This window comes from Gossypium hirsutum, chromosome A10 (assembly GCF_007990345.1).
Source record: "Gossypium hirsutum isolate 1008001.06 chromosome A10, Gossypium_hirsutum_v2.1, whole genome shotgun sequence".
Classification (NCBI taxonomy): domain Eukaryota; kingdom Viridiplantae; phylum Streptophyta; class Magnoliopsida; order Malvales; family Malvaceae; genus Gossypium; species Gossypium hirsutum.
This window is the reverse complement of record NC_053433.1, coordinates 30,486,290-30,558,378: the sequence shown is the minus strand read 5'-3', so window position 1 is coordinate 30,558,378 and position 72,089 is coordinate 30,486,290. Positions and strand designations below refer to the sequence as shown.

The 72,089-nt window shown below is 34.2% G+C and overlaps 1 protein-coding gene, 1 long non-coding RNA gene, 2 other non-coding genes and 2 pseudogenes across 6 annotated transcripts; 4 read left to right on the top strand and 2 right to left on the bottom strand.

Moving 5' to 3' along the window:
- The first annotated feature begins 10,027 nt into the window (after positions 1-10,027).
- Positions 10,028-11,588, top strand: LOC121208418 (uncharacterized). Its single transcript, XR_005903439.1, has 3 exons — positions 10,028-10,165; positions 10,391-10,788; positions 11,335-11,588. It is a non-coding gene; the product is annotated as an uncharacterized lncRNA (long non-coding RNA).
- Positions 11,589-16,709: 5,121 nt separating this feature from the next.
- Positions 16,710-22,227, top strand: LOC107897885 (serine/threonine-protein kinase tricornered-like; annotated as a pseudogene).
- A 2,631-nt stretch (positions 22,228-24,858) lies between these two features.
- Positions 24,859-24,965, bottom strand: LOC121209307 (small nucleolar RNA R71). Its single transcript, XR_005904423.1, has one exon. It is a non-coding gene; the product is annotated as a small nucleolar RNA R71 (small nucleolar RNA).
- A 24,006-nt stretch (positions 24,966-48,971) lies between these two features.
- LOC107897886 (serine/threonine protein phosphatase 2A regulatory subunit B''beta) lies at positions 48,972-54,302 on the bottom strand. 3 transcript variants are annotated; one of them, XM_041078929.1, is made up of 13 exons: positions 53,778-54,282; positions 53,442-53,675; positions 53,238-53,340; positions 53,045-53,144; positions 52,119-52,224; positions 51,846-51,936; positions 50,881-51,022; positions 50,624-50,771; positions 50,397-50,506; positions 49,654-49,810; positions 49,410-49,535; positions 49,172-49,322; positions 48,972-49,083 (listed from the first exon to the last, which is right to left on the bottom strand). In XM_041078929.1, exons 1-12 carry the CDS (start codon positions 53,925-53,927, stop codon positions 49,182-49,184), a joined length of 1,608 nt encoding a protein of 535 aa, XP_040934863.1. In that variant the 5' UTR covers positions 53,928-54,282; the 3' UTR covers positions 48,972-49,083; positions 49,172-49,181. The 3 variants fall into 3 exon arrangements, with proteins under 3 accessions (XP_040934863.1, XP_016678956.1, XP_016678957.1); XM_016823467.2 differs by having other exon boundaries at positions 48,972-49,322; positions 49,630-49,810; positions 53,778-54,302; XM_016823468.2 differs by having other exon boundaries at positions 48,972-49,322; positions 53,778-54,302.
- A 209-nt stretch (positions 54,303-54,511) lies between these two features.
- On the top strand, positions 54,512-57,550 carry LOC107897888 (cullin-4-like; annotated as a pseudogene).
- LOC121208822 (small nucleolar RNA snoR103) lies at positions 56,591-56,696 on the top strand. The gene has a single exon (XR_005903946.1). It is a non-coding gene; the product is annotated as a small nucleolar RNA snoR103 (small nucleolar RNA).
- Positions 57,551-72,089: the final 14,539 nt, after the last annotated feature.

Sequence of the window (72,089 nt, the reverse complement as noted above, 5' to 3'; positions counted from 1 at the left end):
TGTGTTAGATATTAATTACACCTAATCAAAACTATTTTTTGAACATAAGTTTAATTTACTACTTACAATCAATATTATTAGCTTGAATATGTTAGATATTAATTATTAATAATTATTTGAAAAAGTTTAAAACATTTTTAAAATATGTATATTATTATTAATATTTATTTTAAAATATTTATATTATTAATAGTACTTAATTTAAAATAATAAAAATTTACAAAGTAAAACTTTCTAAGTTTTGATGGGAAATTTCATATTCCCAAATTAATTACACTTTTATTGTAATTTATTAATTTTAGATATTTATACAATATGGTATAATAAAATATAATTAAATTTAGTTTGTTTACCTGTGCGATGCATTTATGCACATATTTATTGTATTTAATAACAAAATATGTTTAATAAATTCATATTAATTTTGTGTAGATATAAATTTGAAATTAAAACATATTAATTGATAATCAAATAATGAAAAAAATAAAAAATGATCTTAGTAGACTTTTATGTTATTTTATTGATACGATAAAATTATTCCATTTTATAAATTGCATATGCTTGAAGCTTTTTTTTCCAGTGTTACATAAAGTTGACAAATGGGCGGACTCGGACGAGTTTGGATCGACTTTACTTCGGATTTGGATTTTTTCGAGCTCGAATCAGCTCGAATAGATGAACTTAAAGTATTCCTTAAGTATGAATTTTTTTATCCTTTGTTAATTAGATAAATAGAAATTTAAATAATTTTTTATTTGATTAATTATATATTGTCAGTGTAGGAGGATGTTGATTCTAGTACACTGAAGCGCATTATCCTCCTATTTAAGGGTTGGAGAGGGGATATGAGTAGTTTTAAATATTGTATCAAAAAGAGCATATATAATAAAAACTTATAATGAGATTAATGTTCCAAAAAAATTATACATTATCTATAATAATTTGTTAAGTGAGTATTTTAAAAAATTATGTTTGAGATAAATAGTTAATTAAATAAACAAAAATTTGAAAAAGATAATTTCTCCATTGAATTTAATTTATATTAAATAAAATTATTTATTTAATTATCTTTTATAAAAAGAAAAACTATAAAAATTAAATAGAAAAATATAGATGGCGCCACTTGGTGTAATATTATGCTTTTGTAACTTGTTAGGTTATATATTGTTTTCTCGTCCATGTGATGTTTAGGTGAATTGGGTGTGTTATTTTTTAAATAAATTTACTATGGTCTAAAAAATGTTTTCTGCTTATATTAAGTCAAGCGAGTCAATGTTTGATTTAAAAAATATTTTAGGTTCTAGCTCAATCACAATTCAATTTGTTCAAAAAGTTCTATCGCTATTTAAAAAATAATACAATATTAAAAATATATTATTTTATATTAATATATATTATTAATTAAATTTAAATAAAAATATTTTAAAAACTATTTAATTTAAATTTAGGTAAATTCAAGTTTTTTAATCCAAATTCTGGGGCTGAGCAAGCCACTCAATTATGGACAGCTTTATTGTATTATAAGGAGAAAAATTTTAATAGTTTAAATTGTAATTATGTTTAAATATAAAATAAATTTATTTGAAATGTTATAATTTACTGAAATTGATATATTAATATTTAAATTAGTGAAAACATAACCTATTTGAAAGAATAATATAAAATTAAATCAAAATATTGGTCAAACAGTAAATGTAATATTTAAATTATATATATTGCATAATAAGAGTATTTATAGATATAATTTTCATATTTATTGACTGTAAAATGAATAAAAAATATTTATAAAATTAGAGCATTTATAAATATAAATTTTTTAATAATCAATTCATTGAAAATACGTAGGTTTTCTTTTTGTAGTTTTAGCTTAAATTTCTCAAAACATTTCATAGAGTTCAATCTTAAAACATTTCATAGAGTTCAATCTTAAAAGTAATAATCAAATCATGAAAACCTCAGAGTCATGCGCTTACTAATTTTTTGTTGGATTTAAATGTTGAGTAGTGATTCTCGGCTAGGCAAGATAAAAAATAGTCAAATACTTAAAGACTTTGATACCCTTTAATTCATTGTTGTTCATGGTGCTAATCATGTCATTCTCTATTTTTGAAAATTTTAATAATGATAAGATCTTGTGTCTTCTAAATAAAAAATTTTAAGGTAAATATTATATTTGAAAATTTAAATTTAAAGTCTTAAATCGAAAATTACAAAATTTTTAATGGGTTAACACTGAAATCCATAGAGACATTTTAGAATTTTCCTCTCTTTTTCTGTTGTCCAAAAATATTGGAAAGTTGCTTCATTTAATACTGTCAAAGCAAATGTTTAAAGTTTAAACCCTAGTGTTCTGGCTTTTCAGTCAATGCAGTCAAATTAAATTACTCAAATTCACGCTGTGGCACGTCATATAGAACCTATTACTCATGTTTTCTACCATTCAAGTTAGATCAGTAGATCTCCATGTTTTTTACCTTGGGCTTTTAGCTGCTTAGCTCATTTAAACAGTGTGAAATGGTTAACAAAGACCACCATAGCAGCAACAAAGAAGCTTTCATCTCTTTTCCTTCTGTTATCCCTCATTTCTAGAAAAGCCTATAATGTTTTTTTTTCTTCTCTCTATTTCTAGAAAAGCCTCTATTTCCTTCTCTACAACTCATCTTGATTCCTCCATTTCCTATATAATTGTACTAATAGAGATATTCATTGTGTTATAATGAAAAGCATAAAGATATAAGAATATATATGGTGAAATTGCTATGGTATAAAGGATATTTATAATGTAAAAGCTTATAAATATTATTCGTAGTACTTACAAAGACTATGAGCATTCCATGTTTGGGGGACATGAGTACCATCCATCCATTCAAGTTGATATATTACATCCTAATGCTACTATAACATTGTAAGGTCTTTCCCAAGTAGCTAACAGTTTTCCCTTTTAGCCTGTTGGCTAGCTAGCTTTAGCATTCTGCATCACTAGTTTAACGCCCCAAAATTTTTGAGAATTTATTTGTGAGAATCTGCAGTAATTAGATTTCTGTATATCTGATTCTATGCTTTGATTTTGTGTTTAAGGTTTGGATTTCGAGTTGTATTGTTAAAAATTTTGTTATTTTCTTTTAAACAATCCCTATCCTTGTGTTTTATAGTTAAGTGCAATTTTGTGTAAAGTTGTGTTCAGAATGAGCCGATTGGTTCACTGGTTAAGCATCTATCTATATCATGTCTGGTCCCGAGTTTGAATCCTAGTGTATGCGTTAAGAGAAATTTTTGAATGTTGTCGGAAACTGGATGGTGGTTAAGACAATAGTTTTAACGTTTTTTTCCCTACTTCTTCCCTTTCTCTATTTTCTCTTTCTCTTTTATTTTTTTCTTCTTTTACTTTTTCAAAATTTTCCTTTTTGATTGCATTCAACATGCGATTATCAGAATTAGTGAAACTCTTAAGTTGTTGGAAGATTTCTGTGTAAGTTTTGTCGGAAAATCTTAAACCTCTGTAAAATTTTGTTTGTTTCCTGTCACGTTGAGAAATTAGGAACTATTTGCTTGTTTGCATAAACTCTTTAATAACTAATTGTTTTTGTTTCCTTAGGCATGAGTACGAAGAGAGGTGATCTCTCGCACGTGGTGCTGAGTTAGTACTGTCGAGTTATCAGTAAGCAATCGTCGTTGGAAATGTAACGTTGAGGTTTTAATATCTTTAGTCAAGTGTTAATCTATGTGATAAATCATCATTTTAGTTGATTGATTCATTGTTAAATGGTTAAATTAGGTTCTTGGACTTCTCCGTGTTAATTCTATTTCAAACGAGATCAGGTGTATGCCAAAAACCCCATTTTTTGCAAATTTTAGTCGCTAGACCAAAAACCCCATTTTTTGCAAATTTCAGTCACTAGAAAACATGGCTGTCAATGCCATACGGCCAGGCACACGGGTGTGTGTCCAGGCTGTGTAAACCACATGGTCGTGTAACTCACTTTTCATCAATTTGAGGCCACACGGGCAAGGTACATAGGTTTGTCCAGGTCGTGTGTGGCCATATTAGTGCAGGGTTCACACAAGCAATGAACACGGGCATATGTCTAGGCCATGTAACTCATTGTTCATTGTCTTGGTGCCACGCGGGCAAGGACACGAGCGTATGCCCAGGCCGTGTAACTCTTTGTTTGTGATTTAGAACTACACAGCCAGGGACATGGGTGTGTGCCCAGGCTGTGTGAGGCACACGGGCAAGGACACGGGCGTGTGTCCAGGCCGTGTAACTCAATATTGTTTATGTTTTAGAACCACACGGGCATGTGTCTAGGCCATGTGAACTACACGGGTAAGGACATGGCCATGTGTCCAGGCTATGTGGCATATAAATCGGGTTCAAATCTCGTTTCTCTAAGGCTGTGTGTGTGGCCGACACTGATTCTGACCTCATCAATGTATGAATGATCTGAATTCGATTGTATGAGGGCTTTCTGATGCTCTATGATTTACATATGTATACCATAATTGTATCTGTACTTTAATAACTATTTTTGATATTGAACTGCACCCTTTAAATATGGATATTTGTATACTGCATATGTATGGGTTGGGATATTATGAATAAGGAAGTACTCTGCTCTAAACTAGTGGTTAAGCCACAATGTGGATAACTCTAAATCTGGTGCTTTGACGCATTCTAATTTGGCAGCTAAGCTGCGACTCTGTAAACTTGTCAGACAAACACTATATGGTGTGTAGGGTTGGATGGGCATTGAATGCCCTTAATGGTGTGTTGGGATGGCCGAAGATGGTATGTAGAGGTTGGGGTAGGAAAACTTGCATATGAAACTGATTTGCTCTATAAATAAAACTGAATTATTTATTCTTCTATAACTAAACTATTCTGTATCTGAACTGAAATAAATTATGTTGCTTAATTGAATCTCAGGATTTGAGAATAATCTTTCAATTGTATTTCACTTGAATGATCTTCTTTTATGCAATGAGTTCATAACTAACTCTATTAGTGATTGGATTTCAGGTGGTTCACAGATTTGAATGAGTCAGCGCTGCGAAAGCTCGGTCAAGCTTTTATCGTTTTCTAAATACTACTATTAGGAAATTTCATTTTCTAAGATATTATAAAGTTTGGAAAGAGTTTGTATTTAGTTCATTATTGTGTTGGATGTTATGTAGTAAATGTTTCATTTTGACTGCATTACAAAAGTGGTGTTCTTAGTATCATTGATGTAACTCTCTAGACTTGGTCTGGACATCTAGTCTGGGATTAGGGTCTTACAACTAGGTCCCTCATTTGAATTATAGTATTATGCCACTTGATGAGCTCGAATAGCCATCTGAATTGATGCTCGATCCTTTACTTTATCAAAGAAATCTAGGTTTTCCTTAAGCTTGGTTTCCTTGGTTTGATCAGCATAATGAATCATCTAGTGTGTATAAAGGTTTATCTCAGTTGGTATCACAACTTCAATGCCGAACATGAGGTTGAAAGGGGTTTTCTCTATCCCTAACTGTGGTGTAGTTTGTAAAGACCAAAGAATACCTAGTAACTTACCTAACCATATGCCCTTTGCATCTTCCACTTTTTTCTTTAAGCCTTGGAGGACCTTCTTATTAATAGCCTCTGTTTGGCCATTGGTTTTATGGGTTTTGATTAAGCTATGAACCAGAGAAATGTGGAGGTTATCAAAGAACTAATTGAACCTTCCCTGAAATTCTGTTCCATTATCAACAATTATGATACGTGGGACCTCGTATCTGTAGCTAATAGTCTTTTAGACAAAGTTTTCTGCTTCTTTCTTTGTGATAATGACTAATGATTCTACTTTCATCCAGTTTGTAAAATATTCTATAGTGACCACAATATAATTCTTCTGCGTTGTGGCCTGTAGAAATGGTCCTACAATGTCATTAACCCACATTGCAAAAGGCCAAAGGCTTGAGATGGTATGTAGGGGCTCGATAGTTGTGCGGAAAATAGGTGAACTTTTAACAAAGTTCACATTTTTTAGAACACCCCAAACCCGGTTTGGACATTATGGCTGAATCTAGAGAGCTACATTAAACCACTTCTGGATAGTCCAAAGTTTACTAGTGAAAATTCAAACGATGCAAGCCATTTAAAATATCATAAACAAACCAAAAAATCCAGACTTCAAAACAACAATCCAAAAAAGATATATGAAATAGTATAAATTCACATAAAATAGTAAAATGACCAAATGGAGACGACCGAGCTCCTATTATACCGACCCGCTTAAGTCTGAGGGTTACATGAAATTTAAACAAACAGACAAAATGAGTTTACAACTTGGTGTGTAACTTATGAATTCAATTCATTAGAAATATGTTAGATAAAGTGTTGATTTCTCATTTCTCAGATAATTCTCAGAATAGGATATAGAAACAGGAACAGAGAATCTCATATACGGATATAGAATATAACAAATATAGATACAAATTCTTACCCTCATCCTCTACACACCCTCTCTATCTATCCCTACACACATATAGGGTATCAAGTACTCATCTATCCCTATACACTGCATAGTGACTGTATGTCACATTTTAGAATAATTGCAGCCTAGTTGTCGGATCAAAATGCGATAAATAGCCAAAATCATATATATACGTAGCTTAACCACCAGATTTGGCAGATTATTAAATTTCTCACACTTCCTCCTTTATACAAACCCAATCCCAATGCAAATATAAATTTAACATAGAAGATATCAGATATACATATATAGTGATACGAATTCAGATTATTCTCATAAAATACAAAACACACTTGATACGAATTCAGATTATGTTCATAAAATACAAAACACACTTACTTATTCGATTACATATCAATCATGTCTATAAATAATAGCTTGTTCAGAAATAGATCATCAAATAATGGTTTTATAGCTTAATTCAGATCATACAGACCCCATGGTAGGGCTACGTTTGATTCGAACAACCTTTACGGCCATAGGAAAAAATCTCAATTCTTGATTCACATGCCCTTAGGGATTCACACGGTCTGGTTGATTGGCCCGTGTGATCTACATGACCTAGCACACGCCTGTGTGGCTCATCACAGTGCCTCACACGGTCTGGCACACGACTGTGTGACCCAAGTTAGAGAGTTGTACGGTCTAGACACACGCCCCTGTCATTCGACCATGTGACTCACAATCAAAACAGTCTCTCACACGACCTAAACATACGTCTATGCCTCTAGCTTGTGTGACTCTAATTCCGAAACAGTGAGTTACACTGCCTAAATACACGCTCGTGTCTCTGGCCCGTGTGACTCTAATTTTAAAATAGTGAGTTACACGGCTTAGACACACGTCCGTGTCTCTAGCCTATGTGACTCTAATTCCAAAACAGCGAGTTACATGGCCTACCATACAGCCTGACACATGGCCATGTGGCGTCGACAGTCATGGTTTTCGGCTTTCATTGTTCAAAAAATCTCGGGTTTTCGTTACACACCTGATACGCTTTCAATGTAGAAGCAACAATAGTGATTCTGGAACCTAAAAATGACATTATATTTACCAATCAAACGAATTAATCGAACCAGTTTGCTAAAATAATAATCAAAACTAAACTATGTTAAAATATTTCGACTCCAAAACTCGAAACAAAAAACAACACTTACCCTTATGCGAAATCAGCAGTACAAAACTTAGGACGTTAGAGGATCCTGATTCATAACCCCTTCACCTAAGTAAAAGAACCAATTGAACACTTAAACAAAGAAATTGAACAAAATAATAGGAAAATCCCCTTCGCCAACAACGAGCAAATAAACGAACATTAGCAAAAAATCACAACAAAACTTACGTTATTAACCTTTCAACCGAACAAAAACAACACAATTTCCTTGACAATTTAACCGCAAGATCAACAGAAGAAGCAAAATAAAATAAAATATACTAAAGGAAAGAGAAGAAAAGAAAGAAAGAAAAAGAAATGGTAGGAAAAAGAAACGTAAAAGAAATTTAAGAACGAAAATAAAATAAAATAAAATAGTTTAATTTCTTTAAAATAACTAATTGTATAAAGTAGCATAAAAATACTTTTCCTTAGCTTTCACGGGGACTCGAACACCAAACACTCAAAACACAAAAGTTTAACCATTGAACCCATAAGCTCATTCTTGATATAAAATTACACTGAGTTAAACTTAGGTCAAACGTTCACAGATAAAGGTTGAATAAAAAATAATAAATTTTATCACAAGTGGGACTTGAACCCCAAATTTCAAATACACATTTAAGGCACTAACCACTAAACTAGACACACATTTAATGACAAAGTTTACCAGGCAGAAGTTCAAATTTTTGGGGCTTTATACTTTTGGAAATTTTTGGGGCTTTATACTTTTGGAAAGAGGTTGATGTATCTTTCTGATAGTAGGCCAATAATATCCTTGTTGCAAGATTTTCTAGGCCAAAACTTTTGCAGCCGAGTGATGGCCATAAATACCTTCATGAACTTCCTGCATCACATAGCTCACACTTACAATATAAATAACTATAAAATTCTTCATTATTTACATCAGTTATTTAAAGCTTCTTCCTTTGAAGAAAGTCATGGGACATGATTTACAATTTAAAGTTATTTATTTATTATTTATATAATTATATATTATTGATGCACCTTATCATATATTATATTACAAGGTTTTAGCTAAATAAAGAAATGCACATCATGTTTACACTATAATTTTTTGACATGTGGTAATCTCCTTTTCAAGCACTTATACTATAAATTCCACATTGGGCACTCTCATATTTCATACTTACCCTATAAATAAGTATAAATTTCTTCAGTGGATGTACTTGAAAGACCCTCTAATACAGGGATCTGGTCAAATTTGTCACTCTACTCTTAAATGGATCAATTTGATCATTGTACTATTAAAATGAATCAAATAAGACCAAATTGGGATAAGGTTAACATTAACTGTTTAAAAAATATCATTTATTGTTTAACAAAGTTAATATTTTCAAAGCTTTTTCATTTTTATAAATGAAATTATTTTTTTTGAAATCGAACTGCAATTGAAAAATATAATTTTCAAGACATCTTTTATACATAAATGTTAACTCTGTTACAATATGGACTCATTTTATTCTTTTTAATAGTATAGGGACTAAATTGATGCATTTAATAAAAGATGAACTAATTTGGTCTAGTTTCTATAATACAGGGACCTCCTAAGTACTTTAACTAAATTTATTCACTATTTAAAAAAATTATTTACAATTTTTCATTTGAGGAAATTCATGAAAGATGACTTATAATTTTAAATTATTTATATATAATATCTGTTGTTTATTTAATATAAATAATACATATTATACGAAAGTGAGCGATAATAATATTTAAAAAGGAGTTTGAACCTTGGATATGATATTATTGGGAGGAGCAGCCATGAACTCTAAACGTGGATCGGAAAACGGACATAAAAAGTACAAAAAAAAGTTATTTTTTGAAAATAACCCAAAACCTTCCTCACTTTGAATGATGGTGAATCCAATATTGTAACATCCTGAATCATTTAATCTTGTTTTTTTGTGAAATTTGTCATAAATAAGTATTTGCTTAAGTGGTTAAGTGTTTTGATTATGTGTTTAAGGTCTTGGATTCAAGTCCCACTCTCTGAAAAATTATGTTATTTTGATCCTAGCCTTGTCCCTGTTAGGTAGGCTCATGTGATATTTTTAGTGAACTTATATTAGAATGAGCTTGCTGGTTCAAATGGTAAGGTGTTACTTTACTTTAGGGTCTTGTGTACGAATTCTCGTGTGAGCGAATAATGTTATTTTTGCTTTGATTGTAAGATAGAGGTTCGGTGGAAGTGAAATTCTGAGGTAGTTGGATATGGATAGTGGGTAGGATTCTGTGGGATAATGTTGGTTAGTGGGTTAGTGGGGAGTTAGGATGTGAGTAGGATTTTATTTTTGAATTAAAATAAATTTTTTTATTTTTCCCAAAAAATTATTCCTTCCCTTGTTTTGACTTTTTTTTTCTTCTTTCTTTCCCTTTTCTAAAATTTTTCTCTTTCTCTACAAAAACCCCTTTTCTTTCTTCTTTTGATTCTGTTCTCGAATCATCTGTTCAATTGTTACGACTTGGATTTTCGGGTTCTTCAATCGACTTAGTAAGTAAAGCTTTGCTTATCTTTAACGATTAGAGATGTTATTTTGTAGCCTTTAATTAGTAGGTTCTGTGTTTAGGAGAAGTTTGTGAAGTAGAGAATTTCGCTCTAACAGCCTAATCTGTGATAATGGTAGTTTTCGTCAACGGTAAGTTTATGGATGTTGTTTGAATTTTGTTGTGGATTTGTAAATTAGTTGCTAAAACGTGTTTGGTATGCTATTTTTAGGTTTCATAGGTCTCGGAATTACTTTCACATCAAAAACGAACTAGGTGTGTAACGAAAACAAGAGAAAACAAAGTTCGGCGAAAGCAAAAAAAAGTGGTCTGTCGACACCACACGGGCATTTGCCCAGCCGTTTGTGACACACGGTCATGTGACGGGTGAGTGTGTAGCCGTGTGGGCCACACGAGTTAAGCAGATTTGGGTGTGTGGGCTATGGGCCAGGTCATGTGGGCCACACGGGTGAAGCCAATTTGGGCATGTGAGCCAAATGGGCATGTGGGCTACACGGGTGAAGCCAATTTGGGCATGTGGGCCAAACGGGTATGTGGGCCCAAAATTCTAAAATTCTTCCTAGGGTCACATACGTTGTTCCGATCGGCTGTGGGCCTTCCGTAGGGTCGGTAAGGGCAAAACAAACCTTAATGTATGAGATCTGCTAATCTAATAGATTGATTTGAGTATTAAGAAAACCGATATGTATTATTTGACTATTTTGTATAAATACGTATGATAACTGTATATGAGCATGCAAAACATGTTAATTCTGTATATCTATTATCTGTTATTTGTATCTGTGTGTTGGGTGGGATTTGTATATGTGAAGGAAGTGTTCTGTGAGGTGACATCTCACCGAAATACTGGCAGCTTGACTGCAAACTATTCTGATAAGTGTCGTAAAGACACTATGTGGTGTGTAGGGATGGGTAGGTGTTTTATACCCCAAATGATGTGCTGGGATGGTTGGAGATAGTGTGTAGAAGATAAGGGTAGGACTTGCATAGCTGTATGTTCTGATAATCCAATTCTGTTATTATTTGATTCTGTTAAGGACCTATGTCAATAACTGATCTGCTACATGAGAAATTTGAGCTTATGTGCACACCTGTCTCTGTTAAGTTACACACTGAGTTTATGAAAACTCACATCTTTTTGTCTGGTTTATTCAGGTAATCTCCAGATATAGACCGGTCAGTACAACGGAAGCTCAGCGGTGACCACTAGTCCCGAGACTATTTTTTATTATTAAATTATTTAATTTTCGGGATTTTTTTTATAGTTTTGTAATTTTGGGACTCTTTGGACCGTTGTTTATAATTTTGGTTTGGATGCGTTTTAGTTTTTAAACTTCGACGTTCGACAAACAACGGTTTTACACAAATAAATGTTTTTGAAAACATAAGCTCGATTTTCAACTATAACAACTTACAAACTTCCACTACAAATTTACATTTTACTTTAAATGGCAATAAATGACGATTTGATTAAAGAGAATAATAACAATTTTTTTCCGAAAATATGGACTCTTTTAGAACAATTAATACGAGAAGTTTTAACATGAAAGTTTTGTTTCAAAACCCTTTTTTGTAACATTCTCAAATTCGACCATAATGTCTAGGCCGGGTTTGAGGTGTTACAAATATAATACTTAGCTTTATGTGTTCATGCAGTAGCACTGACTCACTAAAATCTACAATATATAGTGTTTTTATGATTTTCATTGATTTATTTATTAATTATTGTTTTTAATATTAAATTATATTATGTGTAAATAGTTTATATGTAAAAAATATTAATTAATTTTTGTGTTTTAAAATAATTACAATAAATCTGTGCATTTATATATAAATATTATTTTACACTATTATTAATTAAAGACACATAATTACGATTAAATATTACCAAATGCACACTTTAAATTATTAAATTTACTTATTATAATCAATTTATACACAAAATTAACGGGTAAGAAAACTAGTTTTTCACTATATTTTACCTTTCTTCATATTTGCAATCGTACTTTAAGAATATGGTAAAATTTAATATTCGACTTTTATATTATTGAAATTTTTTTATTAAACTTTGAAATTTATTGAATTTTGCTACAAAATTTAGGTTTTAATTAAATTTTACCTTTCAATACTTATACCGATGATTTAAGAACAAATTTTTATTTAAAATATTTTATTTTAATAGTTAACAATAAATTAATGAATACAATATTAAAATTAATAAAATTTTTTAAATTTTTTATTTAAGAAAAGAAATACTTGAAATTTTAGCATATATATCAAAAAAGAAAAAAAAAAGTTTATTTTTATAAACTAATTGTGTATTAAGTTCAAATATAATAAATATTTTTAACTATTAAAATAAAATAGTGAAAATATTTATTCTCATATTTAAAAATTAAGAGAGATTATGAACAATTTTAAATATTATATAAAAAATTAAATAATAAAATTTAATCAAAAATCAAACTTTAGTATCAAAATTCAGTAAAACAAAAGTAACATTAAAAAATTCAGTACAAACTTGGGGCTTCGTTTAACATTATTTTTTAATAGTACTTTTATGGTGGAAAACACTTTTGAAGCTATAAATAATCCAAAAAAAAAACAACTTTTAAGACAAAAGCAAACACATATTTTTTTTAGCTTTTATGTTTGGGAAAAACGCTTTTGGAGTCAAATGATATTTTAACTCGTATTTATAATTCAATATATTTATGTAATATTTATATAGATATAAAATTATTTTCTTATTGAAATTGATTTCAAATATATAAATTATATATTTAAAGTTGTAATGATTATATTTTAATATTTAAAATATAGTTGATATATTCAAATTGAATTTTACAAATAATTAATTTTAATTGTTTAAAATATTCAAAATTTTTATTTCATATATCAAAATATTAACAATAAGTTATAATAAATTATTATTTAGATTTTTGTTGAAATATGGTAATACTAACGAATTTAAATATTTTTTACTTTATTAAATCATGTCTAAACTGAGCATTTTATTTATCAAAAAGTATTTTTTGATAATAATACTAAACATTTAAGGGTCAATTTACCATTGAAGTTGAAAAGTATTTTTGAAAAATTTGATAATGTTACCATTGTTGCCCATAAGTGCTTTTGGGAAGATAAAATATTAATTTAAAATTAAGGTTTAGTTTGAAAGTTGCTTGTTTAGCATTTTTTTTAGTTTAAAATCATGGTTTGAGTTGAAAAGTATTTTTTAATCTCAATGATAAACAATTTTAAATTTTAAGCCAAACTTTTTAAATATACTTTTTCACGACACTTTTTAAAATCAATATTAAACTAGCCTTAAAAAATTTAATGACAAATATGAATCAAAGTAAAATATAATAATAAATTTAAATGACAAATCTGCACACTAAATCTTAAATTTATTACATAAATATAAGATATGGGAGATTTTATTAAAAATTTAAAATATAATGAAAAATTCTACCAAGTCAAATTAAAAATATAGATAAAATTAACTAATTTACCAGAAAAGACCCGTATCCAAAATAAATTACAGAAATGGGCCAATTTCCTCGGTATTTACTAGAATGGGTCGTTTTTTCTAAAACGCGCTGAGTTAGAGTCGTTTTCAGGTGAAAACAAAAAAAAAGCGCGTCTAGCTCAACACTTTTTTCCCTTATGACCTGTAAAAAGTGCCCATGTCAGCACGCTTTAGTAAAGCGCTTCCACGTAAGAGTGCTTTTGCCCGTGTTCCAACGATCACTTCCAACGGCTATTTGAAATAGTTATTGGCCCCTAACGATAAAAAAGAAAAAGTATAAACCCCTCACACATTTCTCACAATTCTCACCTAAATCTCTCACATTTCTCAATTAACTCTAAATAATCTCTTAAATTTTTTTCCTAAATTCTATTTTTATCTAAATTATAATTTTTATTAGTATTTTATTAGTATTTTTAACAAATAGTTTTTTTATTAAAAATTTGTTCGTGTTCAATTATGTATTTAGCAATAGTTGGGTCTCTAATATGTTTTGATAACAAGCACATCTTTGTCAACCAATTGCAAATGGTAATAATAAATTTTAGTCTTTTTTAATTTTTTTATTTCATAGTTATAATTGAACTTAATATTTTTTATAATTTTTATGTAAATAGCCGGAAGATCGAATTTTGCAATGCCATATTCGTAATCTACTCAGTCCTCTATCACCGTTGATCAAAACATACTTGAGGGAAGCCATTTTTTTGCACGTAGCCCTTGTAGGCTGGGGGTGTAAGTTGGACCCAAAGCTTATAAGTGCGTTGGTGGAGAGGTGGAGACTCAAAACACACACATTCCAGCTTCCATGCGGTGTGTATACTATCACTCTAGAGGATGTGCATTTACAGTTGGGATTACTCGTGGACGGGTCGGTAGTCACCAGGTCTGTTTAGCTTGCTAATTGAGGAATCGTATGTTACAATCTTTTGGGTGTGGTTCCAGAGACGATTTACGAAGCTCGGATCGAAATGCCCTGGTTACGAAATAATTTCGCGGAGTTGGTGAAGGATTTCAACTAAAGAGCAAAGAGCACAATATGCTCGTCAATTTTAGAGGAGCTAGTGAACTCAGTTGGGGGTCCGCTATGTTTTCGAAATTGTACCGGAAAATGTGTCGGGTGACGCAATTAGACTAAATCAAAATTTATGGTTGCATTTTACTACTACAATCATGGGCTAGGTATTGCTTTCCATTTTTACGTCCTTAAGTGAACTACTCATATACATTCTCACACATAACAAGGTAAAATTCAGTAGAAATTACCATTATTAAAATGATTTAAAATAAATTTATTATTCTAATAAGTTATTGAAATAGGTGGAACCATTTACGTGGGATTACCTATCAAGCTTGAAGATATACGGCTTTTATTAGACCAACAATCGAAAGCGGATGTATGTATTTATTTAATTTTGAGTTATATACAAATAACGTAGTCAATTTCATATTTAGTATTTAGTAGTATATATATAACTAATATTTTTATCGCATTCATATAATTTGAATAGACACCATATGAGGACCCAACAATTCGGGCAGTAATTCGTGAGGAATTCTTGTGAATCCCAACGCTTGGCACGTTAAGGTCCTATTAGTAGTGTACTCTCATTGCCATTGATCCGAAAATCTTTCGCTTAATTCTTTTACCAAGTTCTGTCAACTCTATGTTTTGGTTTAAAGCTAGTCGTGATGTGTTCTCTGATAAAAAAATTACGCAGTTCTCGGTGCCACGGACCTCACCGTTGTAATAAATAATGACACTAATCTGTCCACTTATTTTCAACCAAATTATTTGTCTAGAGAAATTCGAAAAAAAAACATTATGCAATAAATATAATGTTTCATATAAATATTAACACGAAAAATCATCTTATACCTTCCCTACGAACTTCAATTCTTCTAAACTTCTTCCATTTCTATTGCTCCAACTTATGCCACCAGAGGCTGAAATATGAGTCATTTATTGCATAAGGGATAGCATCACACTCCTTTTTGTAAAATGCCCTAGATAGTGGGGGTTGAAATCTAAAGAGGAAAAATGCTTCAAGCAGGATGCACTATCAGAATCAGTACTGAAAAGGGTGTCCAGCTATAAGCGTTTTTAGTACTTTTGCTGACACTGCATTCTGCTTGGAGTGTTTTTCCTATACAAACCTCAACCTCTACTATTCGGGCATTTTTCACAAACTTTTCAGATATCCCGAGAATCCTGAGATATTTTTCAGAACTGTCTCTTCAAATTTATTATTTCAGAAGCAGCAGTATTTAAAAGGGCGTCCAGCTAGAAGCATTTTCAGTACTTTTGTTAACTGTACATCCTACTTAGGGCGTTTTTTCTCTACAAAACTCAACCCATCTCGTTAAAATTATTTCTTTAGAACTCATCCCCTCAAAATTACTTTTTCAGGTCCCATCTTGTACAAATTATTTTTCAGAACCCCTAAATCCTAAAAATGAAATAAAACCTTAAACCCATAATTAATAAACACTTAAAAATAAATAAAACCCTAAACCTAAACACTTACAAATTAAAAAACTATAAACCCTAATTTCATAAACCCCTAATTAACAATTTGGGCATTGAGAAAAATACGAGCAAAAACATGCTTACATGGAAGCACTTTACTAAAGTGCGTTGAAGTGGATACTTATTAAATGTGGTAGGAAAAAAAGCGCCAAATTGGACGCGCTTTTCTAGTTTTCTCTTAAAAACTACTCCAACTCAATATGCTTTACATAAATCAGTCCATACCTATAAATATCAAGTAAAAGGACCTATTTTCGTAATTTTATTTTAGAAATGAGCTTTCTGATAATTTATTCATAAAAATGATAGAAAAATGTAACAATAAAACATGACTAAGAGAGACAGTTAAAAATTTTAATTTTAATTTTAATTTTAATTCATAAAAATATTTAAAACATTCTTTTAATTTTAATTGACAAAAAATTTAAAAAATTAAATTTAAAAGCAGCTCAAAGCAAATACAAAGCAAAGCTTCCAACTTTTTGAAAAGCCTAAATTCCTAAGCATTAATGGGATTGCAATTTCTTGATCGTCGCCTCAATCTTCTCTTGTCTCCCCTTACTCTTTTCTTTTAGGGTTTCCACTTTATTTAATAGCTCAGTTCCATTTCTTTATTATTATTATTATTATTATTATTATGGAATTCAATAGGATTCTCTAGAAACCGGATCAGTGGATGGATTTTAATGGTTAGTTTCTGTTAATTGATTTCTTCTATTTTTTATTTTTAATTCTGAAGTTGAATTGAGATTTGTATTATATTCTTTTCTGTTTGGTTGATGGAAACCTCGAAGAATTGAAAATTAATTGTTTTAGTGTGTCTTTGCTAGTTCAGTGTTCTAGATCAATTACAGTTTTAATTTCGGTTCTTATTTTCCCGTAGTCTCAGAATTTCAGTGTTCCTTTTGTGAGAAAAAAATGTAGCCAAAAACTTTTTTATTTAATGTTAAACATTATAAACTCTTTCTCGGATATTATCCTGGTTGAAGTGCTTTTGAATTTTATTGATTAACCGAATGCCGACTTTAAATTGATTGAAATCGTTTTTTTGGGTAAGGATCACAGGATTTTTTTATTTTTTGTGGGATATCATCTATAGGTGTTTTAAGTTGGTCTTTTTGGAACACTGCTTTGGGTTTCAAACTTCTTGATAATTGAGAATTGAGTTTTGGGTTGAGGTCTAGTTTGTTGTTTGGTTGCTGGAAAATGTAGGAAAAATCATGTTGATTGGTAAGAATTGTGCCAAAGTGCATCTAGCTGCATGTTGCAACTAATAAAGCTAACTTAGTACTAGAATGTTTGACTCAGGTAGATCATTAGCATTAACTAATTCTGCCCATTTATCTAATTTTTGTTTGTTTGTGCGTTGTATCCTTTGACATCTGATGACGAGCTAGTGCTTTAAAAGTTACACGATTTCCGCTGCTCTTTCTGTTTCTGAAATGTTAGCCTCATTCTTATTTCATAATTTTCCATTGCAGAATGTATTTCTTGGATATTTTGGTAAGTGTTAACGTGCTAAAGTGAGCAAGATTTTTGTATACTGAGCTATAATGTACATCTAGATCTGTGGGTTCATAAGGATTGTATTTATCAACTAAACCAATGGAATCTGTAAGGTGTTGGTTCAACAAGTTGAAGTCTTCAAAAAAGAAAGAAGCTGCAGGTAATGCAAAAGAGGGGTCTAAACCACCAGCAGGGGAAGAGGTACCATCAAATGTCACCAAACAGCGGGTAGAAGCTGCAAAGCAGTATATTGAAAACCATTACAAGAAGCAGATGAAAAGCCTGCAGGAAAGAAAGGAGCGGTATGATTTAAAATCCTTTCTCTTGGAAATTTCCCCATGTATTAGTTACTGTTACTGCATAACTATAATGTTGCAAGCAATGTAACTATGCTGATATTATAAAATGTGTTTGTGATTGGAGGAATGCCGGAAAGTTGTGACAGTTTTCTTCTGAAGAATATGGATGGTGATTTTTGGGTAATTATGATTTTCTGCAGACGAGATATTCTGGAAAAGAAGTTGGCTGATGCTGAAGTTTCTGAAGAAGAACACAATAACTTACTCAAGTATTTTGAGAAGAAGGAGACAGAATACATGCACCTTCAGAGGCATAAGATGGGTGCTGATGATTTTGAGCCATTGACCATGATTGGAAAGGGTGCTTTTGGAGAGGTAATTATATCTTTTTCAATACCTACAACATAATTTAGGTGCTTCTTTTGCTTCTATTTCTGGCCTTGCTTGAATCTACTTGGCAGAAGTTAAGAAAATTTTGTATTTAATTTGTTTACCCTGCCATCAGAACTTGTTATCCTGGGACAATGCTTCTAGGAAGCTTTTAGACGGACAGGCTTCTACGTATTATACTGCTTAGTGTCATTATTTATTTTCAGCTCTTGAACATCTATATCTCCTTTTTATTGATTGATTTTCACTTTCCCCGCAAAAGAAGGAATTTTTCCACAACTACTTTTAACTTCACTTTTTTCTCATTACAGGTTAGAATCTGTAGGGAGAAGGCAACTGGTCATGTTTATGCTATGAAGAAGCTTAAGAAGTCAGAGATGCTTCGTAGAGGCCAGGTATACAATTAAGCCTGCCATGTACTTCTTTGATTTGTTTAGCCATTATTGTAATCTGTTAATTTGCATTTCTAATGTTCAGGTTGAACATGTGAAAGCTGAGAGAAATCTACTTGCGGAGGTTGATAGTAATTGCATTGTCAAACTATATTGCTCCTTCCAAGATGAAGAGTATCTGTATCTCATTATGGAATATTTATCTGGGGGAGATATGATGACTTTACTGATGCGGAAGGATACACTAACCGAAGATGAGGCCAGATTTTATGTTGGAGAAACTGTCCTGGCAATCGAATCTATCCACAAACATGATTATATTCATAGGTGAGTTGACATGACATTGAATCTTGGTACGCTTTATATAATGGTCTTCTTGAGTTTGCACTAATGGGCAAACCCATTCTATATCAAATGTTGCAGAGACATCAAGCCTGACAACCTGCTGCTCGATAGAAATGGTCATATGAAATTGTCGGATTTTGGATTATGTAAACCTTTAGATTGCAGTAATCTCCAAGAAAAGGATTTTTCTACGGCCAACAATCTCAGTGGGGCTCTTCTAAGTGATGGACGACCTGCTGCACCAAAACGCACACAACAAGAGCAGTTGCAGCACTGGCAGAGGAACAGAAGGATGCTTGTAAGTACTTGACTACCATGTAACTAATACAACATAAGTATTGTTATTACTGATGGTAATAGTTAGTTTCAAAGCAAGGAAGTTTTTCCCCGCTTTTCCTTTGTATTCCATTGGTCAGTTTTTGTTTGATTTTCTGAGCATACAAGGCTTATATTTTAGAGCTGTTAGTTGCCTTTGATAATTGTAGGAAAACCGTAAGCTTTCCTCTTTTTCCTGCTAATTTCATAACTAGAAAACTTCTTTCTTTTAATTGAAATGGCAAATGAGTGTTGCTTGAATATTTAAATATTGTAATATCTCAGGCTTATTCTACAGTTGGTACACCTGACTACATTGCTCCTGAGGTTCTGCTGAAGAAAGGATATGGAATGGAATGTGATTGGTTTGTAAATTAACATGATCTCCCTTTATATATATATGTATGAGATATGGTTATAATGATATATTTTGTGGATGCTTTTTAGGTGGTCGCTCGGTGCCATCATGTATGAAATGCTTGTTGGATATCCACCCTTTTATTCTGATGAGCCAATGTCAACCTGTCGGAAGGTCTGTCTTTCCCATTGTGTGTTTATGTGTGTGTTTGATCTTTGTTAACTTCTGTAGCATGACTCTTTATTGTACTTCTTATGTTCTTTGTCAGTGATGATTTAGCATTGCCTGGTTTGATGCTTAATATATATATATTTTGGCTCTAAATTTTCCAGATAGTAAATTGGAGAACACACTTAAAATTTCCAGAAGAAGCGAAACTATCCCCAGAAGCAAAAGATCTTATAAGTAAACTTCTATGTAATGTTGAACAGAGACTTGCACAAAAGGCGCCCATGAAATTAAGGTGTTGTGCGGTGTGTCCTGTGCTAGATTCTTTGATTTGTTTTATAAGAGAATGCAAATTTCAAAGTTAACTGACTGTGTCTGTTATTTCCAGATTCACCCATGGTTTAAGGGTATTGAATGGGACAAGTTATATCAAATGAAAGCTGCATTTATTCCTGAAGTCAATGATGAGTTGGATACGCAAAATTTCGAGAAGTTTGAAGAGGTATATTAGTGTTCCCATGGCTATAAATATGCAATTTTCCGATAAGACGTTCTTATTGCGCTCTTTTCTTTCATGCACCAGGTTGACAACCAAATTCCATCTGCAGCAAAATCAGGTCCATGGAGAAAGGTTAGTAAATTTTCATATATTCTCAATTGCAATGTTTAGAACCAGGAACCTGAGTAATTAGTCATACCATACAAAAATTTTATATCTGCTGAAAGTCCTTGCTGCTGCCATTCTTTAGGACTGGCTGTTTCTTAACCAAGTTCGCTAGAATTTTCTGTTATTGCAGTTTTGGAAATTAATCGGTACCCTTTTTTCGTGTTGGGGGAGTGGAGTAGGGAGGATATTGACTGGTTCTTTTGTCACACCTATACTAATGTAATGTTTGTTGAGGGGAGGTCAGTCTTGCTTTGGGAGACATCTTCTTAGAGTGTCATCCCTCAATGGTGGAAATATTGTGCCCGGGGTATGTTTGGTTTTAGCCTTGGGTTTTGTCTACCGACTCTAAGGAGAGTCTGATGAGTTCATGGAGTTTGAGGAGCATCTTGCCACCAGGGAAATGTTTAGCATTTGGCCTTGGTGGGGTCGGGAGACAGAACCTGGGGCTAAAACCGAGTAGGTTCGCCAGCTCCCAGGACAACACTCTAAGATGTCTCCCAAAGCAAGACCGACCTCCCCTCAACAATGTCATATTTCTATATGTATCTTAAGTTATTGAAATCAAATTTCTAAGCAAAGCAGATATAATAAAGTCTATTGTAAAATATATAATAATATCAAAATCATCCTATTAATCATGGTTAAAAAGGGTAGTAGCTGATAGAACATGCAGAATGGTATTTATTTATTCCCTTTGTTGCAGATGCTTTCATCCAAAGATATAAACTTTATGGGTTACACATACAAGAACGTCGAAATTGTAAATAATAATCAGTTACCCGGCATCGGTAATTTGCTTCCGCCCTTGATTTAGATTTTTTTCCTTTGTGAAGATCATTAGTGCATGTTTTTCTTTATGGTTATTTTGACCAGAGGTTTATCCTCTGCAAATTATATTTTGCATATGACCAAATTTTATTTATTTTTATCTATTGTGCAGCTGAATTGAAGAAGAAGAGCTCAAAACCCAAGAGACCTTCCATCAAATCCCTTTTTGGTAAGATATTTTCACTATTGTTAAGTTTGGGACACTGCAAGCAATGAATGTTAATGTTTTGAAATCGGTAGCATATCAATCAGGCAATGGTTCAGTCTCAATCATCTCGGTCTAACGTTCTTTTGCAGAGGATGAGGTGGCGGCAGCTGCCAATCAACCAGTTCAAGGGAGCTTCTTGAACCTCTTGCCTACGCAAATAGAAGCCCCCGAGGCTGAGAATCATTCGAGAAAATAAACTCGATATCCAAAAGGTAGAATCTTACCTGTCTCTGGTAAGAAAACGAAAGTGGTTTGAGATTTGATCATATTGAATCGGGTAGGAAATTTGTTCTTTTGTAAAATAATATCTGGAAAAGTAAATATTCTTTTCATATTTGTTTGTGTAATTATTCCTTTTTCTGTTTTTGGTTATCTCAATCGATACCCCATTTTTGGTTTATGTAATTGTTATTAAACAGGGCTTTCATTTTACTTCCACGAAATTTGGTTCTAACCAAATCCCAAGTTGTTGGAAGAAATTAACTAAATTAGTGCTAGTTTAATTTAGTTTTAGTTTTAGTTTACACGCTTTCATAATTTTCTTTTATGTTGCTATTTCTGCACTCTCGTATTTAATATTTTATTCAACATCAAGTTTAGGTAATCTAAAATGGATGCAAAAATAATTTAACCATTGAATATATATTAAAAACAAATAATTTGGATAGCATAATGATTTATTTTAGCTTTTTTTTTAAATAGTTGATTTTAATCGTCAACTTTTGAGAATGAATTGTTTTTTTAATAGAAATATGATAAACAATTAAATTATTAAAACTGGTAGTGTATATCATGTTAATTTTTAAAATTTTTAAATGTTTATTGAAATAATATATAAGATTATTAGTGTCATGTCAATATAAAATATATGTAAATATCGTGAGTTAATAGATTTGAATGTGAAATTTAACTTTAAAATGAATTAAAGGTAAAATTGATAAATAAATATAAATATTAAAATTAAAATTATTATTAAAATAACTTTTTGAACCCTAAAAATAAATTTAATTTTTTTTCGAATAAATAATTTCTTATTGTTAAAATACATACTGATAAACTGTAATTTATACATATTTTTACCTTATATTTAACGCATTTTATGGGTGATTTTCCATTGGAATTGGTGAATTCGATGCTCTTAATTCTTTAATTCCATATTTTACACTTAAGAGAGCATATGAGAGTGAAAGGAACGAGAAACGAGCCAAAAACGGAAAAAATGGGCCAAAGTACGAAATCAACACGGCTTGGATCTCCTCACACGGGCAGACCACACGGCCGTGTCAATTTGGCAGGCTCGAGCACGGCCTGAAGTAATCGAACACGGGCGTGTGCCACGGGTCTGTCCCTGCCGAGCCCAAGTTGAGTCCAATTCGAAAAAGGCTAATTTTGAGGGCTTTTAGGCATTCCAAAGCCTCTAAATACACCCTAGAGAAGGAAGAAAAGAGGATGGAGAATAGGGAGTAAATTACTCCAAGGAAGCCGATTGATCCATCTCAGAAGCCGAATTCATCATCAAGACTGAAGATCTCTCCTCAATTTCCCTTCAGGAGTTTTGGGTTTTCTTTATGTTTTGTATTCTTTATTCTTCTGAGATGTTTTCTTATTTAGTTATGAACTAAAACCCCTAAATACCTAAGGGGAATGAAACCTAAGACGAATCTTGTTATTATTTTCTGAATCGTATGATAAATATTTAACTTGTTATTAATTATGTGTTCTTAATTCTTGTTTTGATATCCCAGGATATTGATTCAAGACAAGCTCTTATTCAGAGGAGGAATAGACCCTGTCTAAGGGTACATTTGTCATAATTAAGCGGAGTTGATTGCGTGCCTAGACATAGGGTGACAAAATATTGCCGGATTAGGGTGAAACCAATAAGGGGATCCATAGATCGAGTTAATGCAACCCTAGGGTGTTAATTAGAGAACAGTCTCGGTTATTCAATCTAAGGATTAGACGTTATTAGTCTTGAATAGGGATAATAACATAACTTAGACGTTATTAGTCTTGAATAGGGATAATAACATAACTTAGGGATCTCTACGGAACAAGTTAAATGAATAAATCGTCCAATTCGGAGCCAGAATAACAAGTACAGTCTAGGTGAATTTTTCCTTAGGTATTGTCTTCATTCAATCGATTTTCCCAAAAGTAATTCCCCAATTCCATTCTCTGTGCGTTCTTAGTTTAGATAATTAGTTAGTTAAAACAAAAACCTTTTTATTCTTAAGCTAGATAATAAAAAGATAGTTATTACTAGTACTTTTAGTTCCTTTGGGTTCGACAATCCGGTCTTGCTAAAGCTATACTACTGTTCGATAGGTACACTTGCCTACATCGCAATAATAGTTAGTTCAAGAACGAGTAATTATAAATATTTAAAACCTATCACGAAATCACGCGATCAAGTTTTTGGCGCCGCTGCCGAGGAACTAAGATATTAGGAACGCTCAATTTTTATTACTTTAGTCATTTATTTTTCTTGCAATTTAATTTAATTTTATTATTATTATTATTTATTAATCTACTTTTTCCCTCTCTTGTAGGTTTTTATAGTTTATGACTAGAAGAAACTCGTTAGAACCATTACTTTTTGACGAAGAAATCGATCGTACAGTTCGTAAAAATCAAAGAGAAATAAGGCGAAGCTTAAGATACACAGAGAACGAGCAAGAAGACGATACTCAACCCCCAACCGAAGAGATGGCTGAAAACCAATGCAATCAGCTACCTCCTGCAATTGCGGTTAATCAAAATCCTGCTTCATGCACTATGTATGATTATGCTAAACCTTCTTTAATAGGAACTGAATCGAGCATAGTTAGACCTACTGTAACTGCAAATACTTTTGAATTAAAACCTAACACTATTCAAATGATACAGCAATTTGTTTAGTTTGATGGTTTGCAAGATGAGGATCCCAACGCTCATTTAGCCAACTTCTTAAAATTATGCGATACATTTAAAATTAATGGTGTTTTTGATGATGCCATTCGTCTTCGGTTATTCCCTTTTTCATTGAGGAATAAAGCTAAACAGTGGTTGAACTCGTTACCACGAGGGTCAATTACTACTTGGGAACAAATGACCAAAAAATTTTTACTAAAATATTTTCCGCTGGCTAAAAAGGCTAAATTACGTAATGATATCTCTTTTTTTGTGCAGATGGATTTAGAAACACTCTACGATACATGGGAGAGATACAATGACCTTTTGAGAAGGTGCCCTCACCATGGGTTACCGCTTTGGCTCCAAGTTCAAACATTCCACAATGGTCTAAATCCTTCGACTCGACAAATGGTTGACGCAGCTGCTGGCGGAACCATCAATAATAAAACACCTGAAGATGCTTATGAGTTTATTTAGAAGATGTCACTGAATAACTATCAGTGGCAAGTCATGAGGACAAAGCCAACAAAAACAGTCGGTGCTTATAACGTCGATTCGGTTACCATGCTGTCAAATCAGGTAAAACTCTTGAATAAAAAGATTGATGGTTTTCTTAGTTCTTCGCAGGTTCACCCAGTAATGCAGTGCGAAGCAAGTGGAGGTGGAACAAGCCATTCGGAATACCAACCTTATGGCCACAACATGGATAACGAGCAATTAAACTACATGGGTAATAATCCTTGACCTCAAAACAATCCATATAGTAACACTTACAATGCAGGTTGGAGGAACCACCCAATTTCTCGTGGAGCGGTCAAGGAAATCAAAGACCACAACCACCTCCAGGCTACCAACAACCACCCTACCAACAGGAAAAGAAGCCGAACCTTGAAGAGATGCTCTCAAAGTTTATTTTGGTGTCAGAAACTCGTTTCCAGAACACCGAGACAGCACTTAAAAATCAACAAGCATCGATCCAAGGGCTCAAACTCAGATAGGCCAGCTTTCCAAACTAATTTCTGAATGACCACAAGGTAGCTTGCCAAGTAATACTGAACCCAACCCAAGGGAACAGCTCAACGCAATTAATATCCAAGATGAAGAAGGAGTCGTTGAGCCTGAACCAGAACTGAGGCAAGAAACTGTGGTAAGCAAAGGTCAAGGTGAGGTAGATAACAATAAAAACAAAACGGTGAATGTCGAATATAAACCTCGTGTGCCATACCCCAACACGACAAGAAAAGATCGCTTAGATGAACAACTTGGTAAATTCTTTAAACTCTTAAAAAAATTACATATTAACTTACCGTTTATTGAAGCCCTACCACAGATGCCAAACACAATGAAATTTTTAAAAGAGCTTTTAGCAAATAAGCGAAAGTTGGACAAGGCATCGCATGTGGAGCTAAACGCAGCGTGCTCAGCTATTCTGAAAAATAAACTACCGAACAAACTAAAAGATCCAGGGAGTTTTACAATTCCTTGCTTAATTGGTAGTTTACATGTTAATAATGCATTAGCTGATTTAAGGGCTAGTATCAACGTCATACCTTATAAAATGTTTAAACAACTAGGTCTCGGGAAACCCAAACAGACTAGGATGAACATTCAAATAGCAGACAAAACTATACGATTTCCTAGGGGTATTATTGAAGATGTGCTAGTCAAAATCGATAAATTTATATTTCCCGTTGACTTCATTGTTTTAGACATAGAGGAGGATAGCAATACTCCTTTAATTCTGGGAAGGCCCTTTCTAGCAACTGCTAAAACAATTATTGATGTTGGCACAGATGAACTCACGCTTCGCGTAGGAGACGAAACACTCACCCTTCAAGCTCGCAATTTTGACAACACATCGGAAATTGAAGGTGGTCGTCTAAACCATTCTATTAAAACTGACCACATGATACAACCCACTTTGTAGGAGATAAGTCTAAAGGAAGTACATGAGTCACTCTCAAACAATAGTAAATGATCTATTCATAAAGAACGAAGGCTGCAAATAGAGGAGCTAGATGAATGGCGAACACATAAATCGAGAACACACAATAAATCAAAACTACGCTAAGATGAGTTTGATACCTATCCAAATCAACTTAAAGTTAGAGATAAAGTCTTATTAGATGCCGTAGATCCCCACATTGTCACTACCACACCGAATGAAGAAATCCCTTTTACGGTACTCAGTATTTTTCTATTCGGTACGGTGGAGATGAGTCATCCCAAGTTCGGCATTTTTAAGGTAAACAACACTCGTTTAAAACCTTATTTTAAGATTGATAGTAGGAATGAGGAGTATAAACTCCTCGAACCATTATGATCATTCAACAGCGAGGTAAGTCGAGCTTAGACTATAAATAAGCGCTTCTCGGGAGGCAACTCGAGCACTAACTATATTAACTTCTTTAAAAATTTAGTCTTCTACATCTAACTTACTAACAGAGCTCTTGAATACAGGTTTTCCACAGGGACACGGCCACGAGCACAGGCATGCTTAGGGCAGTGTGAAAACAAGACAAAGATTTCCCCAAACACGGGCTGTGATTAAAGACCACGACCATGCGACATGGCCGTGGTCGAGCATGCCAAAAAAACACCGGCGTGCGACACGCCCGTGTGGAAGAACCATGGGTGAACCTGTTAAAGCAGCACGGGCGTGTGACATGCCCGTGTCTAACACCCATGGTCGAACCTGTTAGATTGACACGAGCGTGGGGATTTCCCACACGGGCGTGAGAGAAGTGAACAATGCCAAACACGACCGTGTGACACGGTCGTGTGCACCCACATGCCCAAGGAACACGGACGTGTTCTAAATGTCAGACGCACCCAAATTCGAAATTCGCGATTCACACGGGTTGAAATTGGGGAACACGGACGTGTGCCCTGGCCGTGTGGCCCAAAATCTATAAATACCCTGCACTATTCACTTTCTTCCCCATTCAAAAACCCTAACCCTAGCCGCTGCAACTCCATACGGCCTCCCTGCCACGCCTGTATGCCTCCTACAACTCCATTCTCGACGCCCAATCTCTTCCCTTAGCGTTTGTTTACTCATTTTTCTTTTATTTCATTGATTTATAATGCTATTTATCATATTAATCTATATTTTTCATGTTATTTCCATATTGATAATCACATAAATTTCATTTATCAAACAAGTTATCATCTTTCTCCTATTTAAAATCTTATTCATTACATGATTCCTACACTTCATTTAATTAGTTAGAAGTGAATAATCATGGCTAGGATAGTTGAAATAATCATGCATATTGTGTTGACATCTCTTTTCATTCATATAGTATTTTGCATTCCATTCGTTGCCATTTTTACTTATATTACCATGCTCATGCCACAAAGAAATGGGTCATTGAACTTATTGTTTTAATTGAATTTAGTAATTATGGCTGAATATATTTATGCATTTTCCTTTTTCGAATTTAGTCGCATTCCTTTTATATATTATAAATTGTCTACTCATCAAAAGACAAATTGATGTTTCCACTTGCAGGTACATAATGTCGTTTTCAAGAAGAAAAAAAATCGTCGTACCTACATTAAAGAAGAGGAAGGGAACGTCCTCTTCCGCAGGTCCAACCGTAAAAATTCGTCACCCTCTCCTACAGTTCCCCCGAGGGCCTCAGGAAGAACTTTTCCAGATACTTGGGCCTGACCTTTAATTGCGGGCCGCTACATTGACTGGGCCACCGTAAAACAAGTTCAGTTGGCTGATACAATTTGGGCCCTCTTAACCACCAACCCTTGGAAGCTGTTCTTTGGGATCATCGAACTAACATACCTCGAGCTCACGATGGAACTATGCTCAACGTTCCATCTTCAGATCGTAATGACGAACTACGATGAACCCGGCACGATGCAGTTTCGCCTAGGCGAGTTAGTCCGCCAACTAAGCGTCTCAGAGTTCGGTGCTGCACTAGACCTATATACGGAGGAGGTCAAGGAGGAAAATGAACTACATGCTCTCGCTCGCTACATACACTTTTCTCCCTCGAAGTGCTGGCACACTTTGGCCCCTGACGCGGCCTCCTACAATCTTAGCCACTCCAAGGAATCAGTTCTCCCACCATCCCTGAGGTACTTACACACTATTTTAACAAACACGATTACAGGGAGGTGAAAGAGCACTGGCGTCGTCAACATCCACGACGCCTACTTCTTATGGTGCATGTCGCACGGGCACGTCATCGACCTTGCCTATTTCATCGCCCTCGCGATTCAGCACTAGATGGAGCGGTATAGGAAAGGGGGTCATCTTCATCGGCCCCTACGTGACTCGGCTAGCGTGACACTTCGGGCTCCTCAACACCGCGGCCCAAGAATCATCCCTCACCCTCATGGGCCAGATGTTTCCACAAGGCATCTCGAGCATGCTTAGCATGAGGATGATCGAGAGGCGCCGAGAAACCTACCCTCCCCAGTATCGTCTCACCCAATCTACCGAGGAGGAAGCCTACGAGGACATTCCTGATGATGTCCCCCCATAGCACGAGGACCCACCGACTCAGCCACCACCACTCTCTCGTCCATTTTATGCGGCGGCTTCATACGCTGACATCTCTAAGCGCCTCACTCGATTCGAGCAACAGTGTTTTCAACGACTTGACAACATTGATGCTACTCTACAGCAGATTTGTCAGCACCTCCACATCTCATCGCCAGTCCCACCTCGCGAACCATCTAGCGATGAAGATGTTTAAAAACATTTATTTATAATTTTATGTTTTTATGTTAATTTTTATTAAAACTACTTTTTATTTTTAGACTTTAGAATTTTATTTTTAATTATTAATTTCAGTTATTTCTTTATGAGTAATTATTCTTCCTAATATCCCCTAAAAAGTTCCTGATTTTATACAGTTATATCGAGCTCTTAAGCTCATCATCACATAGGAACTAAAACTCCACCGGGAAAGGTTCTCCACGATTGCCATGTCCTACTCGACCACGACCATAGCTACCACTGGATATAATATTCTTGTGGCGCAAGACTTATGAACTAATAAACCTCTATGACAGCCGGAGTATCCTCCTCCACTCTCAAACCGATTACTCTCCAAAACTCCAGTTTGAGGAATTCATCATAAAAGAAGTTTCACTTCTCTCCCCATCTTATTTTTATACTCTAATATCTATCTTTGTACATTGAGGGCAATGTACATCTTAAGCGTTGGGGGGTATTTATTTCATTATCAGAAAAATCCCTGAATGTCTGCCTTGTTCCCTTGAAAAGCTCTCATATCATATTTAGGATAAATTTTAATTTATTTATGATTTTGATTTATATATCTTGAATTAAAACATAGGCAATTATGCATTGATTGTTTAAACTTTAAGACATTAGAGAATCAAGCATGATGAGTTGATTTTTAAGAATTTAAAATCTTAGGCAGTTTCCCTAAAGTTTAGGTATTACTTTGAATTGGAATTCACAAGTTTTAACATAAAAAAGCCATAATTTTTGTGAGATTTTTGAGCCTTTTGAGCATCTATTAATTCTTTCATGCTCACTTTTATTATTACTTTGAGTGCGTCAGTATTGAACTGTTATTCTAGAACTTGCTTAATTATGCATATCGAGACCACACCATTTGATTTGATACGTCAAAATGATTAAGGCACTTAGGATTAACCCACTCATGCCATGAAAAGCCTACCTCCATGATTAACCCCTAGTAAACCCCCTTGAGCCTAACAAACCATTCTTTGTATTACCCTTAATATTAACCCTTAACCCATTTTTGTTGAAATCCCCTAAATTAATCCATATTTTTGTTGAGATTTGAGTTGAATGGATTGCTTAGCTATGTTTTGTTGTTAATAGTTAGTCTGTGTTATTTAACTTGTTCTTAAAAAAAAACTATGTATATTTATTAGTAATTCCATATTCTGAGAAGAAGCTCTATTGTACGCAAGTGAAAATTAACTCTTTTTCTAGTTAGGCAATTTTTCAATTCAACCTCGATTCTAACCCTTTCTTTCAGCTTGTGAACACACCCCTTAACCAAGCCTCATTACAACCCTCTAAAGACCTTTTAATTGATATATCATCTTAAATTATAGTGGTGGAGATTTGATTTTCATGCAAGCCTATGGTAATGACTTTTCATTATTGACTATTGAGTGCTTAATTTATTGTCCTTAAACACCTCGAGTGATTTGAATGAATCTTTAGTGAGGATGTAAAACTCTGTGATATTCTAAATCAAAGGTAATTACTTAGATGAGGGGAGACACCTATGTTTGCATGAATAAAATGCTCAATTTGGAATATTTGGAACTTTTATTATCTTTTAGTTGAATTCTCAATGTATGATTACTTATGGATTAATGTGAGATATTATCGATAGAAATTACAAGTTGAGAATAATTTATTTTAATTATGAGTTGAGAATTTTACTTGAGAACAAGCAAATGCTTAAGTGTGGGGGTATTTGATAAATCATAATTTATACATATTTTTACCCCATGTTTAACACATTTTATGGGTGATTTTCCATTGGAATTGGTGAATTCGATGCTCCTAATGCTTTAATTCCAAGTTTTACACTTAGGAGAGTATAGGAGAGCGAAAGGAACGAGAAATGGGCCAAAAACGGAGAAAATGGGCCAAAGTATGAAATCAACACGGCCTGGACCTCCTCACACGGGCAGACCACACGGCTGTGTCAATTTGGCAGGCTCGAGCACGGCCTGAAGTAATCGAACAAGGGCGTGTGCCACGGGCGTGTCCCTGCTGAGCCCAAGTTGAGTCCAATTCGGAAAAGGCTAATTTTAAGGGCTTTTAGGCATTCCAAAGCCTATAAATACACTCTAGAGAAGGAAGAAAAGTTTATTGATCTCTCTCAGAAGCCGGATTCATCATCAAGACTGAAGATCTCTCCTCAATTTCCTTTCAGGAGTTTTGGGTTTTCTTTATGTTTTGTATTCTTTATTCTTCTGAGATGTTTTCTTATTTAGTTATGAACTAAAACCCCTAAATACCTAAGGGGAATGAAACCTAAGATGAATCCTGTTATTATTTTCTGAATCGTATGATAAATATTTAACTTGTTCTTAATTATGTGTTCTTAATTCTTATTTTGATATCCCAAGATATTGATTCAAGACAAGCTCTTATTCAGAAGAGGAATAGACCCTGTCTAAGAGTACATTTGTCATAATTAAGCAGAGTTGATTGCGTGCCTAGACATAGGATAACAAGATTTTACCGGATTAGGGTGAAACCTAATAAGGGGATCCATAGATCGAGTTAATGCAACCCTAGGGTGTTAATTAGAGAAAAGTCTCGGTTATTCAATCTAGGGATTAGACGTTATTAGTCTTGAATAGGGATAATAGCATAACTTAGGGATCTCTACGGAACAAGTTAAATAGATAAATCGTCCGATTCGGAGCCAGAATAACAAGTACAGTCTAGGTGGATTTTTTCTTAGGTATTGCCTTCATTCAATCGATTTTCCCAAAAGCAATTCCCCAATTCCATTCTCTGTGCGTTCTTAGTTTAGATAATTAGTTAGTTAAAACAAAAACCTCTTTATTCTTAGGCTAGATAATAAAAAGATAGTCATTACTAGTACTTTTAGTTCCTTTGGGTTCGACAATCCGGTCTTGCTAAAGCTATACTACTGTTCGATAGGTACACTTGCCTACATCGCAATAATAGTTAGTTCAAGAACGAGTAATTATAAATATTTAAAACCTATCACGAAATCAAGCGATCAATACCATATTGACCTGTGATATTATGATGCTTTTGATCTGTTCTAATATTGTATTTTCTTATAGATTCAAGATGTTGGCTGAATCAAACCAGGCTATGGTTAAAGAGGCTGGAAGTATTGTTCAAGCTTCAAATCCTGAAGCAAGTAATAGTGTGTCAATTCCACAGTCTTTTGGTGCTGAAATGAAAAATGTATTCTTCGAAATGGTGAATCAGTGGTTCACTGAGTTCAGGCAAGCGAATCTTGCAACTCAATCTAACACCTGTGAGTTCCTTTCACACTTATTAGGAAACAATTTCTTGGTAATTTTTTATTGAATACAAACTTCACATTTATCCATAAACTCATCATTATTTAGATTGATATAACCATTCTTTTACACATATTGTAAAGTTTTAAAATTAAAATGTGTTAGACGTGCATGCCATTAAGGATAAGATTCAACAATGTAAGCAGAAGAATTGGCTTTATTCATATCAATGCTCAACTTGAACATGCCCTCGTCACAATATCCTTTTCCTACATGTATATCACCCTTAAGTAAGACTAACTTATTAGATTCCAAGATAACCTTGAACCTCTTATTACAGAGAAGACTCACAAACACTAAATTCTTTCTCACGTCGAGAACATGCAAGACATTGATCAAAGTCAATTTCTTCCCGGATGTGAAGTTGAGTTCCACTGTCCCTTGATTGAGTACCTTAACCGATAAATAGTTGCCCATAAGTATTTCATGGTTTACCACTAGTTCATAACTCTTGAATTGTTATCGATCATTACACACATGGGCAGTAGCTCCGGAGTCAAGGCACCAATTATGGGACTTATCGGTTATGGTTATGTCTAGTTTGGTAATCATACCAATCTCTAAAATCTTGATCCCTTTCGTAACCATGGCCACTAAGTTCATGTCCTCCACCATATTGGCTTTGAAAGTTGTGGCATCTTGCTCCTTTTTGAGAAGTGTACAATCCTTAATGTAGTGTCCTTTCTTATTGCAATTACAACAATTACGGGATTTTTTCTTCTTGTCTTACATGTCCTTGGTCTCGAATGTGGCCTTTCGCTTTCCATTTCGAGAGTTCTTGGACTCACTTACATAGTTCACTTTAGAACTTTGGGGAAGATACACTGCATCATGCTTCCGGGTTTCCTCTTCAATATGCAAATGCCTAAGTATTTTCTCCATAGTGAAGCCCTCTGTCATATGTAGAAGTTTCTTCGATAATTATTCTAAGACGAGGGCAACTTTAAGATGATAGCCCAGACTTGAAACAATTCTGGAATAACAACTTTTAGGTCACGAAGCCTGCTTACAAAGACTTGTAGTTCATGGACTTGATCCATGATTGGGATACTATTGAGCATTTTGAATTCGAAATACTTCATCATTAAAAATTTATCGGTATCTTGTTGCTCGATGTTGTATTTCTCTTCAAGACTTCCCATATTTCCACCAGGGATTGTATCGACATGTAGAGATCATACAATCAATAGGACAAGGTGTCGAGGTTGTGTTTATGACATATCAAATTGTTTTCCTTGCGCGTCTTCTTGAGTTTGGCCACTTTCTCAATTTCCTCGGAGTTTGCATTGAGGGTGGGATCCTTCACGAGTTGTAGGTTTGGATCCAGAACGTACGCCACATTCAAGACGGTAAGAAAAAACAACATCTTATCCTTCCTGCAATTGAAGTTTTAGCTGTCAAATCGATCAAGTTTCACAAACTTTTGGTTCATCACTTTGAATGTGGTAGTAGCCTCCGTCGCCATTCCCAAATTTATCTATTTGATTGTTGGAGAATTTGAGTAGGGACAATAGATCCGTAGATGATATGAAATTAAAACAATAGACTTCGAGGCGCGGGTGACGCTTTTCAAAGAGAACAATTTGCCCCTACACAATGTTACTAGAGGGTTAAGACAAAGGTCCTCCCGATGTACAGCAAAGTTTTTTTATTTCCTTTGATTATAAAAATCGCGGAATTCCCTAACTCTTACTCTACTTTCTGAAATTGAATTGATTGTAATGATCTATTTTGAGCACCATAGTCACTCTATCTATATGCACTCAATTGACACTACTGAAGAGCCATAACTCTTCGTATTGGACATACTTCTTAGAAGCAACAAGTCCCATGGAAATCAAATGTGTCCATTGGATGAATGAATCATATCACTTTCTAATTCGAATAAGTGCTCATAAATCACACTAAATGATCCATTAATAATATCTAATAAATTTAAAATCTACAGTTTCCAACATAAAAGATTATAAAGAAAGAAATTTATATCATTCTAATAGCCCATTTTACATCAAATTTGATATGTTTAGACGTTTGTTTTGTTTTTTCGTGACAAAATAATTTTAATTATTTGATTTTTTTGTCATATTTCAATTTTCATAGTTTGCATAATTATTTTCAAATAATTCAATATTAAATTTAATATTTATTTATTTAAAAATTTAATCTTTCTTTCGCGAACATATTCTAGTATCTATTTTAAAGTAAAGCAAATAAAATCCCATGCTAGAATTAGAGAATTTGAAGGATGGATTTAATGACAACTCAGCAATGTCATTTTTTATTTTCTTTAAGTCATTTAATAAACAGGGATATGTTCCTTTTTCTTTTCTGAGAAAGAAATGAAAATAACTAAAAAAAAGTTGTTTCTAAGTATATATACACTTTCATACGGTAATGATTTGTATACGTTGGTATATTTTATTGTATTTATGTTATTTTTTATATTGTCCAACATATTATAAAGTTTTATATAACTTTTACACATTAATAATTTGTTTTATACAAATTTGCATATATATTATTTTCACGTTGTGTACAATTTATCATGATGATTTAGTTTAGAATGATTTATTTGCTTGTATCTAGGCCAGACCCTGGGATCGTTTGGGAGTGCGGCTACCCAAGGTCTAGCGTTGGAAGGGGTCTAAAAAACAATTTTCTTCAGCTATTAAGGTGAAAAAAAAATCATCAACCTTTTAAAATTTTTCATCAATGCTTCATTGTAGGCAAAAGAAAAAAAAAGCAGCCTCCATTTTTTATTTTATTTTATATATATTTTTTAAAAAGAGACCCCAATTTATTATTTCGCTTAAGGCCCTAAAAATATCAAGAATAGACCTGCTTGTGTCTTATTCTTGTGTCTCAATTCAATTTATATTTTGCATAATTAATCATAGATATATAAACTAAATAAAAATATATAAGTTCTTTTTGAAGCATTTTATAAATTTATTAAAATTTCTTATTAATAATTATTTTTATATAAATTTTACACATTTATGTATGTTAGGTGTTTAAATTATTTGTTGTATATTTTGTCTCATATTTAAACTTATTTTATATTTTACATGATCTAGTTCAATTTTAATTATAAATATAGTATTTTTACTTTAAAAATTGAATCGTTATATTTGCCATAAATTAACAAAAATAGGATATTTAAAATTTTAATTTAGCTTTCGAAGCGTAGAAAAATCTTGAAGCTTGAATTGGATAAATTGGATTAGGTTTTTTTGGATCAAGGGTTTTTTTTTTCCAACCCATGAGAGATTAAATAGTTGAATTTGATTACTTTTGAGGCATATTTCTAGGATTTTTTTTTTGTTATTTTTGTGCTATGTATCAATTTATATTATATTTTTATATAATTATTTTGATTTCTTTTAAAGAAAATTTTATATTTTTATCTTAATCATTATATCGATCTTAACTATTTGTTCATAATCTTTTTACATAATTTATCTTTAAATTATGATTTATTGTATGAGATTGAGAAAATCCTGGAATGATTTTCTACAATCTTTAGACTGAAAATATAAATTAAAAAGTAATTTTAAAACTATCAACTAAATTTTATTATTAAATAATTTAATCTAGATATTTGTTAATAACAACATTTATTATAAAAATTAAACACATTAATATTGCGGTGAATTACTCAAAAATGTTGATTTTTAATCATAATTATGGGATTAGGTTAAGTTTTGAAAAATTTACCCGATTAGATTGATTTTGAGAAAATGTGTCCAGTTGGGCGTATTTTAAGTGGATATGGCAGGAAAGCGCTTCCAACTGAATGTGCTTTCAGCTTTGGATAGATATTTAAATGTTAGTGCTTTTATCCTTGAGTTTTAGGTTTGATTGCTCTCCCACTCACATTTGTATTTTTTATTTCATGTTGCTTTAAGCTTTTTAATTTTTTAATTAATGTTTTTTAACATATTAGTTTTTTCGTTACATTGTTAGATAGTTGTAATTACATCCTTGAGTCTCAAGCTGGATTCATCTACTACTCACATTTGTATTTTTTGTTTCATGTTGCTTCAAGCTTTTTAAATTTTAATTAATTTTTTTAACATATTAGTTCTTTGGTTAGATGATTAGATAGTTGTTGTTACATCTTTGAGTCTCGAGTTTGATTTCTCTCCTACTCAAATTTGTATTTTTTATTTCATGTTGCTTGAAGCTTTTTAAATTTTTAATTAATGTTTTTTAACATATTAGTTTTTTCGTTAGGTGATTACATAGTTGTAATTACATCCTTGAGTCTCGAGTTGGATTCCTCTACTACTCACATTTGTATTTTTCGTTTCATGTTGCTTCAAGATTTTTTAATTATTTTGTAACGCCCCAAATTTCTTTAATTTCGACTTTTGTAATTGTTGAGCAGGGAAATAACTGAACAACTGGGTCTGTGTTATTATTGGCTTTAAACGTGTTGGTTTAAGTGGTTATGTGCTCTGGGGTGTGTTTGGGAGGTCCTAAGTTCAAGCTTTAACTTGGGCTAAATTTTGGGTTTTATTTGAATAAAGTCTGACTTTAGGTCAGTGGGCTTATAAGGAATTGTTGGTAAAAACCTAACAGAATGGGCCTGCTAGTCTAGTGGTTAGGTGGCAAGGGAATACGCTTAGGGTCAGGGGTTTGATTCCTTACAGTGGCGATGGAATTATTTTTGCTGCAAGTTGCAATTAAGAGTTGGGCTTATCAGAAATCTAAGTTGGGGTTTTAAGAGAAATTAGGGTTTATTCCCTTTTTTTTGGAATAAAGGCATTCTTTTTGTTTTCTGCTGTATTTTCTTTTGTTTTCCCCCAAAAAAACCTTACTGCCGAAAATCATCTTTCTCCTTCCCCTCTTTTTTGTTTTTCTTCTTTTTCGATAAGCTTAGACGTATAGCTAGCGGTTCTGTCGATTCGGTAAGTATCGCTTTAAATTGAGTTACGTGTTTTCCTTTGGAGTTTGTTTAAATAAGGATTTTGGTTGCTGTTTAAGGAATATTCAAGGATCTGTGGGTCACTAACTGAGTTTTTAACAGCGAGGAATCACTGTTCTTCGTTGAAGGTAAGTAGATCTCTCTTTCGGGATTTGGCAGTTCTTACGAATATCAATTTAAGTGATTGATTTTGGGTTCGATATTATCGATTTTAGGTTTTAGAGTGCTCGTGGTTGGATTAGCAGCGAAAATAAACCAGGTGTGTACTCCAATTGATTCAAAATCGCGTTTCGACGAAAGCCAAAAACTCTATTGTTGATGCCACATGGGCGTGTGGACTGCCCGTATAGAGGCCGTGTGGTGATACACGACCGTGTGGTGATACACGACCGTGTGTTCGATGAGCCAGACCGTGCGCTTGCCATACGAGCACGATAGACACGGGCGTGTGATGGCTTGTAGGCCGTGTGCAAGGCACGGGCTCAGGAAAATGGGCTGTGTGGGCCACACGGGCATGTAAGAATTTGGGCCAGGCCATGTGATCCACACGGGCAAAGCCAAGTAGTGCAATGTGAGCCACACGGGCTTGTGGGCCCACACGGGCAGGGCACACGAGCGTGTAAGACTAATTTGTTTGAAATGTTCTGTAAGGTTGCACGGGTCGCCTAAGTTGACTGTGACCTGACTGTAGGGCGGTAAGCGTTACTTAAACCTCATACTCTGATTGATTACTGAATTGTATGTAAAAGCATGTTATTATAAGCATGTGTATCTGTCTGATTCCGTATATCTGTTCTGCCATGATTTTGATAAGATATGATATCTGCATATAAGCATGTCATGATATGTATGTTGCATTGCATTGGTTGGGATTGTTGTGAAGAGAAGGAAGTCTGAGAGGCGATTAGCCTGTTATCTAACAGCTACGCTGCATATATTTATTAAGTACTGTTTTACGGTACCTTTTAGTGTGTAGGTGTGGATGGGTTGATTATATCTCCATACTTGGTGTGTAGGGTTGGGTGGGTCGATTCTATCCCCACATAGTGTGTTGGGCTGGTCGAAGATGGTGTGCAGGGTTGGTGGGCATGTTTCTTGATATCTGATTTGTTATACATGCGATACCTATATGGCTAAGGCCGAACTATCGGTATTCTGTTATCTGTTTGTGTGCATACTGTTTGCAGGGATGTACACACTGAGTTTGTGAAAACTCACCCCTTTGTTTATATGTCTGTTAGGTAACCCTCAACAGTAGACGGATCGGTGCGACGGAGGGCTCGACGGTGACCACTGCCGGTCATTTATGGATTTTTGAGTAACATTCTATTTTGTCTGCTTTATTCTAAATATTTATTTTTGGGATTAAAATGTCTTTGAACTTGAACTATTTTTAAGTTATTCCGGGATTTTAAACTATCAAGCTATTGATGAATGAATTTATGATGTTTAGCTTCCGCGATAATGAGATGTGTTCACCTAATAATCGGATCGGAGATTTCACGAACTAAGTAACGATAATGAACTGAACGATTTTTAACTTGCTAAGATTTTCTAAAAACACTCTCATTTGACACCTCCAGATTCTGCAATAACGTCTAGGCCGAGTTTGGGATGTTACATTTAGTGGTATCAGAGCCAGGTTCAAAACTCGACTGTGAATTTTGGGTTCTAAAATTAGTTTTATAGAAACACTTCCGAATGTTTTCAAATACTCTGATTAAGTATGTAGTTCATCAAGTCTCCGGCGCCGATCCTATAAGTTTCTGAAACTTTGTATGAAATTGTTTGAAAGCATGCTTAAAATATATTGAATTCCTATTTGAAAATCCTAATGTTTTCTTTGGAACTACTGTAGGTGGTATGCTTATTGAAACACTCTCGGTAGTGTAAATTGAAAACCGTAGTAAACTACGATTTGCGATAACAGACTCTGAGTACTCTGTTAACTCTTCTGCATAAAATACCTGATAACAACTATCGAAACTGCAAACTAACTTGCATAAAATTTTTAATATAGATTAATTTAAAATTACGATGAGCACACGTGGTATTCGAGGATGGGGTACTAAAGGTTGAGGTAGAGGTCGTAGAGGGATTCGAGCTGAGTCTTTTGCATCTGATACGATTCTTAATCAGGACACTAGCGAGAAGCCGGTGTCACCTGTTACTGAGATTGGTGCTAAGTCTCAGGACCGTGCATCTGGGGATGACGCATTGTTTCAAGCCATACTGCGAATCCTAGAGAGGGTCGTTGAGGCTAATGCTGGATCTGGAGGTCGTGGGTCAGTTACGGAACGACTTCGGTCCAATGGGGCTGAAGTACTCAGGGGAATCGCTGGAGTTGCTCATAATGTGGCTGAGTACTGGATGGAGGCCACGGAACGTATTATGGATGATCTGGATTTTATTGTCGAGCAGAAGCTCAAGGGCGCTATTTCGTTGCTTCGTGATGAGGTATACCAGTGGTGTGGGAGCTCTGAATCTCACTCAAGGAGACCGTTCAGTGGCTGAGCATGAGGTCGAATTTCTAAGGCTGAGTCGCTATGCGAGGGGCATGGTGACGAATGAGTATGAGCGTTGTGTTCGATTTGAAGATGGTCTTCGTGATAGTCTGCGAGTTCTGATAGCTCTTCAGAGGGAACGAAATTTCTCAGTCTTGGTCGAGAAGGCCAAGATAGCCGAGGAGGTGAAGCGCTCTGAGCGCCAAAATCATGAGAAAGGTAAATTTAAGAGGGATTCTGAGTCTACTGGTTCTGGGATGAGTCCTAAGAAAAAGGCCACGCCTGACGGGTCCGTTAGAGTTAGGCCTACTGTTGTTCCTGCTGGGGTGACGATCTGTCAGCTATGTAATAGACACCATCCAGGTGAGTGTTAGAGATCTACTGGCGCTTGTTTGAGGTGTGGATCGACTGAGCATTGAGTTAAGGATTGTCCACTAAGGGGTAATCAGGTGCAAGCTCAGTTGTTGAGACTGCGCAGCCGCCAAGAGGAGTACAGTAGCCACCTAGGGGCCGAGGACAAACTAGGGGTGGTAATGGTATAGGGCGAGGTCAGAGAGTACCAGGTGGAGGTGCTGAGCCTACTGAAGAGAGGCAGCCTGCACTTGTTTATGTTGCACGTCGCCGTAAGGATAGAGATGCTCCAAACGTCATCACGGGTACATTTTTTATTCTTAATGTACCTTATGTTACACTGATAGACGTAGGCTTTACGCATTCTTATGTTGCATGTTCTGTGTCTGAGACTTTAGGGATTTTGCATGAGAGTACTTCTAGTGAGATTTCTATGGTGAGTCCCCTAGAGCAGACTATTAGGGTTAGTAAGTTGTTCAGGGATGTTCCGTTGGAAGTCCAAGGGACAATATTTTTGGCTGATCTAATGGAACTTCCATTTGGGGAGTTCAATTTAATTCTGGGTATGGACTGGTTGGTGAAGCATCGTGTAAGTCTAGATTGAGCTGAAAAGAGAGTGATTCTGAGGACCGAGAAGGATAATGAGATAGTTGTGATTGGAGAACGACGAAATTATCTGAGTAATATGATATCCGTATTGGTAGTAGAGAAGCTTGTGAGGAAAGGATGTGAGGCGTTCTTGGCCTACATCAGTGTTTCTGATTTTGTGGACTCTTCGGTTAAGGACATCCCTACTGTGAGGGATTTTCTGGATGTTTTCCAGAGGAATTACCAGGATTACCTCCGAGCCGTGAGGTAGAATTTGAGATTGAGTTGATTCCTGGTATGGCTCCGGTGTTTATCACCTCTTATTGAATGGCACCGAAAGAGCTGGCAGAACTGAAGGCTCAAGTTCAGGAGCTGTTAGATCGTGGGTTTATTCATCCTAGTGTGTCTTCATGGGGAGCATCAGTTTTGTTCGTAAAGAAGAAGGACGGTACGATGATGTGTATCAACTATCATCAGTTGAATAAGTTGACAATTAAGAATAAATACCCATTTCCAAGGATAGAAGATTTATTCGATCAGGTCAGAGGGGCTTCTGTGTTCTCTAAAATCGATCAGCGATCAAGATATCATCAGTTGAGAGTAAATGAGGCCAATGTGCATAAGACGACATTTAGGACTCGGTATGGACATTACAAGTTCCTAGTTATGCCTTTTGGGTTGACTAATGCACTAGCGGCACTCATGGATTTGATGAATCGAGTGTTCCAGCCTTATTTAGATTAGTTTGTGGTAGTGTTCATCGACGACATATTGGTATACTCTAGGACGAAGGATGAGCACAATGGGCATTTGCGGGTGGTTTTGTAGATTCTTTGGGAGAAACAGTTGTATGCGAAGTTCAGTAAGTTTGAATTCTGGCTTTGGGAAATGACATTTCTGGTTCATGTAATTTCTGCTGAGGGGATTCGAGTAGATCCTTGTAAGACTGAGGCTGTGTTAGATTGGAAACAGCCGAAGAGTGTGTCAGAAATCTGTAGTTTTCTAGGACTGGCAGGGTATTATCGACGTTTCATAGATGGGTTCTCGTTGATCGCAGCACCGTTGACTAAGTTGTTGCGCAAATGAGTTCCTTTTGTTTGGATTGACGCATAACAGGAGAGCTTCGAGAAATTCAAAACAATTTTAACTCAGGCTCCAGTTCTGATACAGCCTGAGCTTGGTAAGGACTTCGTGGTTTACAGTGATGCGTCACATGTGGGTTTGGGTTGCGTTATGATGCAAGACGGTAAGGTAGTAGCCTATGTGTCTCGACAGCTTAAGACTCACGAGGCTAACTATCCGACGCATGATTTGGAGTTGGTTGCAGTGGTTTTTGCATTGAAGATTTGGAGGCATTATCTGTACGGTGAGAAGTGTACCATCTACACTGATCACAAGAGCATCAAGTATCTCTTCACTTAGAAGGAGTTAAATTTTAGGCAGCGTCGGTGGGTTGAACTACTCAAGGACTATGACTGCAGTATTGAGTATCACCCCGGTAAAGCCAATATGGTGGCGGATGCGTTAAGTCATAGGGTGACGACTGACTTGAGGGCGATGTTCCCTCGACTAAGTCTTTATGACGGTGGGAGTCTTCTGGCTGAGTTGCAGGTTAAACCGACGTGGGTGGATCAGATTAAGGGTAAGCAGTTGGGAGATAAGTCTCTTGAGTTGCGATTCCGTCAGGTTGAGGTTGGAACAACCACTGATTTTAGGATTGACAGTGGTAGGGTGTTGCGTTTCCGAGATATGATCTGTGTACCTAATGATGAGGATTTGAGGTTATCGATTCTAAGGAAGGCGCATAGTATCCCTTACATTATGCATCCTGGGGGCAACAAAATGTATAGGGATCTTCGAGAGTTGTACTAGTGGCCAGGGTTGAAATGTGAGGTGACAGACTTTGTTGCTCGTTGTTTGACTTACCAGTAGGTTAAGGCTGAGCATTAGTTACCTTCGGGTTTGCTTCAACCAATAAGGATACCGATGTGGAAATGGGAGCGAGTAATGATGGACTTCGTTAGTGGGTTGCCCCTAACACCCACTAAGAAGGATTCTGTGTGGGTCATCGTGGATCAATTGACCAAGTTTGCACATTTCATTCCTGTTAGGATGGACATCTCATTGCAAAAGCCAGCTAAGCTGTACATTTCTGAGATAGTGAGACTGCATAGGGTACCTGCTCAATTATTTTTTATAGGGATCCTCGTTTTACATCTCGATTCTGGGGGAAACACCATGATGCTTTGGGTTCTCGTCTTGACTGTAGTAGTGCTTTTCATCCTCAGACAGATGGTTAGTCAAAGAGAGTGATTTAGGTACTGGAGGATATGTTGAGGGGTTGTGTCATGAATTTCCATGGTAGTTAGGAGGAGTACTTTCCATTGGCAGAGTTCGCTTACAATAATAGCTATCAATCTAGTATTCAAATGGCACCGTACGAGGCACTTTATGGTCGTAAGTGCCGCACTCCTTTGTGCTGGACTTGGTTAGGTGAGCGACGTATTCTAGGTCCAGAGTTTGTATCAAAGACTGAGAATAAGGTCCATGTGATTCGTGATCGACTGAAAGTGGCTTCTGATAGACAGAAGTCCTATGCATATTTGAAAAGGAAGGGCATCGAGTATTCTGTGGGAGACATGGTTTTTTTAATGTCTCGCCATGGAAGAAGGTTCTGAGGTTCGGTCGTAAGGGCAAGTTGAGTTCTCGATTTATTAGGCCGTACCGGATTTTGAAGTGAGTGGGACCAGTCGCATATCAGTTAGAGCTTCCTCTAGAGTTGGATCGTGTACATGACGTATTCACGTGTCGATGTTAAGACGCTATTATTCCGATCTTACTCACATTGTGCCTGTGCAGGAGATTGAGGTTAGACCGGATCTAACATTCGATGAGGAGCCAATTCGAATTTTGGATCGGGATATTAAGGTTCTACGTAGGAAATCTATTCCCTTGGTGAATGTGTTGTGGCAGAATCATAGCACCGAGAAGGCTACTTGGGCGCCAGAGGATTCGATGCTTCAGCAGTATCCTCACCTTTTCTGATCAGGTAAAATTCGAGGACGAATTTTTTTTAAAGGGGGTAGAGTTGTAACACCCTAAATTTCTTTAATTTCGGCTTTTGTAATTGTTGAGTAGGGAAAAAACTGAACAACTGGGTCTGTGTTATTATTGGCTTTAAACGTGTTGGTTTAAGTGGTTATGTGTTCTGGGGTGTGTTTGGGAGGTCCTAAGTTCAAGCTTTAACTTGGGCTAAATTTTGGGTTTTATTTGAATAAAGCCTGACTTTAGGTCAGTGGGCTTATAAGGAATTGTTGGTAAAAACCTAACAGAATGGGCTTGCTGGTCTAGTGGTTAGGTGGCAAGGGAATACGCTTAAGACCAGGGGTTCGATTCCCTGCAGTGGCAATGGGATTGTTTTTGCTGCAAGTTGCAATTAAGAGTTGAGCTTTTCAGAAATCTGAGTTGGGGTTTTAAGGGAAATTAGGGTTTATTCCCTTCTTTTTGGAATAAAGGCATTCATTTTGTTTTCTGCCATCTTTACTTTTGTTTTCCCCAAAAAAACCTTGCTGCCGAAAATCATCTTTCCCCTTCTCTTCTCTTTTTTTTTTCTTTTTCGATAAGCTTAGACATATAGCTAGCGGTTCTGTCGATTCGGTAAGTATCACTTTAAATTGAGTTACGTGTTTTCCTTTGGATTTTGTTTAAATAAGGATTTTGGTTATTGTTTAAGGAATATTCAAGGATCTGTGGATTACTAACCGAGTTTTTAACAGCGAGGAATCACCGTTCTTCGTTGAAAGTAAGTAGATCTCTCTTTCGGGGTTTAGAAGTTCTTAAGGATGTCGATTTAAGTGATTGATTTTGGGTTCGGTATTGTCGATTTTAGGCTTTGGAGTGCTCGTGGTTGGATTAGCAGCGAAAACAAACCAGGTATGTACTCCAATCGATTAGAAATCGCGTTTCAACGAAAGCCGAAAAGGCTACTGTCGATGCCACATGGGCGTGTAGACTGCCCGTGTGGAGGCCGTGTGGCAATACACGACCGTGTGTTCGACGAGCCAGATGGACACGGGCATATGATGGCTTGTAGGTCTTATGCGAGGCATGGACTCAGGAAAACAGGTCGTGTGGGCCACATAGGCGTGCAGGCTCACACGGGTGAAGCACACGGGCGTGTGGGAATCTAGGCCAGGCCGTATGATCCACACGGGCAAAGCCAAGTAGGGCCGTGTGAGCCATACGGGTGTGTGGGCCCACACGGGTAGGGCACACAGGCGTGTGAGCCCAATTTGTTTGAAATGTTCTGTAAGGTTGCACGGGTCGCCTAAGTCGACTGTGACTTGACTGTAGGGGCGGTAAGCGTTACTTAAACCCCATACTCTGATTGATTACTAAATTGTATGCAAAAACATGTTATTATAAGTATGTGTATCTGTCTGATTCCTTATATCTGTTTTGCCATGATTTTGATAAGATCTGATATCTGCATATAAGCATGTCATGATATGTATGTTGCATTGCATTGGGTTGGGATTGTTGTGAAGAGAAGGAAGTCTGAGAGGCGATTAGCCTATTATCTAACAGCTACGCTGCATATATATATTAAGTATTGTTTTACAGTACCTTTTGGTGTGTAGGGTTGGATGGGTTGATTATATCCCCATACTTGGTGTGTAGGGTTGGGTGGGTCGATTCTATCCCCACATGGTGTGTTGGACTGGTTGGAGATAGTGTGCAGGGTTGGTGGGCATGTTTCCTGATATCTGATTTGTTATGCATGCGATACCTGTATGGCTAAGGTCGAACTGTCAGTATTCTGTTATCTGTTTGTGTACATGCTATTTGTGAGGATGTACACACTGAGTTTGCGAAAACTCACCCCTTTGTTTATTTGTCTGTCAGGTATTCCTCAGCAGTAGACGGATCGGTGCAACGGAAGGCTCGATGGTGACCATTGCCGGACATTTATGGATTTTTAAGTAACATTCTATTTTATCTGCTTTATTCTAGATATTTATTTTTGGGATTAAAATGTCTTTAAACTTTAACTATTTTTAAGTTATTCCGGGATTTTAAACTATCAAGCTATTGATGAATGAATTTATGATGTTTAGCTTCCGCAATAATGAGATGTGTTCACCTAATAATCGGATTGAAGATTTCACGACCTAAGTAACGATAATGAACTGAGCGATTTTTAACTTGCTAAGATTTTCTAAAAACACTCTCATGTGATGCCGCCAGATTCGGCCATAACGTCTAGGCCGGGTTTGGGGTGTTACATATTTTAATTAATATTTTTAACATGTTAGCTCCTTTCGTTAGATGGTTAGGTAATTGCAATTACATTCTTGAGTTTGAGGTTCCATTATTTTTATAAGCATATTAATATATTTTATTTCATATTATTTCAAGCTTTTTTTATATTTAATTAATCTTTTGATGATATTTTTTAATTATTTTCATTTTTAATTAATGTATTTTTTATTTTTAACTCTTTTATTTGTAAAATCAAATAATTGTTGCAAATATCATTAATTGAAAGAAAAATAATAATATGCTTATGAAAATAATTAAAAATAAAAATAAATTAATTAAAAAAACACTTGAAGCAACATGAAATAAAAAATACAGATGTGAGTAATGGAAGAATCAAACTCGAGACTCAATGATGTAATTACAACTATCTAACCATCTAACAAAAAAACTAAAATGGTAAAAAATTTAAAAACTTGAAGTAACATGAAAAAAAAATACAAATATGAGTAGTAGATGAATCAAACTCAAGCCTTAAGGATGTAATTGTAACTATCTAATCAAAGAACTAATATATTAAAAAATCTAATTAAATATTTAAAAAAATTTGAAGCAATATGAAATAAAAAATGCAAATTTGGACAGGAGAGACATTAAAGCTAGTACTCAAAGATAAAAGTACTACCATTAAACCATTTAGCCAAAGCTAAAAGCATATTTAATTGAAAGCATTTTCCTATCATATTCACCCTTCATATTATCATTTATTTAATAAAGGTAAATTTATAAATTTTCTTTGCATTGTTAGGAAAGTAATTAATAAACCAAATGTAGTCAAGTAGCTTTCATAAAATTTTAATCTAACTTCAGCTGTTAAGATAATATGTTATTATAAATTAAAATTTCCAATTCTATAAGTTTATAGATATAGAAACATAATAGAAAATTCTATTGTTGTGCAGATTGAAGGTACTAAACTATTCTATAAAAACACATTTTATTTATGAATGCTACACAACAACCATCTGCTTGAACCAAAGCTCTCCAGGAAAGTTTTACTTAAATTTTTATCCATCCCACTATTAACAAACTTCTGTTTCTTTTGTTTAAACATACTACCTACCATCTTATTTTACTTCAAACACTAAATTTGGCTATTTACAAATTTATTTAATACTAATTTTCTTCATCGTTTGAGTATTCAGGTATTTCATATAATTTATATGTTTTACTGTTGCATGATATAATTGAAATTATTTCTTCAACACTCAGAATTAATGATTGCTTTAAGCATAACATTTAATTTGAAAAAACAATTTTTCCAATAAAATGAACACTAGTCTCTTCTCTGTATTTTAATGCATTCAAAGTATCCGTACAAAATTAGAATATTTTATTTCTAGCACTCATCAATATATTTTTTACGCATCCCTTCATATAATAAAACATTTGTTCCAATTAAAAAGCATAGTACTTTTTTTTTATTTAAGTAATTTAACAACTTCGAAAAAATAATTCAAAATTTTGGATTTCAAATCCAAAGATAGGTGGTTCTAATATTCGGCCTTCCTTCCATCTTCCACTACAATTAATATTTTTTTTATTCAATTTCAGCATTGCACCGCATGTACAACTAAATAAAATATTTATTTTTATTATTAAATGATGTGTTTAAAGTAGATAATTTGGGATAAAAAATTTAGGATTCACATCAATTTGCTCTATTTTTTTAAATTTATTTTAAAATGATGTATATAGAAGAATTAATGAGTATGCTCACTTATATGTCAATTTAGTATTTCTATCTAATTTACATGGGCTTCATTTTATTTCGAGAAATGTAGGCAATTCTAATTTTTGTTTTCTCAAAAATTAAAAATATACTTCGATTCGACGGATATCAACGTAAAAAAGAATTCAAATGCTAAATAAGGTACTTAATTCAAATCCAAACAAAAATAGATTTTTTATTATTATTTCTCATACTTCTATTATAAGAAAATAAATACCAAACATGTTTGTTCTTACTCAATTTTCTATTTATAAAAATAATTTATTGGAAATAAAAAATATTCCAAAATTAAAAAGGATGATTCAAGACTCGGACCTAAAATCCGTATTGGAACCTATGAAAATAAATATATTTAACTTTCATTAATAATTTAGTGAGATATTGTTAATTAAATAGAAATGAAATTATATTTGAAAATCCCCGGGTATGATTCTACTTCTAGTATATATTATGAGTGTGAGCTTACGAGATTAAAGCAGAGAATCAAAAAGAGATTCACCAATTTTAGGACAAATATTTGATTTTCATTTTACATTATCATATCATTAAATGGGCAGCACAAAGTTCCCTATTTCTGCAACTGCTCCTACACAATCAATAAAGCTTCTGGTATTCTAAGATAGAAGATACAAGCAGAAAGCTCTTGACATTTCCATCTCCACTCAAAACTACACTATCAATGTGTTGCCAACAACTAAATTAACACTGTTTTGATTAATACACAAACCTCCATCTGTTGTAGAGTGTGGACCTCTGAAAATGCTCAAAACCCAGAACCAAATTCCTCAAACAGATTATGCTTAAAGAGATATCGGGTTAAAGACATGGCCGCGTACATCTTTATGCATCTAGAGCTGTCAAATTTGGGGTACTCTAATTTCTTCAAATTTATACTCATTAATAATGATTTCAGTAACATGACCACCCGATATGAATCATCTAGACATAAAACTTGAAATTTATCATTTCTGCAATTGAAAAAAAAATACCTGGAAAAGAAAACAACAATTTTCACTCTCATGTATTTACAACAACAACAACAACAACAACAACAACAACCACCTCTTGCCAACGTACCTAACTAATTTCAAAAGGGAGCTTCAAATGATTCATCCCAGATATCCCCGCTTCCATTTGAAGCATCCTCGACATCTTCTTCCATAGAAAGCCTGATATATTCTCTATGTGCAAAGCGATCCCACTCTGTCAATGTTGGATTTTCACGCTCCTAATATAAATATATCTTGTGATCAGCACTTTAAGAAGAAATATTACATAAAATGACGCTAAAGTTCAAAGTTAAACATGCATTTACCTGACGAATAAGAAAAGGGTCACGACTCTCAAAAGCAATAAACTTATTGAGATTGAAAAGAATATTGAATACATTCCCAGAAAGTTTGCATCCCTTTAAGTCACGGAGAGTGATGTAGCCATCATTCTGTAATCAACCAATCACGCATTAGCACTAGTCATGCAGAATTATGTTGTATGCAATAATGTTTGTCTAAACGCAGTCAAAAGACAGATGATACATCAGTAGAGAATCCAGGGGTGACCTCTGGTCCAATCATGTCAAAAATCTGGCACAATATATCCTCAAATAGCACTGGTTCTTGGGTCATACACTCCATTCGATGTAACTGTTCCTCATAAAAGAATTGCATTTCATTCGGTGTAAGCACCCCATTTCCATCTAAATCAATGCATTTAAACCTGAATCGAACAAACTGGCCAGTCAGGTAACATTGTCATTATTAAATATTGGTTATACCAACAATGAGACTAATAAGAAAAATGCAGCAAAATTTTATCAAACAAGCTCATGCCCATGATCAGAGATTGCAAACTTTAAATTCTTCAAACACAGGCAGGCATATCTAAAACAATTTCTCAGCCTAGCAGTCAAAAAGGAAGAACAATTTAGAATATTTTCAATTTGTTTGTCCTAACGGCGGTTCACAGGAAAAATAAGAGAATATAAGGCTCTAACATGTGATCACTTTAGTATCATCTTGATCTATCATTCATTGATCTCTCATATCTTATTGGTTGAAAAGGATCCATAAGCAAACTATCAACCATTTGGATTGCACTAAAAGAACAGGCAATCAACAAATACATATGATGAACCAAAATACTCAAATTTGTTTGCAACTCAGAAACAAAGAGAGGTTAAGAACACATAGCCCATAAGTTTCTAGACGGACTTCCAACATCATATACACATAAAACCAGTAAGAGATCACCAAAAAAGAAAGTATTTATGTGCTTCAACTAAGGAAACGAATAGGAAATATACCAGTACTCCAGACCAGGTTCTGAAGATTTATCCTCCTCTGACAATATAAAGTAAACAAAATCTTCATAGCCCATTTTTCCCTCAACCCGACTTCTAAATTTCCTTGGAACCTGAAAAACCAAAAAGATTTATCTCTTTTATTTATTCTCTGATATAGCAGGAAAACTTGCCACTTAAATCTGAAATGATTTATGTAAATAATAGAAAATAATGAGACAAATTCAAACCTGAGAAAAAATTCTATCAACAATCCGGTAGGTAAGAGCATGGTTACCATATCTGATAAGGTTCTCTTTGTCTATCAAAAAATCATGGTCGGTGTCGAGCTCCCAAAACTTGCAGTATATTACATAGAAGTGTTCATAAGAGAAGTACCTAGCAAATATTAGAATAAAAAGTTAATTCATCATATAAAGAACAAAGACCAAAATGCTGAATTAGAAACAAGGTTATCTAACCGCATGCTTTCAGCTGACTATTTTACCTTAATACTTTGTTAATATCTTCCTCTTCATCCACATGCTGCATTGCAGCAATTAAGTTCCCACGCTTCAACTCCCGGAGGGTAAGACGACCCGTTTCTGATCTATTTATATAGTAAAATATTCTGTATATGACAGTTTCAGCTGTTACAACCAAAAGAAGTTAAAATACGTAAGAGCAGAATCATATCGATCTAATAATAGTTTTAGTCCCTCTACTATCTTGAAATTTGAGATTTAATCCCTCTACTTTTATATTGCTATTAATAGGTTAAGATTGAAACGCCATTGCTAACTTAAAGAGTTAACAGTATTAACTGTTAACTGATAACAGTGTTAACAGATTCGTGGAAATCCAAGTCATCACATTATCAGCAACAGTTAACAGCATTACCAATTTGAATCCGCTAATAACATTAACTGCTACCGTTACAGTGTTAATAGTATTAACTGCTGACTGATAACACTGTTAATAGTATTGACAGATTCAAGAAAATCCACATCATCACTTTAATGGCAGCAGTTAACAGTGTTATCAATTTGGATCTAGTAATAACATTATAAAATTAGAAAGACCAAATTTTAACAAACTAAAATAGAAGGATTAAATCCCAAATTCAGCATGGTAGAGGGACTAGAGCCATATTAGTCAAATCATATCACATAACTAGCTGACAAGAAAAAAAACTTAATATAGACAAAGGAGAACAGGCCTAAAAGTAATATCACAGGATGCAGAATGCCAAGTAATTTTGCAACAGTTCTATTGCTAGGGTAGACCTAGCAACAAATGCTGGGACTAAATCCAATTTGGTGATACTACATGTTAAAATACGAATGCAAAAATGCAGTAAGCTACAATCAGGTGAGTTTTGGGCCCTTTTACATGCGTGAAGTGTGGATTCTAGACAACAGGAATAGATACTCAAATTAACAAATATATTTCTTCAAATGATTGTTGTCATACCATATCTTTCCTGGAATTCTGGGGTACTTTGTAAAAACTCCAGCCCTGGATGAGATGCCAAAAGTTCATGTAAAAGGGGTCTGAAATCATCCTGCATTAAGTACCAATTACTTAAAGAAGGCACATAACTTATTAACTGTGCAACCACAAACCTTCCTACTAAAATAACAAGGCACATGGATGCACATTAATGAAATCACAGTACTTTCTTTCCTGGCTGAGTTGTCCTTTGGATATGATCAAGTAATATGCATTGAAGATATCTGAATATACCTGAGTAAGGTATCTGCAATCAGGTTGCTTAAGAATTGTATAGATTCGGGTTGCTAAATCCACTGTTAACATGTTGCCTCCAATCCAATAATTGACAAATTGATCCCTAAGATTCATTCCAGCATACATAAGTTCACACCAAATTATAATGTATTTACTTTAAAAACAGAAGTTAAACAATCCGAGAACTTATAATTTCATAATTCTGTAATAACTAATCATGTTTCATAGACAAAATCAAGTCTCTGATAGCAAGTGTACATAATATAAGAAGGGCCTAAAAGATAAATAATAATATTGAAAGTTTATAAGACTATCGCAAGGTTCCTTACCATAAAAAACTATTCAAGCTTTTTTAGCATAAAGAACAAGTAAGCACCATCATTCACTCACCATCCTAAACCATAAAGAAGAGTACATAAGTACTCAATTTCTAAAGCTCTATTCAAGCATTGTAATATCAAAGCTTCAGCACCAAGTCAATCAAAACCCATGTCAGGAGTTTCCTGTAATTAGGACAGCCATCCAACCCTTCCCTTAACTACCAATCACAGCCTATTAATGCGCAGTCAAAGAATTAACTCAAAAAGAGATGCAAACCATGGAAATGCCTATATAGTCAAGGATCATATAGCACTACTATTCAAAGATCATATATCACTACTAATCAGGCTATTCCTGATTCCATAGAAAGGGGTCTCTAATAAAAATGGAGATTTGAAAAGGAGTGCAACCACAACAAAAACCTTTTGGATTAAAAGTAGTGTGGCCACAAAGTCTGTTGTAAGGTTAACAACATTTTTGTAGCAGGTGCTTCATCTATTACAATCTATGAATCAATGGTCCTAGTCCTACAAAGACATCATGTAAATTAGACCGCTACGCATATCAAGAAACTATTAAATAAAAAGAGCACTGAAACATACCCGGTCACAATACCTCTATTGTTGATATCAATTTTCCTAAACAGAGCGGTGGAGAAAAAAGATGGTAATTTGCAAATCTCTTTAGTTACCGCCTTAAACTCTGCCATCAAAACACAAAACATTTAATAACACCAGCAAAAACCAGGAAAATACAAAAGCCAATTCTGACTAAAAACCATGAACGTTTCTTCACCATGAATCTGCAATCCCAAATGACCATAGAAGTGCTTATCAATCGCAAACAAGCACTGCTCTTTCAATTCGTTTGGAGGTGGACGACCATTTTTAAAGTAAAACTGCAAAAATAAAAATAAAAAAGCCAACATTTCTTTTCCTTAGAACTCTATTATCAGCAACCGTTTATTCAACAAAAGCACTTTTAAATTTGTCAACAAACCTGGGGTATGACTTCACGGACTGGTTCACTAACTATTTTAAGAGGCGAGCCTAAAGAAGAAAGACCAGACCGTTGTTTGACAGTACGAGGAGAACCGGAAGTACTACGAGGTGACAGCGGAGGAGTACTTGCAGCAGGAAACATGGAAGGCAACGAATTGGTTGTAGAAACATTAATACTCATGGAATTCCCAGTGGACGTCCCCGTTTTCACATCAGCAAGCAGATTCTTAACCTAATTTTAATCAAACAAAAAAAAAGGTCATAAATAGAAACAAGAAAGATCTGAAAAGCAAGATCATTTGAATAGTAAAAAAAAAAAAGAACAAAAGCTTACCAGGCGACCAGTTTCTGGGAGGGAAAGCCAAAGAGAGAAGAGCTGTTCAGCGAGAAAAGGATTGGATTTGAGAGCTAAAGGAGAGAGCTCAGGGAGCTGAAGTAAATCAGGGTCAAGAGATGCCACATCACCTACTATCTCCATTTCCATGATTCTTTTTCGATTTTCTTATCCCCCAAACAACAAAATTTCGGTTTTAGAATAATAATTGAAAGCTGAAAATAAAAAAAATAAAAAAAAACCCTAGATCATCAAGTTCAATCTAGAGAAAATAAGTGTTTAAATTGGATTGAGGGAGAGCTTGAGCGAATTTAATGGAGAGAAAAGAAGGGAGTTTTTTAAAAAAGAAAAAAGAAATGGGGGGTGGGGAATTTTATTTTTAATTTTAGTTTGGGATGAGAAATCGAAGAAGTTTCAAGAGAGATTTCAAGTTTCTTTTTTCTTTTTGGGTTTGGTATTATTTCAGCTCAGAAACACGATGGGAAGAAAAATAAAAAATGAAAGAAAGAAATGAGGTTTTTGAGTGAGTAGGGCTTGTTTGTTTCTTTTGTTATGGAGGTGGATTGCCACGTCATACTCTGGCATGTGCCTCAATTTTAGGGTCTGTTTGATAGGAGAAAAATATTTTCCAGAATTGGTTTTCCACATTTTTCGGTGTTTGTTTGTTGGAAAATATTTTCCCTATGTAAAATTAATTACAAACACGGGAAATAGTAGCCTTTAGTTTTGGAAAATGTCTTACCGTTTCTGATTCGATAAGACATTTTCAGGAAAATTTTCCTTTCCCTTTCCCTTCCCCTTCCCCTTCCCCTATCCTTGACACCTGATCTTCTGCTTGCCATCAGCCAACACCGATTCTTAACACCAGACACCGGCGTTCATCAAGTCTGGGAATTCTGCCCTGAATCAGGAACCCCAGAAGGTGGAAATGGCTTTTTGTGCGTATTCCTTCAGATGAGGTTAAATGAAGAAAATGAAAGATGCTTACTCTACCTGGATGCTTTTACGAGAAAGCCGCTTATAGCAACAGTAGAAAGGCAACTGCTGGAACGCCATATACCTGTCATTCTTGATAAGGTGTGAATTGAATTTTTAGTTGTTCTTTGTGCTTTGAAGACCTTGAATTTGCATCTTCTTAGTAGCTATGGTTTCTCTAATTTGTGCAGGGATTTATGATGCTGATGGATGGACACCGTATCGAGGACCTTCGGAGGATGTACTCACTGTTTTCAAGGGTCAATGCAAATCACTCAGGCAGGCCATAAGCTCATATATTTAGAGAACTGGGCAGAGCATTGTCATGGATGAAGAGAACGACAAGGACATGGTGTCTTCCTTGTTAGAATTCAAGGCTTCACTTGACTCCATATTAGAAGAAAGCTTTTCCAAGAATGAGGCATTTTGCAACACCATTAAGGATTCTTTTGAGCATCTAATTAATCTTCGTCAGGTTAGCATGTTTGTCCTTTGTATTTGGAGATTATTTTATTTTTAAACTGCATGTTCATTTACCTTTAAACCAGTAAAGTAAATTCCTAATTTAGATCATCATATTTTGAACTTGACTGATGGTCGAACTTTATTGTGTTTAATAGAATCGACCTACTGAGCTTATTGCTAAGTTTCTGGATGAAAAGCTTCGTGATGGTAATAAGGGTACTTCTGAAGAGGAATTAGAGGGTACACTTGATAAAGTTTTGGTTTTATTCAGGTTCATCCAGGTAGAGTTTCCCACAAAAATGATTAAATTTACTTTTTTCCCCCAAGTAACAGTTTTCCTTTTGTGCATTTCTTTCTTTCTTGCCTCACTAGTTAATGCTAGAGTTGTGAATGGCATTTTTGTTGATAATTAAGGGCAAGGATGTTTTTGAAGCATTCTATAAGAAAGATCTTGCTAAAAGGCAGTTGTTAGGGAAGAGTGCTTCTATTGATGCAGAGAAATCCATGATTTCTAAGGTCAGTATGTTCTTCGCATTAAATGGTGTGTCTTCAGAAGATTGTATTAAATTGTTAATTTGTTATGTTCTTGCGATGCTGCAGCTGAAGACAGAGTGTGGCAGCTAGTTTACAAACAAACTTGAAGGAATGTTTAAGGTTTACCTCTATATCCTTTTTTGTATAAGTTTGTAAAAGAAATGCATTCCATAGGTTACCATTGGAATTTCTAATCATCAATCTGGTGAACTGCATCCTTTAGGGTTTTGTAAACATGGGCAGTCCATAACTTTTATATCCACTAAGAGTCTAAGAATATGTTACCTGTTAGTGGTGGTATTGTCTCCAGTAGTGTTACCCCTCATGACATGAGTTGGATTAATTATGTGTAATTCCTATAAGCAGAATGTGTTGAACTAATGACCATGTAATAAGTTTGTTGTGCCTGAGGGTAGATCATATAAATATATAAGAAAATAATTGAATCATGTCAGAGTAGAAGAGAAAAGTACTCAGCAAGTTAAATTATCTTCTATTTCTTGGAGTACCTACTTGTGTACTGGTTGATGTAAGATCAAACAATTTACATAATATATGGAGTTTGTGTGATACTGGAATTTATTTTTGTGACTAGATTCTTAGGTCTAAAATATGTTCACATGCAAACAACATTTACTCTTAAATTTTGTGCACTTTAGTGGACTACCCAGAAATCTAAAATATGTTCACATGCAAACAACATTCCACTTGTTGAGTAGATATTATGTTATGAACTAAAGACATAATTATGTTATTATTGTCTGCTAGCTCTCTGGAAAATATTATGTTATGAACTAATTTTAATGGGTTCTTTAGTTGTCCTAATTCTTGGCAGAGCACTCAAGTCTGTGTAGCTGCTGTAAACATGGACAAATATCAATATGCAGGCTTTAGGTGGGTGAGCCATTAGTACATTTATGCCCATAAAGAACCTGCGTTACATTACATTACATTAAAGGTTTCAATAAGTTCATTAAACAAATTTACAAATGAAAGATTGTAAATTTAGTGAAGAATGTATCTGTTTCGATCTTGGTTTAAAGTTTTTATGACATAGAATTGCATGCAATGCTGATATTTTCCTTTGGAGCAAATTGAGTTCTTTTTGGCTTTCTACAATAAATAGACTATGTTTCTAGCATTACTGTTTTATTTTTCAAAGAGTTGTATATTGCCTTTGGGTCCATAATTTGATTCCTTTTTTTATGTGTTCTTACTAATATAAGTTTTCTATTTCTGTTTGTTTGAAGTTCATGAGCATGTTTTGTATAAACATGAACAACTGTTGCAATGTATGGAGGTTGTTCATGTCTTTTTTAAATGATGATCCTGATGAATCATGTTTGTGAACATATTATCTTGTCAAGGTTATAAATAGTAATTTCAAATTCCCAATAGATTTGGTTAATATTGCTTTTTAATTTGATGTGCCCGTTTTTAGAACATTGCTTTGTTATCTGATATATCTTTTATGGAAGGTTTCTTGATTCTTACACATTGCTTCCTTTGAAGTGGAAGGAGTTGTCATTCTAATAATCGTCAAATACTAATACAGATTATTGTAGTTCTTCTATAAGAATGATTATGGTTGGAAAAATTTCTGAGACTGTCATGTTTGGACTTTTGTCAACTCCTAATTCAGTCTCGTTTTGTTAGTTCATTGGTAGTTAATTTAGGGTTGAAGATATTGATACTTTTATGTGCTGTAATATTATGCACTTGGACAATGTTGTTACTATGTGGTGTACTACTAATTATGTATTTGGATAATATTATTTCTAGTACTCATTATGGTTTCGAAGTAATTTATAATTATTCAATATTCTTACTAGTACTCATTGTGGATAATATTTTTTTAATTTATAACGATCAATATTGTAGCTTATTATTGAGTATTATTATAAATAAATCATTGCAATATATGTAAAAACAATTTAAAATATAAAAATTTATTAATATATATTAATATATGTAAAAAATAACTTTTCCGGAAAATATTTTCAGGAAATCTGTCAAACAGCAGAAAATATTTTACACAGATTCAATCAAACACCAGAAAATATTTTCCAGTAAGTCATTTTACAGAAAAGTAAAACATTTTTCAGAAATCATTTTACGGAAAACATTTTACTGCCAATCAAACAGACCTTTAGTTATGCAAATTTCTAATTTATTTTTAATTAGGGTTTGATCTTTTAGGAAGCAAAACTTGCAGGTTTTTTTTATTCCAAGAAAGTAAATTTTGAGTTATTAATTAATTTTATCATTAAGTTAAACATAAATTTTGTATTTGCTTAAGGCATCAAATTAATGCGTACAAAACTAATGTTTTCTTCTCTAAAAGGGTAGACAAAGAGGCTGGAAATAATTTGTGCAATATACTTGGATTCCGTAAAGTCCAATGTCTTAGCAAGTATATGGGAATACTTTTATTTCACGAAAAGGTGACTAATAGCTCTTTGAGGTTTGTTATTGATAAGGTTCGAAGCAAACTGTAGAGTTGAGATGTGAGACAATTGTCCTTTGTCGGTAGAGTTACCATTGCCCAATCAATTCTTCTTTCGATACCTAATTTTTTTATGCCGTCATTACTTGTTCCTTAAAAACTTTGCAAGGAGATCGAAAGATTGGTGCGGTAGTTCATTTGAGGTTCATCAAGAGGGAATACAAATATTTCCTTAGTTAATTAGAAGGCGGTTTGTCAACCAAAGATCTGTGTTGGTCTCGGTATTCATCCAATGAGAGAACAAAATAATTCCTTTATGTTGAAATAGGGATTCAACACTGTGGCCAATACTAATGCTTTGTGGGTACAAGTTCTTAGGTCTAAGTATAGGGTTAAGAAAGGTATTCCCGAGGCCATCTAGAAGAAAGTGTTCTTTTCTTTGGAGATCGCTCTAAAAAATTTGGCCATTGCTATGAGATAATATTGTCTGGTCTATGGATGATGGAAACAATATCTGCTACTAGAAGGATAATTGGATTCCATAACTTGGCTCTCTGGTTAATCATATCCCTATTCACATTAATCTTTATATGGACCATCAACTCAAAGACATGGTTATAGAAGAAAGTGAGTGGAATTTGGATCTTCTTAGAGTTTAGATTTCAGATGATATTATTAAACTTATTGTGAGTATTCCTCCCCCACATCTTTCTTCTGGTCAAGATAACCTCTCTTTGGGCTAGAACTCGATCCGGGTCGTTCTCTATTAAGAGTGCTTATACGATGCTTAGGGAGGGGTCATGGAATCAGAAAAAAAATGTTGGAACTTAGCATGGAAAGTATCTGGGTCCATAAAGGGTATGAATGTTTATTTGGCTTGTCCTTAAGCATAGATTACTCACTCAGGTAAAGTGGGTAAGGCGTGGAATTGGGGAGAATGAGCGGCGTTTGTTATGCGGACATACCTCAGCGGATGCTCTCCATGCTATTAGAGATTGTTCAACGGCTAAAGGGCTATGGTCGTAGATTATTCCAAACAATAAGCAAGATTTCTTCTTTTTTCAGAGATACACAAGAGTGGATCTCTTTTAATTTGGGCAATCGATACAATTTCACCTTTAGGGATATTAACTGGCCATGTTTCTTTGGGTTAATTATTTGGCGCATTTGGAAGAACATATACCTTTTCATTTTCCAAGGTTCGTTGTGGAGTACAGATAAAATTATTAGGTGTTCATATAGTTGGGCTTGGTAATGTAATTCTTCTTTGAAGGTAGATACTAGGATGAAGATAACTTCACAAGCATCATCCTCTTCAACTGATAGTTGGATCCAGTTATCTTTTGATGGTGTAGTTAAGGTTGATTTAGAGGAGGCCACTGTGGGGGGAGTGCTAAGGGATCATCATGGTCAATGGATCATTGGGGTTAATAAGAGGTTGGGTTGTGCCCGGTATTCAATGTTGAACTATGGGGGACCCTTGACAGCTTGACGATACTACATAACAGAAACTGGGACAAAGTGTCAATTCGATGGATAGCGCGAAGATTATTTAGGCCATTTAGGTAGCCTTCTCAAGATTATTGAATTCTACACTTATTAGACGTATTCAACAGTTATTGTCAATAATGGTACAATGGGAAATGATACATACCCTTCGAGAAGAGAATATAGAAGTTGATCGCATTGCTAAATTGACTTTTAATAGGGATAAGGGCTTGCAGTTATTTACAGAAAACCCATTACTTATTGATAGTTTAATATAACTATTGTATTGTCTTTTTCACCGAATTTTTTTATCAACTAATACAAAACATTTTTTAACACTATTATGTCTGTGACATAAGACAATATGAGATTATGATATGCAATATTAATAACATCATAATGAAATCTTAGTTTAAAATATATAAAAATAAAAAAATTTAAATTTATTAAAAATTTATAAGTAAAAATTTAAAAATGATTCTCAAATTAAATATATATATATTAATCTTTCAATTGGTTTCCTCATTTTCGATTAGACTAAAGTCATGTTTAGGTTTGTCTATTAATATAAGTTGCCTTTCTGTATTACGATCCAACCACGTAATATCGCTTAGTATTAGTTAAACATTAGACAACTAGTGAGCTAATATTTGCTTCTATTTTGCTTTATATAAAAAAACAGGTGAGAACAATATACAAAAGGTATTAATGTAATTCATGAATAATTTTATTAATCAATCTATTTGAAAAAAATTACAAGTGTACAAACTAATATACTACATGTAGGGCACCTGATTCAAAACTTGCTCATTGTCATATACAAATTTTATATTTTTGAGCAGAAAGTTTATTTTCGTTGGTTTTAGCACTCGTCAAAATGTTGGTGTCATTTTTGGGGATTACTATCAATGATTTTATTTTTATGCCTTAATCTTCCCATGCAAGTAAACTCCAGTGCAATCCTAAGATTGAGAAAACTGCTCGAAGACTAAGAAGGAAGCTAAATTCTGATCCAACCAAATTTCTTTATCTACCAACCTAGAAACATTGTTCAATTTAGTTGATTCATCTAGAAAATAAAAAAAAATTTGAAGAAGGGATGGCCAATCAAGAAAGAACCATGCAAGAGTTAGCAGCACCAGATTTGAATAAAAAAACACTTTGCATCGAGTACCCTAAATTAGAGGTATCATTTGAATTAAAATATGGGTTAATCCATTTGTTTCGTACTTTTCATGGCCTAGAAAGTGAAGATTCGTAAGCGTCTAAAGAAATTTCAAGTGTAATGTCCGAATATGAGACCTCAAGTAGTATCCAAAGAACAAATCAAGTTGGCTATTCTATTTACCTTATAGAACGACATGATCAAATATGACAAGATTAATTTTAGGTAATTTTTCTACTTCACGTACTACTTCTATTTGGAAGGAGATTTGTGGAATCAAGCGAAGAAACATGAAAACCATTCACGAATATTAGGAGATTTTCAAGCAATTGTGTGTTAGTTGCCACAATATGGAATTTTGGAATAGTTGTTTATCCAATATTTTTATGAAGGACTCTTACCCATGTTAGGATTTGTGCCCTTAGTGTAGTTATTTTATCATTGATTACTTGTAATATTTTGAACTAGTTGAATGAATAAAATTTCCACAATGATTATTTAATATTTTTTGTATGAATGCCCTAAATGGTTGTTGCATGAAAAGATAAATGAATAAGTTAATATCGGATCAATGATTGCCTAAAGTTTAACTAATAGTGAGGTGCATTATAAGATCTGATTGTAATGCAAAAGACAACTTATACTAGTAGGTAACTTAAATGGTTCATAGCCCATGGGGCTAGAATGAGAAAATGACTCATCTTAGGACTATTTTTTTCTATTAGGGTTTGATCCCTTAGTGTAGCTATTTCATCATTTATTAAATTCAATACATCTATGGCTATTATTGATGAAGATGAACAATCTAATGGATAAGGTCACACCATTAAAATTTGTTTTTCATTAGGGATGAATCATTTTGTCATGAACTTATGATTCATAGAGAAAACATGTTTCATAATGTTGGGATTTCATGCCCTTAGTGTAGTTATTTCGTCATTAATGCTTGTAATTTTTTGAATAAATTGGTTAATAAAATTCCATTGTTAAAATTATTATCTTTTTGTCCTCAATGGTTTTTGCATGAAAAGAAAAAAAAGTATAAGTAAATATTAAATCACTTATTACTAATGTTTAACTAATATTGAGAAAATTGATTCAAGGGACTGTTGTATTGTTTATCAAGTTTAACTAGGGAGATACATTGTTTTAGATATTGATGCGGAGGCATAGATGTGATTATCTTGACTGACAATACATCAAACATGACCTAAGTTGAATTCATCCTGAATTCGTTTATGGATTCATTCACTTGTGATGTTCACTGTGTGACTTTACTTTATCCTGAATAGGTAACTGGTTATGTATATGTAATTGATCTGCTGCAATTCATTGTAGTAGATTAAACCTCTTTTTGTACTTAATAAGCTCATTAGAAAGAAATTTTGTTATGTTTTTATTTAGTTTTCACCTTTATCACTTACGTAATAAAATGAGCAATTTAAGCATTTTATATGACCTTATGGGCCGAAGTAGGCCTAAAGGTAGACTAATATGTTCAGTGAGTGTGCAGGACATCACTTGAGGGAAACAACATAGTGGATTACTTCCAATGTTGCAACACGGAGCTGGGATGTTGCAACACAGCAAGTAGAATACCCAAAGAACAATCTGCCAAGGATGTCACGACACAGGCCAGAGGGTGTCGCAACACAGGCTTGAAGACACGCCTAATGAAGTATATTGCCATATGTGTCACGGTATAGACCATACAGCGTCGCGACACCGACATGACATGGCCACTTAATGAAGAAAATGTGTTTTCATTAGCACAATGTACTTTAAGGAAGATTAGTCAATCGTTTTAGGTCAAGGATGAGTTGCTAACCCTAGGCTTATAAATACTATTGCTCAGAATAGCTTAAGGGACTTTTTATACTCCCATTTAATTTCACTCTTCTTCTTAGTTTTAGGTTTTTACTTGTAACTATTATTTTCCATCCTTGTTTTGTTCTTTGAGAGATCTGGTTATGGATTCGTCAGACTCATTACGGATTGTTGTTCGCACTTCAATATATATATCAGGATCTTTCTCATCTTTTCATTTGATTTTTAAAATGTTAATGATTCAATTCAAATCCATGATATTTGTTAGATCCATGAGTAACTAAGTCTGCTGGGAGATTAACGAGTGGTTGTGAGAGTAGTTGATGCCTATTCATACATGCACAAATGGGGTGAAATTTATTAAATTCCATTCACCGGAGCTGCCAATTTTCAAGCTTAGGAAATAAATAGACTTACACGACTTTTTGGATGGGATCCTGACATTTCTTGGTTGAGATGTCTTCCTGGCATTCGAAGATCTATCTCCTAGCTTCGAAACACACTTTGAATCACTTGATTTTGAGTTCAGGAGCTTGAGTTATGACAGTTTTAATGAAGATTGTGCGAGCAGAATTTTTAAAAGAGATTATAACGGGAGTTATGAGTTTTGAGCTTTTAATTCGAGTTTAAATCATATTGAGTTCGGGTTTTGGGCTTAATTTTTATTATATATGAGTCCAATATTGTATTTATCAATTCTTATTATTTTATTAATTTGAATTTTTAATAATTATTAAGTAGTTTAAGTTATTTAGAAGTTTTATACCAACGAGAGAATTTAGTTTAAAACTACTTCTTGTTTAAATTAATTAAAGTTCTAGTATATTTAAGAGTTTTTTTTTATATAACTAGCCTATATATAGGCTTCTACATTGTACACAAATGATTCAATTCATTATTATTCAACTTCTCTTTTAAGTTAATAAATTCACTTTGAGTTTTCTTTTCAAGAATTTCTCTTGAGTTTATTTTAGAAGAGTTTTAACAATCTTTTTAGATTGTGAAAGTTATCTTCAAACTCTTTCTTGTCAAGTTTTCTTTCTTGAAGGGGAAATTAGTGCTGCTTGAAGGGGGTTGTGGACTCTTTGTGTTTCCAAGGCTTCTTAGGACTCTACATACCACGTTCTATCTTTCCATCTATCCTTTTTATTTTCTTCATTATTGTTCTAATCGTAGATTTATTATTCCATTTTAATTATCTTAGTTGTTTATTTTAATCAATTTATCTGATTTGGACTTGATTGTGTTTTAGGTTGTATCAAAATCCAAGTTTCTTTTCCAACGTATAGAGCCCTAAGTTAAATCTACGACTTGAACAAACTTTACGATCCACTTCCGCATTCATCCACCCCATTCCGTTATCATGAGTTGGGCATTTTAGGTGTTCTTTGTGTTCTTATAAAATTGATTTCCAACAAACAGCCTTAAAACAAATTTTTTTACCCTAAAAATTTTTGTAACATCCCAAACCCGGCTTAGACGTTATAGCCGAATCTGGAGATGTCACAAGGAAAGAGTTTTGAAAACAGAGTTGTCTCATTAAATTATTTACATTTCATAATTTACACACATTCACAATTTTGTTGGAAACACTATTTAATTAGTTCATTCGCCAAAACTTATTACAGCGGAAGCCTTAAAACTGTTATATTTCGAAAATACAGTCGTGTTTTTAGAAAAATTTCTTTTGCATAAAAACCATCGATTTCATAAAATAATTTATCAAGGCATACAAATCATTAACAAATCAAAAATCAACAATTAAAAATCATAAAGTCTAGAGAGTCCTAGAAATTAAAAACTCTCAAAATAAAACCAAAATCATAAATAAAACCAAAAATTAATAACTTTAAACAGTTTACAGTCGAGTGGTCACTGCTGAGTCTCCGTCGCACCAATTTGCCTGAGTCTGTGGATTACCTGGACAGAACAGACAAACAGATGTGAGTTTTCGTAAACTCAATGTGTAACCTAACAAAATTAAGCATGCAAACATACAAATTATCATATAAACAGTTAGATACATATTCGGGCCCATGCCCATTTCAGATATAGTCAACAGAGTCAGATATATAGATCAAATAATCAAAATCTTAACCCCATCCTCTACACACCAACTCCGACCAACCCATCACACCTTGTAGGGTTAAAAACAACTACCCAACTCTACACACCATATTGTGCCATTACGACACATATTAGATAATGTGCAGCCAAGCTGCCAGAATATAGACAATGATCACCATTCAGAACACTTCCTCCTCATATGCAAATCCTACCCTAATAAACAGATGCAAAAATCAGAAACAAATATAACGGATTAAACATGCTCAACATGCTTATATACATATAACAAATATACGTATAGCAGTATAGTTTGTCATATATTCAGTATCTTACTCAGATCAGTCTATCCGAATATCATAGTATATAGATTAGGTTTTAATTAGCCCTTATTAACCCTACAGTAGGCCTACAGTCGATCGAAGCGACCCGTACGACCCTAGGGAAAATTTTTGAATTATGGGCCTACATACCTGTGTGATTTGCCCATGTGGACCCACACACCCGTGTGGCCCATACGGCCATATTGGCCTTGCCTGTGTAGCCCACACGACCTGGCCTAAAATCCACACCCCCGTGTGACATGCCTGTGTGAGCCCACACGCCCAACTTGGCCTAGCCCGTGTGGCCCACACGGCCACATTCAAGCCACCACATGGTCGTGTGCTGCATACGACCATGCCTTCGTCAACCACACAGTCGTCTCTCGCATACGGCCATCCACACGGCTGGCCATACACTCGTGTGGCGTTGACAGTGGCCATTTTTGGCTTTTGCCGAAACTCGATTTTCAGTGTAAGGGGTACACACCTGGTTTAGTTTTGATGCCACTGCAAACACGAACTCACTAGAACCTAAAAAGGACATACCAATGCTCAGAATCAGACTTAAAACATCATTAAATCGTGACTACGAAATCGAAAACAATTCAATTCACATGATCAACACTTACCCCAACACTCCGAACGTTATTGACTATGATTCCGCAAGCGAAGAGCCCCTTTCCTCGCAATATTCTGCTGCCAAAACACGAATTTTAGTACAACCAGAAAAGAAAACATCGCTCTAAATGACTTAAAGAATAACCCCCTACTCGAGCAAAAGTACTATCACCACTTACCAACACGCACAAATACAGTAGTCTGAAACCTTGCAATTTGAGAGAACGAAAAGAGGGTACCAATCAAAGAAAAAGTAACAGAATAGAAGAAAAAGGGAAGAAGCAAAAAGGACATCAGAAATTTGGAAGAGGAACTGAAATTTTGGGAAAGAAAAATAATAAAACAAAATAAGAAAAATAAAGATGTTACACATCCCTTATTTTTCGCCCACTATTCCACTAACCTACAACCACCTCAAAATCCCAACTCCACCAAAATACTTGAACATAACCGACCCAAAATAACATCCATGCTTGTGCGGAGATTCAAAATTAAAACTTCCAATATACTGACTCCCTTACCACTCAAACCAGCAGGCTCATTCTGATATAGACTAACAAAAAATTTTATATAAGCCCACTCCACAAAGGTAAGGCTTGGATAAAAAAAAATTAGCAGAAGTGGGACTTGAACCCAAGACCTCTCATACAAACCTTGAACACTTAACCATTGCAGCAAATACACACTTGTGTCACATTTTACAGAAACATAAATAAATTAATCAGGGCGTTACAATTTTCAAGAAAAAATATTTTTTAGTGGGTAAATGCTTTTCAAATTATATGAAAATTTACATATTGTTTATTGGCACTATTTTAGAATATAAAAAGAATTCCCACAAAAAAGTGATAAAAAAAGTACTGAAAAAAGGAAAAAATGAAAAATAAAAAATATTATGTGGGTTAAATTTTGTGCCAAAAATTTCTAGATCAAATATACATTATTTTAGGAGATTTCAGTTTAAATTTCATGATTTTTGGAAATCGGGAACACCTCAAATGAAATTTGTCAAGTTGTTTTGCAATTTTTGGGTTTCAGGGATTTTCATTGATTCTTAGCCTTAGGTTTTCATTTTTTTTTTGCTTTTTGTTGTTCCTTTGTGTCTTCTAACACTTTATTGTTTCTTGTGTTAGTAGGTTAAAGCACGTTGTACATTCATTCCTCCGTGCAACATAATTCTTTGGTGTTTAGCCGATTTTAAACTGAAAGTGCTACTAGGTTTGCTTTGTTAGTTTGATTCTAATACATTCTGATTAATTGATATAAACACTTTTAAAAGACTTAGAAGATTAGTTCTTACCTCATTGAGAATTTGATTTTATTTCTGAGTGCATAATAGTGATGTTTGCTTAATTTTTCGTTTCTAGAGTGTTGTGTTCTTTTCAGGCTTTCATAAAGATTTGCGATACTATGATCGAAAAGTTGCAAAGGGATCAAAAGGTTCAAGTTCCTCAAGATTAGCAATAGGACACTATCTTATACATGATCAACAAAAATTTGGAATGTTTAACTACCAAAATTGAGCATCTGAATCTTAAGTGGAGAGATAAGGTTGATCAACCTTATCTTCGTACAAATAATGCTTGATGTGTCTCTCGTGCAAATGATGAGACTTTGATTAATAATGACCATGGGAAGCATTTTTTAGCTAAATCAAAGTTCTCAATTCCAGAATTTTGTGAAAAGAATGATCCCGAGACATATTGTGAGTGGGAATAAAAAATTGAACTTATGTTTTGTTACTATAAATACCAGGAAGAGGAAAAAGGCTCAGTGGCAACCCGTGGATTTTTAGATTATGCGTTGAGTTGGTGGATTCAACTTGGAATTAATTGTCAAAGAAACTATGAAAGGGTAATTGAAACATGGGACGAGTTGAAGCAAGTGATGCGAAAGTGTTACGTTTCTTCTCATTACTACAAAGAGGTCAAAACGAAACTTCGATGCCTTATTCAAGGTAATCGATCTATTGATGAGTACTTTTAGGAGATGGAGATGCTTATGCAAAGAGCAAATATGTAAGAAGATGGAGAGACTAGATGTAACACTCCTAACCTGTTTCCCTCACTGGATTAGGGTTATGGAGCGTTACTATACAAAACAAAACAATAATTCAACTTAAGTATAAAATTCCAATAATTTATTCCAGTTATAGAAAACATACACATTTGGGCATTAAATCGAGCTTTCGGGACCCTAAAAACAATTTAAAAATGATTAAGGATCATTTTAAATAAATTAGAAAATTTTAGGAAAAACCTAAAAAATTGGGAAAACAGGGTCACACGGCCATGTGGCTAGGCCATGTGACACAACTCAAACCATGTGAGCATTCGAAGTAGGGACACACGGTCGTGTCCCAACTTGTGTCATAGACCGTTTAACTCATTGACTTGTTACACACGGCCATGTCTTAGCCTATGTCTCAAACCGTGTGAATCATGCACCAAAACTAACAGAGCACACATGGACGTGTGATAGTCTATGTCCCAGGCTGTGTGCTTCCAAATTAACCCCTTAAACAAGCTAAAATCATGCGAAAACTTACACATTTAAAACACACCATTTCAACAAGCATTCATAATACCAAAACACATTCCAAACTTACTCATAATATACTAAATCAATCATCCTATATGTTTTAACCAATGTAACAACAGTAGGTACCAAATTACAATCAATTTTGAACCTATTCAACAATATAATTTTCATAATTTAGCATACCTTATGCATACCAGATGACCATATCACAAACATATCAAACAACCTTCTTCTTTCTACCCTTATGAGAGTATGCATAACTACTATTATCTCATATAAATACACTTCATTTACAACCCTTCATCAAAAGACATAAACCAAAATGAACTTAGCACCATTCAAAAAACAAACTAATCTCCAAAACAACATTTAAAACCTTATTACATTCAAATCATACCAAAATAACACACAACCCTATGTATGCCACTTATAACCATTTCAATATGTTCAAAATCTACCAACTTAATTTGATGGATAGTGTAATCATACTCTGACGAAGTTTCCAACCGTTTGAGCTTTCTAATGATCTACAAAACAAAGAAAACAACTATATAAGCAATTAATGCTTAGGAAGCTCATATAAAAGGAGTTAAACTCACCAGTTGTAATAAATTAATCAACTATGAGTAATTCCATTCAGCCATAAATCATATTTCCCTTTTCCTATACACCAAACCTCACAAGGTTAGTAGATGAAGCAATACGCATATAATTCCAACCCAGTCAAGGCATATAACATATCAAGCATTTCAATTTCACCATTCATCTATCATATTACTACTGTATACCTTCATTTTCTTTTAGCTATGTTTATCATATGTTCCGTACTCTTACTTTAAATCATAGATCATTTCATATGGTTATATACTCTATAAAACTTTAATTACCCGTTCACATCATGAAAAGAGTTTCACTATGTAAATTATTCATCCTCATAATTCAAATGTTTCCTTTCCAATCCAAACACATCAACACAAAGTCTATTTCAAAGGACTTTTCCATACCATAAATCACATTTACTCAAGGTAACAAACTATACTTGTAACTTAGAAACTCGTTACAATATCTTTCACTTACCAATACTACAAATATGCCACAATATATATAAGCATATAAATAGATTGTAATTTAATTATTTTATAGCCTGATGAACTAGTAATTTAACTAGAGCACTAGAGTAACTACACTAATTCCATGTAACAATCCATATCATTTAGTCCAAATCATTTGTACTCAGTTCACATACTCAGCCATTACTGTCACAGCCTGATTTTGGGCTTAGTCGGAACAGTGGTTTTGAAACTACTATTCTGAGGCCAGAAAAATTATTTTTAGTATTATTTTATGTGTCATAGCATGATTATATAAGTGCATGAAAATTTTGGTGAATTAATTTTAGTGATTGTGAGCTTAATTACGAAAAATGACTAAATCGCATAAAGGGCAAAAGTCTTATTTTATTAGACAGATATACCAAATAGCTAGAGAACCAAAATTGGGGGTCTTTAAAGTGAAATTAGGCCTTTAAATGAGTGGTGGCCGGCCATGGGACAAGGAATTAAAATAGTCAAAATGGTTAGGTGAATTTTGGTAACCAAAGTGTCTAGAAATAAAAGAAAATAAAGAGGGAATGATATCATCTTCTTTTCATCTCTTTATCCACTAAAAATATCAGCAAAGAGGGGGTTTCTGAAGCTTTAAAATTTCAGCTAGGTTATCCTCTTGCAAATCAAGAAAATTGAGATTTGAGCTTAAACCGAAAAGTAAGAGGTTATAGACTAAAATGGAGTAATTAGTCGAAATTGCATTCGAGGTAAGTCTGTATGATTAAATAAGTATGATATTCATGTTATTGTTAATATACTTGAAATCTATCTTGCTATGATTGTATTGAATTTTATGTTGAAGATATTTTATAAGAGAAAGTGATGCCAAATTTTAATAACATGTATGTGATGATTGAATGCATTGGAAATTTGATGGAATATGATATTCCATTAAAACGAGTAAGTTGGGTGTAAATAATGCAACTACACGGTTATTATGTGTGATTAAATTGATATAGCATAAATTGTTTGATTGTGACTATAAGTAATGGTATGATGAGACTTATCATGATAAACTCCCGGTTGAACCTTAGGAATAGATTGGATAATCATGCCATAACATTTGGGTGATACGTGTGCTAGTGTAAGGCATGTTTGGGACATGCATCGGCCACATTATGAGAGCCAGTGTAAGACATGTCTGGGACATGCATCGGGATTGAGACGAGAGCCAGTATAAGTAATGTTTGGGAGATGCATCGGCCTCGAGATATGCAAGCTAGTGTAAGACCTGTCTGGGACATGGCATCAGCTTGACATGTGTCAGTGTAAGACCTGTTTGGGACATGGCATCGACACCGATAGATGAGAGCCAGTGTAAGACCTGTTTGGGATATGGCATTGGCATCGATATATGAAAGTCAGTGTAAGACCTGTCTAGGACATGGCATCGACTTAGATATGTGAGCTAGTGTAAGACCATGTTTGGAACATGGCATCGACATCGTACCCTACGTTTGAGGCGGAACATGGCATCGGCATCGTACCCTATGTTTGAGGCTTAGTGATTATCCTGTGGTATTCCAAATGGTTCAACGAGAAATTTACGATTTAAGTCAAAATGACAAAGCTTACGGCTATGTTTTGAGTGGTACAGGTACTTACATGAAATTGATGAGATGTGAATTTAATTAATGTTGTATGATTAATAAGGAATGAATATGAGCATGTTGAGTAACACAAGTATGTATGCCAACTCATGAAAAATGATTTCGGTTTATGATGCACATTTGGTGAGGATGTAAATAGGTAAGTCATGCCTATGAGAATGATTTTGTGATGACCTTGTGATTATAGGTCTATACTTATGATGTATAAACGTGTATTTTTACCAAGGTGGTGAAAATGAATAAATAAGGTGTGATAAACTTAGTATCATTAATTCACACTAAAATAGTTTTGGACAGCAACAACAGTTCGAATTTGAAAATCCACCAAAAATTGTGGAAATTGAGTTAGAGGCTGAATAAATTATGAAATTAAAGCTTAATGAGTCTAATTTCACATAGAAGAAACAGTGTAAGAAAAGTATTATCATATTATGAAATATTTAAATTTTTGTGAGACAGAGTTAGAATGATTTCGAAATCCCTTGTTCTGATGTGAGAAAATCATTGAAAATTGTACAAAAATATTTATAGGTTATAATTTATATGCTTAGAATTATTAATGAGTATATTTTCAAGATAAATAGATGGAAATGTCATCTAATTCCCGTATTATGAGATAATTAATTTTTAGTGAAGAGGGGTTAGAATTGTCAGACAGTAAAAAAGGGGTAACTTTAAGGAATAAACTGTACTTATTTGTTAGACCAAAAATTTTGAAATTTTTTTGGTAAGAAGATATGTGAGTCTAGTTTCAGGGAAAATTATTAGATCTTAATTTGGAGTTCTGTAGATCCGGATATAAATAATTTAGTAACTATGACTCGAGAAAATAGCTTGACTAGAACAAAGTAAAAATGCAAATAGGGTTGTATTACCTTGAGAAGCAAGTTGATAAATTGCTTATTATTTTCATACGGTCTTACTAAGCTATAAAGCTTACCCTCTCCTTTCCATTTCTATAGTGTTGTCAGGTTAGCTCAGGGTTGGATATCGTCGGATGCAGCATCACACTATCAAGCTATCAACTTTGGAGCATTGATACATATGTTAGTGTTTTCAAGTGAGTGGCATGTATAGGGGCCAGTTTTATGATATGAGTTATTGTGGTTAGCCAAATGTATTGGCCTATATTGAGTTATTTGTATATGGC

Excerpts from the sequence above, each read along its gene's own strand:
- LOC107897886 (XM_016823467.2), bottom strand. The coding sequence starts at position 53,927 with ATGGAAATGGAGATAGTAGGTGATGTGGCATCTCTTGACCCTGATTTA. Across the intron at positions 53,341-53,441 it reads TCCGTGAAGTCATACCCCAG|TTTTACTTTAAAAATGGTCG; the intron begins GTTTGTTGACAA and ends TTATTTTTGCAG. Across the intron at positions 49,323-49,409 it reads ACCCTTTTCTTATTCGTCAG|GAGCGTGAAAATCCAACATT; the intron begins GTAAATGCATGT and ends TATTTATATTAG.